Source organism: Callorhinus ursinus, unplaced genomic scaffold, assembly GCF_003265705.2.
Source record: "Callorhinus ursinus isolate GAN/ISIS: 27379988/994484 unplaced genomic scaffold, GSC_fseal_2.0 scaffold27, whole genome shotgun sequence".
Lineage (NCBI taxonomy): Eukaryota > Metazoa > Chordata > Mammalia > Carnivora > Otariidae > Callorhinus > Callorhinus ursinus.
The window spans coordinates 7,125,955-7,198,043 of record NW_027397089.1 but is presented as its reverse complement, the minus strand read 5'-3'; the positions used below and the strand labels follow the sequence as shown (position 1 = coordinate 7,198,043).

Here is a 72,089-nt window from a genome sequence, read left to right as displayed (position 1 = left end):
CAGCAATTAGACAACAAAAAGAATCCAAATTCGCAAAGAAGAAGTCAAACTCTCACTGTGCAGATGACACAATATTCTATGTAGAAAACCCGAAAGACTCCACCCCAAAATTGCTAGCACTCATGCAGGAATTCAGCAAGATGGCAGGATATAAAATCAGTGCACAGAAATCAGTTGCATTTCTATACAATAACAATGAGACAGAAAAAAAGAGAAATTAAGGGGTCAATCCCATTTACAATTGCACCAAAAACCATAAGATACCTAGAAATAAATCTAACCAAAGAGGTAAAAGGATCTGTACTCTGGAAACTGTAGAACACTTATGAAAGAAATTGAGGAAGACACAAAGAAATGGAAAAACATTCCATGCTCAGGGATTGGAAGAACAAATATTGTTAAAATGTCTATGCTACCCAGAGCAATCTATACATTCAATGCAATCCCTATCAAAATACCATCAACATTTTTCACAGAGCTGGAACAAACAATCCTAAAATTTGTATGGAACCAGAAAAGACCCCGAATAGCCAGAGGAATGTTGAAAAAGAAAAGCAAAGCTGGCGGCATCACAATTCCGGACTTCCAGCTCTACTACAAAGCTGTCATCATCAAGACAGTATGGTACTGGCACAAAAACAGACACACAGATCAATGGAACAGAATAGAGAGCCCAGAAATGGACCCTCAACTCTATGGTCAACTAATCCTCAACAAAGCAGGAAAGAATATCCAATGGAAAAAAGTCTCTTCAACAAATGGTGTTGGGAAAATTGGACAGCCACATGCAGAAGAATGAAACTGGACCATTTCCTCATACCACACACAAAAATAGACTCAAAATGGTTGAAAGACCTAAATGTGAGACAGGAGTCCATCAAAATCCTAGAGGAAAACACAGGCAGCAGCCTCTTTGACCTGGGCTACAGCAACTTCTTGCTAGACACGTCTCCAAAGGCAAGGGAAACAAAAGCAAAAATGAACTATTGGGACTTCATCAAGATAAAAACTTCTGCACAGCAACAGAAACAGTCAACAAAACTAAAAGGCAACCTATGGAATGAGAGAAGATATTTGCAAATGACATATCAGATAAAGGGCTAGTATCCAAAATCTACAATGAACTTACCAAATTCAACACCAAAAGAACAACAACAAAAAATCCAGTCAAGAAATGGGCAGAAGACACAAACAGACATTTCTCCAAAGAAGACATACAAATGGCCAACAGACACATGAAAAAATGCTCAACATCACTCAGCAAATTCAAACCAAATACAAATACAAATCAAAACCACAACGAGATACCACCTCACACTGGTCAGAATGGCTAAAATTAACAACTCAGGGAACAGATGTTGGCAAGGATGTGGAAAAATGGGAATTGTCTTACACTGTTGGTGAGAATGCAAGCTATTGCAGCCACTCTGGAAAACAGTGTGGAGGTTCTTCAAAAAGCTAAAAATAGAGCTACCTTAGGACCCTGCAATTGCACTGCTAGGTATTTATCCAAAGGATACAAGCATAGTGATTCAAAGGGGCACATGCACCCAATGTTTATAGCAACAATGTTCACAATAGCCAAAGTATGGAAAGAGCCCAGATGTCCTTGGACAGATGAATGGATAAAGAAGATGTGATATATATATATTCCATTCCATATATATATATATATATATATATATATATATATATATATATATATGACCTGCTCATTCTGGTGAGATATATATATATATAGAATATATCATATATATGATGGAATATAATGGAATATTACTCAGCCATCAAAAAGAATGAAATCTTGCCATTTGCAACAATGTGGATGGAGCTAGAGCGTATTATACTCAGCAAAATAAGTCAGTCAGAAAAAGACAAATACCGTATGATTTCACTCATATGTGGAATTTAAGAAACAAAGCAGATAAACATGGGGGAAAAGAAGGAAAAATAAAATAGGATGAAAACAGAGGGAGGCAAACCATAAAAGACTCTTAATTCTAGGAAACAAACTGAGGGCTGCAGGAGGGGAGGGGGGTGGGGGATGGGGTAACTGGGTGATGGGCATTAAGGAGAGCACTTGAAGTAATGAGCTCTGGGTATTGTGTACAACTGATGAATCACTAAATTCTACTTCTGAAACCAATAATATTGTATATGTTAATTAAATTGAATTTAAATACTAAATTTTTTTAAAAGTATAAACTGTCAGTTATAAGGCGAGTAAGTTCTGGAGACCTAACATACAACATGGTGACTATAGTTCATAATGTACTGTATATTTAAATTTGCTGAGACAGTAGATTTCAAGTTCTCATCACACACAGGAAAAATGGTAATTGTGTGAGGTGCTTGATATTTTAATTAGCTTGGTTATGGTAATCATATCACAATGTACATATATATAAAAACATATATACCTTAAATATATGAAATTTTTATCAATCATAGAGCAATTAAACTAGAAAGAATTGTTGGAAATATACTAAAACCAAAACCAAAACCAAACACTGAATCACTTAAGAAATGGTAACATATGTAATTTACATTTTATTTTAACCCAAAAAGTATGCCTCCATTTGTTAGTCACCTGAGTTAGGACTGTGGCATTTTGGAGGGGATCTGTTAATGGGAGTTCTGCAGAAATCACACCAATGATTTCTCATTTGTTGTGTCCAGTTTGAATTTCTGTAGGTGAAGCAATATGAGTGCAAAATCCTACTAGGCTTTTCCTTTTTTTTAAGATCCAAATGTTTACAGTTGTGTTATCCACACCTACTTTAACAACAAAAAAGTGCAATTTGCCATTTTAAGATTTTTCCAAAGCTTAGCTTTCATAAAAAGAACGATTTTATTTTAAACTCTTATTCCATCATTTTACATTATTCAATACAATGAGCACAACCAGAATGAGCAGGTCACAAAGGGAAAAGGGTTCCTTTGGCAAGAGACTCAATGCAGAGCTCCTGCCACAAGTCCATTTCCTTCCACAAAGCCTACCAGCTCACCTGCATGCACAGCCATCCCCTCCACCTCCTTCCTGTCAAAACGACGGGGGCTCCTCTTCTTGACCAAAGAGCTGTTCTAGGCTTACATCTGGTCTCCCAACACCTCAGATTCTTCAGTCTACATCCTATTTTCAACATCTCCCTCTTTTCTACCTATTTTCTGGGATCTCATCCATTCCTAGAGCTTCCCTACCATCTAATTGCTTATGATTCTTTCTTTAAAAGATTTTATTTATTTATTTGAGAGAGAGAGAGAGAGAGAGAGAGAGAGCGCACATGAGAGGGGGGAGGGTCAGAGGGAGAAGCAGACTCCCCGCCGAGCAGGGAGCCCGATGCGGGACTCAATTCCGGGACTCCGGGATCATGACCTGAGCCGAAGGCAACAGAGCCACCCAGGCGCCCTAATTGCTTATGATTCTTAAACCTGTGATTCCATCCTGATCTTCTCTTTAGTTCCAGAACTTTATCTCCAAAGCCTACTAATTAAATCTGCATATATATTCCAGAGCGACCTTAATCTCCACATTTCCAAAACGTAATTCATCACTTTGCCCTTCCTCCCCAATCAACTATCCCTTCAGGGTCCCCTATTTTCCTATAGGGTATCAAGATTTACCCAGTTTCCAAACCAGAAACTTTCAAGGCATCACTGACTCATCATTCCCCTTACTCTATACATCTAATCAACCACATCATTCATTTGATAAATAGTTCTTGATCTGTATTAATTTGTTACAGGTTAGAATTTCCAATTTAGTAAATAAAAATACAGGACATCCAGTAAAATTTTAATTTCAGACAAATGATGAACAATCTTTTAGAGTAATTATAACCCCTACACTATTTGGGACATACTTTTACTAAAAAGTTATTTCCTGTTAATATGAAATTCAAACTTAACTGGGCATCCTATATTTTATCTGGCAATGCTATTATAGGTTTTCAATTCCAATTACTCAGACCATCCTTAGTTTAAGATAAAAAAAAAAACATCAAACAAAAGCCACAATTGCAAAACTGATATTACAACACAAGCTATCTAGGCTCAATTTATTATGATTAAAACTAGTTCATGCCCACAAGTTCCAAGATAACTATTTTAACAGTAACTCCACAGTGACCCACGTGTCACAGTAAGATTGCTTACTGTCCCAGAACTGTTGTAGCATAGGCTGGCTGCCATAACAAAATACCATAGACTAGATGACTTAAACAACAGGAATTTACTGACTCACCATTCTAGAGGTTAGGAAATCCAAGATGGAGGTACCGGCATTGTCAGTTTCTGGTGAGCACTCTCTTCTGGCTTGCAGACAGCTGCCCTATCCCTAAATCCTCACATGTGATGAGAAAAGAGATCTTGCCAGCCCTCTGGTGCCTCTTTTTATAATGGCAATAATTCAATCATAAAGCCCCACCCTAATGACTTCATCTGAACTTAATTACCTCCCAAAAGCCCTACCTCCAAACACCATCACATTGAAGCTTAGGGCTCCAACATATGAATTTGGGGGGACACAATTCAGTTCATAAGACAGAAGCTTACCTAGTTTATAAGTTGGACCTATCCCTGCCCAAATGTCAATTACTAACTTCCATCCAGAAACTACCCATGACTAATCGGCATGCTAACGTCCCTGCTTTGAGACACTACTGGGATTCCATAAAGATGGTATACTCCCTTGCTCAACAAGGTTAATAAAATAAAATCTGATGTAGGGCTAAAACAGCACCATCACCTCTCTGCTTCCTAACGGTAAAGTAGTAGCCTCTTTCCCTCTCCCTACCTTTCTCCCTCTAATCTAATGGATCTCAAACATTAGCTACATCACAGTCACCTGGGAGAGCTTGTTAAAATCCAGACTGCTGGTCTCATCCTCATAGTTCCTGATTCAGTAAATGTAGGTTGGAGTTAGGGAATCTGCATTTCTAACAAGGTCCCAAGTGATGCTGATGCTGCTGGTCCAAAGACCACATTTTGAGAAGCTCTGCCTTAAAGATCCTCTGTGTCTGATGTGGGGATTGAGCATTGGTATTTTAAAGCTCTCAGGTAATTCTAACAAGCAACAGGGTTGAGAATATTGTCCTAAAGCATTTTCCATGCTATAGCCAGTATGCTTTTTGGAAAGCCTAAATCTGAGAAAGGAACTCATCAGTTGAAAACATTGACTGGCATCTCACTTGCCCTCAGCACTAGACATAGCTTCTTACCAAGTCTTAACAGAGCCTGCATAATGTGCTTCCAGCTTACTTGTTTGCTGTCGCCTCTAGTCTCATGTCAGGCTAGCTCACCATTTCATGACATATAATCCAGGCTTACTGGATCAACGGCAGTTCCCTGAAGTTGCTCTTGTTCATTTTCTCTCTGAGTCTTTGCACGTTCTGTGTCTTCCCTGGGAAAGTTCTCACCAACACACATCTTCACCCGGCTAACCTTTCCTTTCCCTTTAGATCTTTACAACTAAGAAGTGTGATCCACAGACCAGCAGCATCAGCCTCTCTTGGGCACCTGTTAGAAATGCAGAATCTCAGGCCTCGCTCCAAACCTACTGAATCAGAACCTACATTTTAACAAGATCCCAGAGTGATTCATTTTTACATTAAAATTTGAAAAGTACTGTTTTTTAAACTCCTGTAGATGTATTTTCTCTGGCTTGATGTTTCTGATCCCCCAACACTCTGGCAGGTGCCTCTCCTCTGTGCCTGCATGGCAGTCTTCACTAGCACCTAACACACTGCACCGCGTGCCCCATCATCCACTGGCCTGTGAGTTCTCTGGCGGCAAGACTGTATGTTTATTTATCCTTGTATTCTCTACAGTAGCACAGGACGTGGCACATAACGGATGCTTAAAAATAGTTGTTGATTAAATAAAAGCTTTTTGTTTAAAAGATTTATTTATTTACTTACTTAAGAGAAAGACAGAGAGAGTGGGGGGCAGGAGAGGGAGAGAGAGAATCTTGAGCAGATTCTGTGCTGAGCGGAGAGGCGGATGCAGGGCTCGATCTCACGACCCTGAGATCGGGACACGAGCCAAAACCAAGAATCAGACACTCAACCAACTGAACCACCCAGGTGCTCCTAAATTAAAGCAAGCAGACAAAGCATTAGTGTTCCTAAGAGATTAGGACTTAAATTCTTGCTTTGCTGCTTACTAGGTGTAGAAACTTGGACAAGTGACTCACCTTTTAGAACTTGCTAGCCACTGGTAAAATGAGAATCACATCAACTATCCTATAAAGTTGTTGTCAGGATTAACGATATAATACATAGAAACCCAGAACACAATGCCTGCCACATCAGAATTGCACAGGAAGTGGGAGTGGTCTTCTCCCTTAGTTCACCCAAGTGGTCAGACTTGGCTAAGCTTTTAGAATACTACTTATTGATATAGAAAGATGGGCTATACTTGAGTGAAATGCCATTTTTCTTCCTGTTCTTTTCCCCACTGCATAAAAGCAAAAACAAGTCAGTAAAAGTGAGAATTGACCTGGAATCAATGTTCTTTTTTGCTTTGTGTCAGAAAGACAAAATCCAAACTTGGGCCACCAGACATGCTGGTCTTTAAGGACCTACATAAGGGATCCCAGCCAGGTTCTGGGACCCCCTGGGTTTAATTATTTAACCCTCTCTCCCCATTTCTGTCCACCAATGTCCTAAAGAAAAGTAAATAAAGGAACTTTTTATAATGTGATTCAGGGTGGGGCAGCAAACAAATGACCTATAAGCAGAATACTGTACTTTAGATATATTAGCTGGAGGTTAATTTGCCTTAAGAAAAGTCACCATCTTTTTGATAGTCCACCCTGAGGCCACTCTTATAACCTGCTCCCTCATTCTCCAAACACATGATTCCAATCCCCTCGGTCTCTGGCTCTCAAGCTTTTTAATAGTTGAGCTAATAAGGACAGAGGGGTGAAATTATCAACACCAGAATCAAAGGGTTAAAAGGGCCGGGTGAATTAGAGGAGAAAGTGGGTAAGAGGAGAAAGAGAAGGCAAGGAGAGGAGACTTCTCGTCCCCCGAAGACTTGACAATACGTTGGCCATAAGGCCACCCCCAATCTTGGCTATGCTCTTGGTTTTGTATGGGCCAGAAAACTGTATTACCTGACCTGAAGTCACATTCTCCTGAAGTGTTGTGCTAGACTGGCTAACCTGAAGATGGTTTTGTTGTAAATCATGCCACCCCCACTTCCACAAGAGCGGAATATAAAGTTAGAGTGACTAGATGAACCATAAATGTCTGAACAATGTTTCTTTCAACTGCTCTATACAAACCAAATACTTTGCTAGGGTCTTTGCATAAACAACATTTGGATACACAAACATTTTATGCTTTAGTTATCTTTATCTGTGTAAGGGACAAAGTCATCCATCATCCACTGCATACTTTTGAAAAATTAACGGGTAGAAACAATTTCACAATTTTTCTCAGCTACAAAAGCATCTCTGCAAAAAGTAAGTTATTGAAATTAATTGTAAATAATATAGTGTGATGGTTAATTTTAGGTGTCATCTTGACTGGCTATGAGGTGCCCAGGTAAAACAATATTTTTTTAGATTTATTTCTGTTTTTATTTATTTGAGAGAGAGAGGACAAATGCTTGGGGGGGGCAGAGGGAGAGAGAGAAGCAGGCTCCCTGCTGAGCAGGGAGCACGATGCTGGGCTCAATCTCAGGACCCTGGGATCATAACCCGAGCTGAAGGCAGACGCTCAACTGACTGAGCCACCCAGATGCCTCTAAACATTTCCAAGTGTGTCTATGAAGTGTTTCCGGATGAGATTGATATTTGGATTTGTGCACTCAATAGATTTCCCCCTCCATTGTGTGTGGGCATCATCCAATCCACCGAGGACCTGAAAGGAACAAAGGTGGAAGGAGGAATTAACCCCCTTTTTCGGCCTCTCTAAGCTGGACATTTCATCTCATCTTCTCCTACCCTTGGACTTGGATTTACACCATTGGCTCCCCTGGTTCTCAGGTTTTTGGACTTAGACTGAATTATACTACAAGCTTTCCTGGGTCTCCAGCTTTGCCCATGGCAGATCTTGGGTCTTCTCATCCCAAGATTTATTATGAGGAATTGGCTCATATGATTGTGGAGGATGAGAAGACCCAAGTCTGCCATCTACAGGCTGGAGACCCAGGAAAAAAGCCAGTGGCATGATTCAGTAACACCAATAGGATAAAACATATAGGTCCTATCGTTTCTGTTTTCTCTGAAGAACTCTGACTTATAAGACAGGAAACCGCTTATCGAGATTGGATTAAAAGACTGACAGAAAAGAATAATGAGGCTCTTCTCCCTGCTTTGCCTTCCTGGAAACTTCCTGCATAGAAGAAATTTGATTTAAAATCTATTGTGCATTGAGTGAGTTAAGGATAACTCTAGAGGATTTATGCAGACTTAGTTCTCATCTGCTTCTCCGAAGGGGGGAGATGTTAAAATCCCTGATACAAAGCCATCAAGTAATCCACCAGTAACACAAATATGTCCCACTCTCCTCTTTGCACATTGTAATTCCTTTTCTCTGGCTAGGTACTTCTATTCCTCCCATAGTAGAACCATATTTTTTAAGAAAAAAAAAAATCAAAGAAGGCAATGGCCCAGTTGACTTAAATGCCTGACTGACTACCCGGGTCTCACATTTCTAGACAAGCCACTTCTACGGAATTTCTCAGGCCGGAGCAGCTGGCTCCATGCTTTGCTGCCTCTTCTCTCTCACTCAACCTCTGTCTTCCCTTTTATCTGCCAGCTTTGGCTCCTGGCCCCTACTCCAACCAGAACAGCCTCTTAAGGCAATCTTATCAAATTCAGTGAGGAATGAATGATGTGGACCTCGTGCAGGCACGCGGTGTTCATCCAGGGCTCAGCTCCGTTCCTTTTAGGAGAGAAGTCTGTGGAGGTCAGTGCCCCAGGCAGCCTCAGCCAGGGCTGTCCTGAGGACCACTCAAGGCTGTTGAGCCTCTCTCTAGTGCTGATTTAGGCCTTATGGCTTCCTTGAGTATGAGACAAGTACCCTATTTCTTCCATGTCGGCCAACCCCACTCCACCCCACAACCCCGCCCCTGTGGACCCGGCCAGCTTGTCTGATGGGCACCACTTGACCTGACCTCTGTTTCTTCTGATGCCTGGTTTTCACTGAAGCACTTGTGTACTCATCATAAATGTATGTTATCAATCAGCTGAGGCTTCTTGTCTAAAGTTTGTTAGACTCTAACACTACAAAAGTTTAGGACTGCGGCTTCAGTATAAATTGCCTGATGGATATGTGGGTCAATACACATTCATCTACACATGCCCCCCCAACCCCTGGGAATCCATACTTTAGGCCTTGTAAATTAGCACGCTCAGGACTGTAATCCAGGGCCCTCACAGAAAGAACAGCACTTTGAGTCTTTATCTAAGTCTGGAACAGAGAATTCCTTAATTACTGAAGAGATATTAAAATAATGTTTATTGGTGAAGGAGTATTCCTGTAGTTATTTAAAAATGGCATTTCAGGCAAATTAGACTGCCATATAAATAAAATAATAAAATTTTAGGTAAATGTTAAGGTAAAATGGGCTAAATCTTTCTAGGTAGAAGTTCCTTGGTATTTTTGTATTACTGGCTTCATACAGTAAGTACCCCAACAGGATGTCAGTGAAGGAGGTTATCCTCACAGGGAAAGAATCACTGCCCTGAACAATTCCTTGGGGGAAGTAAAAGAGAAATTTTAGAACCTTTATGAGATATTGATATATTCCAAGGAATTCTAGATTCTGATAAGCTTTACAAACAGCTACATTGAGGCTCTCAATAATCTTTTCTCATGTGAATAATAGGAAGATGCAAATACATGTCATTTATTTTATCAGTAAAGATAGCTATTTACCAGTTGCTCTTTCTTCTTCCAAAATTTAAGATCCCGGTTGATTCTCATTATTTGCGGTATATTCTATAAAGTCTCTGAGAATGCAGCAATTTAGCAAATACTTGAGAGTTTTCCTAGGGGAAATATAGGGTTAGGTTCCTGTGAGCTTCTGCTCACAACATCTTCATCAACCAATCAATACATAACTTTGTTTTTCATGTGTTTCTGTTTAAAGATACCATATTTAATGTATATTATTGATTCATTAACATTGAACGAGCAGCCAACAGCACTATATAATTCATACCTGAATGAAGTTTCCTTAACACATGTTTTTTCTCTATAAAGTACATGACAGCCTCCTTGTGCAAAGGAACACCAGACAGCACTTTGACACTATACTTGAGGGCCATCTAAACCATGAAATCACCAACCAAAAAAAAAAAAAAAAATCACCAGTGTAAAAATTGGCACCATTATAGTCTGTGAAAAGGACACTTCATAGTATGAGAGCTGAAATAAGAAGGTAGAGCACCACCTTGTCCATCCTCAGCTTGGAACATGTCAGGTGACTCAAAGTTTTCATTGCTCTGTGAAAACCCACAAATGACCGCAAAAGCACCAAGAGGTTGATTTGGGGGGTTACGAATAAACTTTAGTGAGTAGGTCAATTCACAAATATGGAACTTGTCAATAATGAAGACTGACTGTCTATTCTTGGTCCCCAGGCCACCTCTCCCTTAAGTTTCCTCATTCTTGGGCTACTCAGTGGGTTACCTGATGGATTTAAATAACTTGCTTCTGGAACCCTACTGGGCCTGCTTTCCTGAAGCAAAGTCTTTAACAGGATCTTTTCCTTTACTCCAGTTAGTCACCTAATAACTATCACTCTCTGCAGCCAGGGAACACTTGTCAGCTAGCAGGAGTTAGATACGGTAAATTCAGTCACATTTAAGAGGTCATAGCTGATATGACACCTGTTCCAGAAAGCATGATAAATTTGCAAAATTTGTTTGTTCCTTAATCATAGAGAATGAAACTTTAATAGGATTTCAGAGTGGTGGGTAGATAATAGAGGAAATGAAGGTAAAGAAGGCACATTTCTGATATCATATCATATAAGGGAGCACCTGCTCTGGGAACTGAAGTTTCCCTCCTAGGCTCATGGTTATAAAACACGTCCTGTGAAAGTCCGTGATTCTGGACTTCTGTTTGGTGTCAACAGTCTCAGAATATGAGAATCCACTACCTGCTTTTCCTGGGGTCCCATGAGTATTTCAAGCTTCCATCCCAGTGTCCAAGGATATTGGCCCCAAGTTTTCCAACCAGGCTGGGGCTGAGCATCTATTATACCACAGGAGATGCCTGGCCTTGAGAGTATCTCTCCCAGGAGCTGGCTGGACAGGAAACTGTTCCAGGACAGCTTTCAAATGTGGTCAAGATTCTTTAGCATGGTTTGGGCCTGCCACCTATTGTTTAAAGGTTTATCATTATGAAAAGATAACTCTAACCAGAGCCTGCCGAGATAAAAGCTGCTGCCCCATCCCACGCTGGGAGCTGTAAGTGGTATTTCAGTGGCTCTGTACACAGCTCTGTAAATCTATACCTTGGAATCAAGCCCAGCTAAAGAGTGAAACATTCCCTTGTAGGTCTTCCCTGAAAACCAGTCACATAGGCTCACACATGAAAGAACAGCCTGGCGGCTCCCAACCTTGCAGAATTTCAGAAATGCCTGTGGCCTCACCAAAATGAACTGCCTGAACAAAAGGAGGTAGAAACAATGAGAGGAGACTGGATGCTGGCTGATTTCTTGGCCTCTCCTTCCTTCCGCCCCCAGCCTCCTTCGCTACAGATGTTTTTGCTGAGCTTCTGTCAAGCCTTCTTGGCTTACTCTTTGGCTTGCTCCCCGGGGGAACTCTACTCAAGCGAGTACGGCAAATCTTGCATGAATCAAGAAGAAAAATTGCCCTTTCCTAGCTAAGTGTCTTTTTAGTTTACTTTCCAAATAACACCGTTTTCTTTTCTAATTACAAAAGTTGTCAGGCCCATTGTGAAAAAAAATGTTGAAAAATGCAGATAAATAATGAAACAAATGACAGAAATCAAGTATGATCCCATTATGCAAATATAATCATTGTTGACACTTTTGTTGTTTTCTCTTAGCCTTTCTTTGTGAATCAATATGAATAAATATGTTTCCAGTGGGATTATATTGGGTATAATGTCTGTATACTGCCTTTTCCCCCCACTTGGCAATACATTCCACATATTTTCCATGATATCACATACCTTCAGACCATCATTTTTTTAAAAAATAAACTTTATACTGTAGAGCAGTTTTTAGGTTCAGAGCAAACTTGAGTGGAAGGGGCAGAGATTTATCATACGGCCCTGTGCCCCCACATATGCGTAGACTCCCTCATTATCAATATTCTCCAGACCACCAAGCCGCATGACCTTCTCATTTCCTAATTCTCTTAATCAATCCCCACTGTTGAGTTTTCACCTGATTTCCAGGGGTTATACTCAAAACACATAGAAGACATTTAAAAACCAACAGGCATAGACCAACTAATCAGAATGACCAGCCAGTCAGACAAGAGCTGGGTTCTGGAGGCCCCAGTCTGTGCCAGGCATGAACTTCAGTTTAGTGTTTAAACAGCAGGGGCCTATAGAGCAGGATCTAGAAAGCAGAGGAGGCCTTGCAGGGAGGGCTTCAGATAGCTCTATTTATCAGCCTAACAAAAGATTTTCAATATTTTAAGAATCCATAGGTGCTAATTTCCTGAATATCAGAATATTTGTTAAAATTACAAATACAACAGCTATGAGCATCTTTGCACAGAAATATCTTTGTATTGATCTCTGGTTACTCCTCGATGGACATTTATTGGGTCAAAACATGTGATACATTCTTAGGTCCTTTAGGATATACTCCTAAATTGTTTTTCAAAAGTTAACACAATTTATATCTTTACCGAGCTTAATATCTTTTTTTTAAAACTGACTTTACCATTAAAACCTGTGTGCTGTGGGGTAAATTTTTGGCCACTTAATTCCTTTCAACCCAGTATTTCCACTTATAGATATGTATCCAAGAAAGCAGTCTTGTATGTACACAAAGAGGCATGTACAGGGACAGTCACTGTAGTGTTGTTCATAGCAAGATCAACAACCCAATTTTGTTCTTCTTTCTCAAGACTGCTTTGGCTGTTTAGGGTCTTTTGTGGTTCCATACAAATTTTAGTATTACTTGTTCTAGTTCTGCAAAAAATGCTGTTGATATTTTAATAGGAATTGCATTTAATGTGTAGATTGCTTTGGGTAGTATGGACATCTTAACAATATTTGTTTTCCCAATCCATGAATATGGAATCTCTTTCCATTTGTTTATGTCATCTTCAATTTCTTTCATCAGTGTTTTATAGTTTTCAGAGTACAGGTCTTTTACCTCCTTGATTAAGTTTATTCCTAGGTATTTTATTCTTTTTGGTGCAATTGTTAATGGGGCTATTTCCTTAATTTCTCTTTCTGCTACTTCATTATTAGTATAAAGAAATACAACAGATTTCTGTATATTAATTTTGTATCCTGTGACTTTACTGAATTTATTTATTAGTTCCAGTAGTTTTTTGGTGGAGTCTTTAGAGTTCTCTCTATATAATGTCACATCATCCACAAATAGTGAGTTTTACTTCTTCTTTACTGATTTTGATGCCTTTAATTCCTTCTTCTGGTCTGATTGTTGTGGCTAGACTTCCAGTACCATATTGAATAAAAGTGGTGAGAGTGGATGTTTTATCTTTTTCCTTATCTTAGAGGAAAATATCTCAGTTTTTCATCATTGATTATGATCTTAGTTGTGGAGTTTTCACATTTGGTCTTCACTATGTTGAGGTGTGTTGCCTCTAAACCTACTTTGTTGAGAGTTTTTATCATGAATGGATTTGTACTTTGTCCAGTGCTTTTTCTGCATCTATTGAAATGATCGTATAGTTTTTATTCTTTCTCTTGTTGGTGTGATGTAACATACTGATTGATTTGCAAATATTGAACCACCTTTGAATCCTGGGAATAAATCCACTTGACTGTGGTGAGTGATTTTTTAAAAACATATTGTTGAATTCAGTTCACTAATATTTTGTTGAGAATTTTGCATCCATGTTCATGAGAGAAATTGACCTGTACTTCTCTATTTTGTAGTGTCTTTACCTGGTTTTGTTTTCAGGGTAATGCTGGCCTCATAGAATGAATTTGGAAGCTTTCCTTCCTCTTCTATGTTTTGGAATAGTTTGAGAAGAATCAGTATTAACTCTTCATTAAATGTTTGGTAGAATTCACCTGTGAAGTCATCTGGTTCTGGACTTTTGTTTGTTGGGAGTTTTCTGATTTCAGATTCAATTTCATTGCTAGTAATAGGTCTGTTCAAAATGTTCTATTTTTTCCCGATTCAATTTTGGAAGGTTATGGGCTTCTAGAAATTTATCCATTTCTCCTAGGTTGTCCAATTTGTTGGCATATAATTTTTCTTAATGTCCTCTTGAAAACAAATTAAATATTAAAGAATTTGGAGACTGGATGGTTAAAATACTCTATGGAAGTTGATGGTATGAAATATTACACAATGATTAAAAAGAATGAGGAAGATGTAAAAGACTGACTTAGAAGGTTCTGAGACATATTAAAAAAGGAAAGCATGTGTGGGACATAATATACAGTATGAGCACAGTAATATTATATAAAAAGCATTTGAATATGGGGGCATCTAGGTGGCTTGGTCAGTTAAGTGTCTGACTCTTGATCTCAGGACCATGAGTTCAAGCCCAGTGTTGGGCTCTGCACTGGGCAGGGAGCCTACTTAAAAAAAAAAAAGCATTTGAATATGCAAGATAATGTATATATGAGTACATGAGTATCTGGAAAGAATACACATCAAAATATTGATGTCTCTGAGGAGGAGAAGGATTATAAGGCAAGTTTTCTCATTTTTAGTTTATGTTTTTTTATAGTGTTTTAATTCTTTTTTTTAAGATTTATTTATTTATTTATTTATTTATTTATTTATTTATTTGAGAGAGAAAGAGGGATGAGGAACAGAGGGAAAGGGAGAATCTCAAGCAGACTCCATGCTAAGCATGGAGCCTGCCCGGGGGCTCAATCTCATGACCCTGAGATCATGACCTGAGCTGAAATCAAGAGTGGGACACCTAAACGACTAAGCCACCCAAGCACCCTGAAATCATAGCTTTTTTTTTTTTTAAGATTTTATTTATTTATTTGACAGAGAGAGACACAGCGAGAGAGGGAACACAAGCAGGGGGAGTGGGAGAGGGAGAAGCAGGCTTCCTGTCGAGTAGGGAGCCCCATGTGGGGCTCAATCCCAGGACCCTGGGATCATGACCTGAGCCGAAGGCAGATGCTTAACAGACTGAGCCACCCACGTGCCCCAAAAAATCACAGCTTGAAATGACTGAGGATCGCAGGCAATATATGGGCTCTCATCTTTGCAGTCAAGGCATGCCAGTGCTAGACACATCCATCCCACTTGTGTTGCACAGCCTTTCTTTCCAAATGTCTTCCTGATTTCTGCAGAAATTCCCTAAGCTTACAGGTAAAGCCAAAATCTGCCTATGACATAACAAATGAAAACTCTACCTAGAAATCTTGGTTAAACTTGAAATGTAATACTTTCATGTTATCTCCTCTCAGAGGAGGTAGGATGACTGATGTGTCAGGTAGAGGATGACTAAGAGAAAATCTGCAGGCTACGGTAGAATTTTTTTTCCATTAGTGGAAAAACTAAGTTTCCTTCTTATGACTTACTTTCTTGGGCTTCCAAATGATTCAATTTTTCTCATTCTGTGTCAATTGAATTGTTAAATGTTTGAGAGAAGCTTTTGTGCACAGAAAAGATGAATTGCATCTGTCATACAACAGGAAAGGAAATGAGTCTCACAGGGCTTGTCTTGGAAAACCCGCATCAGTGCCCAGAAACCACTGCTTCGTTTGCTAACAGCTTGCTTAGAAACCATCTATTCCTTTCTAAAATGCTGCCTGAAATTGCTGTGTTCCTAGAGCATGACTTGGGTCATGGCCTGTCCTTTCGCAGGAATCTTTGTTAATTCCGCATCACCGGCAGGCTTGTCTGCCTGCCTTCCTTTCTTACCTCCTCTCTGCAATCTGCACTGGACAGAAAAATCACAAAAATTCCCATTACTCCAAAAGAGCCACTTTTAACCTTTGGATGAACATCCTGTGCATTATTTCTCTATGAAAAGAAAAAATATCAATATGGCTATAAATATGTATTGACATAAACATGTCTTTCATCATTGCCTTCTTTTCTGTTAATTGGTTAAAACAGCAATTAAATTACATCTGGATAAAATACAATGAAATTTGTCAGGAAAACATCTCATCAAATTCTGGTTAAGCTCGAACTCTCTGCATTGGCATGCCTATGTGTTTAAAACAGGTCCCACTCCCTAGAAAACTTTCTTCCCTATTCTTCAATTATCTGAACAACATTTGATGCATTCATACTTATTATGGGAACCTCTTTAAAAGTAGTAAAAAAGCCACCCTACCCCTAGGTAGGCGTCCTTCCAATAATCCTTTTGTTCTGCGATGTTACAACAATTTTGTAAATGCCACTCAACTCTTGCCATTCAACATATATTAATGTTACTGTTTTTATCTTTCTCTAAGCTGATGGTAAAGACTGTCTGGGACATCCTTTCTTCCTCCGCCTTACTTAGCACAGTGTCCTAGATTCAATAAGCAGCTGATAAATATTTGATAGTAGAGATGAGGATGCTGTTACCACCATATAAGAGGACTTCACACTGATGTTTTATTCCTAAATATCTGGGAAGCTGTAGGCACTACTTTACCTAATCTTTCTCATTATATGTGTTCTCTACCCCTTCCTGTAGCTCCAAATCTGACATCACTCTTGTTTAGGGTCTCATAAGAGAGTCCTGGCTTCTGAGACCTTTCCTGAATATCACAGGACACAGTAGTTTTCCTTTCTTTCTCTCTTTCTTTCAACTTTTTCTTTCTTAAAAACAGTGAGAATCATTTTGTTAAAGGGCTGGGAGCCTGGGGCTTCCCAGATGTAGGATGACTAATGCTCTTCTTATCTTGGTGGTCAAGACCTTCACCACCTGAGGTTTCACATATTTTATTCCTCCAAGCTCTCACTTCTCTTTTTCAGTGCCTGCTGCATTCCAGGGACTGGACCAAATGCTTTATACACAATTATCCCGCTTCCTATTCACAATAAGCCTGCGAGGTAGACATTTCCCTATTTTGTTCGTGAGAAAAGGGAAGCTCAGAGATATTAAGTAACTCACAGATATCTCTCTGTCCTGGCAAAGTTTAAAAAGAGGCACATTCAAGGCAGATTATTTGATCTGACTACTGGCTTCATAACAATGTTAGAGAGTGTGTTAAAATAGTACAAAACCCTCCATGAAAAGGTATTCATTAAAAGGTTCTGATTAATAAACACTTATTTACTCCTTTCTAGGTTTAATTCCTGAAATCTCTAGGTTCTCAATGAGGCCTTTTGCCAATACTTTCACAGCGTAGGGTTTTCACAGCAATCTAATGCCCCACACTTTTTAAAAGATTTTTTTTATTTATTTATTTATTTATTTATTTATTTGAGAGAGAGAGAGAGAGAGAGAGAGAGACAGAGCACAAGCAGGAAGAGGGGCAGAAGAAAAGGGAGAGGGACAGGGACAAGCAGACTTCCCACTGAGTGCGGAGCCTGACACGGGGCTTATCATCGGGTTCGATTCCAGGACCCCGAGATCATGACCTGAGCTGAAATCAGACGTTTAACTGACTGAGCCACCCAGGTGCCCCTCTAACGCCCTTCTTGATGTAAGTCTATCTCTGGGCTGGAGGTGGCCTGGTGATGGACAGGGAGGTTAAACAGGGATCAGAACCAGAACCTCTTCCTGGGGTGGAACAAACGCTGGGCAGATAGACCTAGCTTCAGGCCTCAGGGGAAGGTTTTTTGAGCATTTAGAGATTATGACACTGGACTAGAAATAGTTCGAGAATGCTGCCCAGTCATGATATCCAAGATGCAACAATGGGGATGCCCTATGACGTCAGTAGTGGTTGTTACTGCTTACAAGACCTTCCTGTGTGCCTGGAACTTCACTTACATTACCTATAATTTTTAAAAAGGATTTCCTGAAGTGTGGTCCATGAAACACAGTGCTTTGAGCATGGAAAAACCTCTGGGATCAAATAAGTGTGAAAAACAAAATGTACTATTTCCACTCATCAAAGAAATTGGATTATTAAAGTAAATGCAAAAATCAGCAACCAGGGGGCCTGGATGGCTCAGTCGGTTAAGTGTCTGCCTTTGGCTCAGGTCATGATCCCAGCATCCTGGGATCAAGTCCCACATCAGGCTCCTTGCTCAGTGGGGAGTCTGCTTCTCCCTCTGCCTCTGCCTCTCCCCCTGCTCCTTCTCTCTCTCGATCACTCTCTCTCTCAAATAAATAAATAAAATCTTTTAAAAAAAAAAAGCATCCACTCCACCAAAGAAATTAGATTATTAAAGGCTCTAAAAATACAAAAAAAAAAAAGGCAAAAAACCTTGTAATCAAGAAGCCATATTAGAAACATTTAGGGTAAGAGTATGTAACAAACAATAGAAATAGCAACTAGAGGAAAACATACGAATGTTCTGAATGGAGACGAGGCTACACAAGGGAGCTGTTTGGCAGTGGAGAGCACTCCCATCAGATGGCCTCCATCAATGCAGTAACGTGGGAGGCTGGGTCACTGCTCACAGAGGGAGCTGGCTGCGTTTTGGGAGTGGGGCAGAGAGGGAGAGGAACCAAGCAAGACAGAAAACAGCTGTTGGCCCCATATGTCTGGGAGGCAACAAGAGATGTGTAAAGTTTTGCTGGGTAACAGTGCGAACCCAATGTGAAGAATAGTCATATACAGTGGTGCTTAAGGGTATGGTTCTTGGAGCCAAACTAACCAGGTTTGGGTTTGAATCCCACATCCTCCCTTTTTGAAAGGTGGTAAGAATTGGATTAGGTAATATATGTAAAACACTAAGAAGAGTGCCTGGCACATTAGTAAGTACTCAGTAAGTGTTAGCTGTTATTGTTGTTGTTATTAAATTGTGGTGGAACCACTCATAAGAATCTTGTGATTTTTCTTTTTCTATCTGTTTTTTTTTAATATTTTGTTTATTTATTTGAGAGAGAGAACATAAGAGGGGGAGCGGGGAGGGAGCAGAGGGAAAAGCAGCTTCCCCCAGAGCAGAGAGCCCAATGCAGGGCTCACACCCCAGGCCCCTGGGATCATGACCTGAGCCGAAGACAGATGCTTAACCAACTGAGCCATCCAGGCGTCTGTGATTTTTCTTAAAGAAGCATAAGATTACTTGGGACAACCAAAGGTATGAGCATAGTCGTGTTATGAGGCAGGAACCCAAGACTGAAGATTGGCCCAGCAGGTACTATGGGAGGTCACAAGGTGATGGAATCTGGGTTTCTAATTAGGTGGAGAGCATAGAAAGCCCAGAAGAAGAAAGGTGAGGTATCTGACCTTGAGCTTTTAGCTGAGGAAATACTCAGGGTTATGACAAGACCTAAAATACTGACATAGAAAAAACATGGCTACCATATATGTATTCATTTCATTTCTTGGGCAAAATTTTTTTGAGTGCCTATTACCAGCCACTCACCTCGTGCTGGGGTATAGCAGTCAACAAAGCACACAGCCATCGCTGTCTTCAGAGAGTCTACATTCTAGCCAGAGCACTAGCAATCATCCATTATTGCCTTAATTATTGCCTCAATCTTCTTGACAAACCAAGTAGGCAGGTATTCTCAAGCATGTTTTTTAGACAACGAAATTATATTTTGCCACAAACCAAATAGCTAATAAAGGGCAAAGCCAGGTTTGAAACACTGACCTCATTCTAAAGTTCATGCTTATAAAAGTTGTTCTGATTTCATCACCACGCTGCCGAATAATGTTGGTGGTTGTAGAGGAAATCTTTAAGAGTTGGCGGCTTAGGACCCCTGAAGTCAGAATGTTAGCCCTCTCCAATGGGTGCCGAGTTCCCCAAGAATGAGGGGAGAGGATGAGGTACCAAAGGAAATGTGAACTTGGCACCGAAGTCTTGGAAGAAGTGAAAGTGCATGTAGAGAATGGTAAGAGGAAGTATGGATTTCAAAGATGAATGGATGGCAGAGCCATAAAGTAGGAGTAGCCCTGGTTTGCCAGATCAATGGCTTCCTCATTCCTGCTAAGTGGGGGGAAATGGGAGAGGTCATGTCCTCCATTGCAGAAGGTCTGGGATGCCTTGTTCAGAGAAGAAGGTGAAAGGAGCGGGCATGGCAGAAGCAGCTGAAGTTGGCAGAACATCCCAGAGCATCGTCGTGTCGGTAGACAGATGGGCAGAGGGCTGGATTTAGTTTCCCAAGTGTTGACAGGAGAAGCAAGGAAGCTGGAAGACAAGCTGGAGATGTAAGTTAAAAGAAAGCAGGAGAGCTCTGCACCCCTGGAACCTTATGAGAGGGGGTTGAAGCATTGCATGTGCCACATTCCACGTGGAATGTCAGAAAGGGCAAGTCCAACTGCAAACTCACCTGCCTAGGTGTGTACCACTCATAAATGGCCTCATCTCTGCCTTTGGTGCTGGGGAAAGGCGGACCTGGCATTACCAGAACTTTCCAGGGAAACTTCACTGTTGTTAGTCGACCGCACTGAATTGAGAGGTTATTTGTGATTGCCTAATCGGGAAGGACAAGATATCACCAGGCATAGATATTTCACAGCTGTACCATCTCACCACCACCTCACTCACCTGGCCAGAAGCCTATGGTGACATCAAATCCTTGATTATTTCAACCATGCTTTGAAATTTCTGGGAACCCAAATTGTCTGGCTAACAGGTACTGAAAAGGGTGATCTGAGTGGTCAGGCCTGGAAAGTCCCCCACGAAATGTAAGTGACAGATTTCACAAGCTGTCTTTTAAAATAGTTTATCTGTTCCTTTTGAATAATGCTTGTCCAAATTTATAATTTTATTTATATTTTTTAAAGATTTATTTATTTATTTTAGAGAGAGAGAGATTGAGCATGGGGTCAGGGGAGAGGCAGAAGGGCAGAGGGAGAGGGAGAGGGAGAGAATCCCAAGCAGACTCTGCACTGAACATGCAGCCCAACATGGGGCTCGATCTCAGGACCCTGAGATCATGATCTGAGCCAAAACCAAGAGTCAGATGCTTAACCAACTGAGCCACCCAGGTGCCCCACCAAATTTGTAATTTTAAAGGTTTTGATGAGGTTGGGGAAGGGAGGAGGGATTCATTCCAGTTGTACCAAACAATCCTAGAGGTCAGTGGTGTAAACATACAGGAATGAAGAGATAGGGTGTAGGATGGAGAAGACAGATTCGAGTTTCAAAGGTCTAGAGTTTGAATACTTCCAAACTTCCATACATATATGAATCACCTGGGATCTTGTGAAAATGCAGATGCTGATTCAGTGAGTTTAGGGTAGGACCTGAGATTCTGGGTGTTTATAGCAAGCTCCCAGATGATGCTGATGCTGCTGGTCTGCAGACCATACTTTGAGTAGCAAGGACCAAAGCTATACGACTAGTCAAGAGTTGGCTTCAGGGGCATCTGACTGGGTTGGTGAGTAGTGCATGTGATTCTTGATCTCCAGGTCTTGAGTTCAAGCCCCATGCTGGGTGTAGAGATTACTTTAAAAAAAAAAAAAAGGTAGCTTAAAAAGTAGCTTGTTTTTGAGGTGAGAAGGCTATTAAGTAACCCACTAAAACATATTGGGCATCAAATGTATGTATAATAGTAGGATAATTGCCACACTTGTAACCAAAACTTGCAGGTTTAAGTCCTGATTCTACCATTTTCTAGCAATAAAACTTTGGGCAAATCAGGGGCCCTCTCTGAGTCTGTTTCTACATCTAAAAAATAGAACTTATAAGATCTGCCTGGGTTGCCTGACCATTCAGGGCAGATGTGAGAATCAAATGAAACAACTTTGTGAAAGTTTTTTATAAACTAAAGGTGCTGCATATGTGTAAGCATTATTATTATTGTTGTTATTATTATTATTATTCTATTTGGAGCTAAAGAAACCTTACCAATAGCTCCCATCTCTACTGTTTTTATTTTAGTAGATAACATTGCCAAGTGTTTGCATCTATCTGACACTGTGTTAAGTACAATAGGAATTATTTGATTTACTCCTCACAACTCTCGTAACACTAGTGATAGTAATGTTAGCTCAATTCTACCAATGAGAAAAGTAAGACCTAGGATATTAAGATTATGCCCAGCTGCTAAGGGTTGATGCTGTGATATGAACTCAGCCTGACTCTCCAAAACTCAAGTTCTTATTCACTACATCCAGTTGATTCATTGTAGAAAACACCCATCAACCCAGAAGAATGTGATGGTCTAGAACAGGGGTTGGCAAACTTTTTCCGTAAAGATCAAGTTCGTAACTATTTTAGGCTTTGTGTGCCAAATTTACATCTCTTGCAACCATTCAACTCTGTCTTAGCAGCGCAGAAACAGTCATAGACAGTAGGTAAAGGAATGGGTGTGGTTGTGTTCCAATAAAATGTTATTTAAGAAACAAGTGACTGGATGGATTTGGCCTACAGGTTATAGTTTGCTGATTCCTGGTCTAGAAAATTCTGAGTTGTTCAATATGGTAGCCACCAGCCACACATGGCTATTTGAATTTAAATTTATTTAGGTTAAATTAAAATTTCAATTCCTCAGTTGCAATAGCCACATCTCAAATGCTCAATAGACACAGGGGGCTGGTGCCTACTGTACTAAACAGTATAGAGATTTCCAACATAACGAAGTTTTATAGGGGAGCCCTGGTCTAGATCAGGGTGGAGGAGGAATCCCTTACAAGTAGCTGTGAGGACATGGAAATTCTGAGTCCTAGTTTTGCTAGTTAGCCAGCTGTATGACTCTAAGTCAATCACACCATCTCCCAGAGCTTCAGACCATACACACATAAAACAGGAATAATCCCTTCCTCACCATGTTGTTGTGGGAACTGAATAAGATAATATGTGAAAGGCACTGTAATCTATTAGGAGCTGTACAAACATAAGCCATCATTAGGATTCTGTTATTTGAAATGAGAGAAAATGTATGGACGTAGAATTTGTGTAGGTACTTGAACTGAGAGAAGCAGATTTTCTCTTAAATCACCCAATAGAAGCTTTTAGGATGTCAAAAAATTACCAAAATAAGGAAATATTATTTGCACAGTATTCTAATTTTTGGACAGGAAAGAGACATGAAACCAGGCAGATTTCATGGCCATTCATCTTTCAGAGCTTGCATTTGCCTTAGTAATGCTTAACATTTTCAGGAAACAGATGAAACTGTCCAGATAGGAACAGTGATGAAATTGGGCAGGTCACAGTGTCTCTCCTGAAAGAGATCAAATTTTTATTCTTGTTTGTCACACTCAAAGTTAAGAAGTATGGAGCTATCTCACAGCAAACGTTCTAGTCTTTCCCTTTCCTCCTCCTTCACAGGAGTCCCCTTTGTACCACATCCACTGCAGATCCCCACACTGGTCAAACACAAAACGGAATTTTGCCACTGAGGGATGGACCAGGCCATTGGCTGCCCGGATCATTCCAAAATCTTGGGTTCCCCAACCCTCGATACTCCTACCATTCCTCTTCCAGGGAAATCCCTGCTTATCCCTTCCTTCCCATGAGTCTATAGTACCCTTGGTCCCTCAGGGACCCTGTCTCTTAGGGCCCTAGGGCCAGGCCACACTCCAGAGGAGAAAGTTTCCTCCTGTTTGGTGGTGGGTACTCCTTGTGATTCCTGCCAATAACTAGGAGTTATGTTTCATATGGATCCTTTCTTATAGCTTTTCATATGAACTTTCTAGAACCTGTCTCACACCTCTCTACCCCCTTTCTATTTCCTTCCACCTTTCTATCTCTCACCACTTCAGTACTCTAACAGTTCACTCCTCTGCCACCTGCTAACACTTGCCTGCCTGGCTGGAACGAAAGTTCCCCTTCTCCTGTACAGCTGCTGGTGGTGGATAGTGGTTGAAGCTTTAGAAAAGTAATTTGGGAATATTTTTCTAAATCTTTACAGGGACACCTGGGTGGCTCAGTCGTTTGGGCATCTGACTCTTGACTTCACCTCAGGTCATGATCTCAGGGTCACGGGATCAAGTCCTGTGTCAGGCTCCGTGCTCAGTGGGGAGTCTGCTGGAGATTCTCTCTCTCCTTCTCCCTCTGCCCCTCCCTCTGCTCTAAATAAATAAATAAATAAATAAATAAATAAAATTAGAAAAGCATATACACTTTAGGGTGCCTGGGCGGCTTAGTCAGTTAAGTGACTGACTCAGTTTCAGCTCAGGTCATGATCTCATTGTTGTGAGATCAAGCGCTAAATTGGGCTCCATGTTGGGTGTGGAGACTGCTTGGGATTCTCTCTCTCCCTCTCCCCCTCTCCCCTACCCCACGCTCTCTCCCTCTCTAAAAAAAAAAAAAAAAAAGCATATACACTTGACTCAGTAGTTTTACTTCTAAAGAAGTATCCTAAGTAAATAATAGAGATACACTGAAAATTACTAAGCAAGGATATTCATTACTATATTATTTATATTAGTAAAAACTTAGATATAGCCTATTTGTCAACAATAGGAAAAGAATAAGACAAATATCAAATTTAGAAATGGAAATAAATACAACACAATATTAACAGTGGTTTTGTCTGGATATCTCCCTGGTATCTCTGGTTATCTCCAGAGTACCACTGATTTCTAGTTCCTTCTTTCCCTTTTCTATTTTTTTTTTACAATGTACATATATATATGATCAGAAAGAGATTATGAAAATGAAGTTTCCCGTCTCCCTAGCCTGCTTCTTTTAAATTGCTCTCTAATAGTCCCATTCAAAGATTCAAAATACACATTTGCAGGCTCAGACAACCCTCATGTTCACCAGAGATGTCCTAAGGGACAGCCACACACAGAAACTTTCCTGTATATATTTGAATAGAGTAACTTAAGAACTTACTCTGGGGTCCCTTACAATTGAAGGCCAGTTTGGGTAGGAGAAGGGTTAATACACCTGCTCTCAGTGTATCAGCGAAGGGCATATAGTTGCCAATCCTGTGGTGAAAGCCATCTTGTTGCCATCATTGTCCCTGCAGTGAAGAAATGGCGCTCATGAAGCTAAGTGACAGGACATCTCTGCAGATGATGACAGTTGGGAAGGAACAACAGTTGACCAAGAAAAACAATGGCTTTCTCCAAAATATGGATGTGGCTGAAGGTGCAATGCAGAAGTAAGTGAAGCCTGGGCCCTGGGGGCAGTTTCTGTGGTCCTGTCCGGACACCTCCTCGGGACAGCAGGATGCAAATAACGAGACTGCCAAGTTCCGGGGTGGGGTTAACCGTCTTCTCTACGATTCTTCTAATTTTGACCTCATGAATATTTTTTGTGAGACACTAAAGGGACCTACGGTCATGAACCAGGTAGACATCAGCTGAATAGAAATGGTCAAGGCTCTAATCTCAATTTGCAAAAATACTTTGATTGTTTTGTGCCTTTATTATCTTCACCTGCAAAATATATAAACCATTTACAATGCTTTGTATAGTAGACAAAGCACAAAGGGTTCATGTAAATATACATATGCGTTTGTTAGTACATGATAAAAATGTGTTATAATATAAACCAATGGTTAACAACCTTTTTAAATAGGGTGAAATTTAGTAAAGTAAAAGATTTTCCAGAATCCTTGTATGTCAAAAAAAGCTATTATGACATCAAAGATGTTTTTATTTTTATTTTTTTAAATAGCTAAATAATCCTTTAATATAGGATTATGAATTATTAGTAATTATTTCCACAAGTGAAGATGAATCTATCAGTGTCATTAATGGTACTACATAACTTACTGTATTAGGGGAGATAATTTTTTCATTAAAAAAAATTTTTTTATTATGTTAGTCACCATACAGTACATCATCAGTTTTTGATGTAGTGTTCCACAACTCACTGTTTGCGTATAAAACCCAGTGCTCCATACCGTACGTGCCCTCCTTAATACCCATCCCCTCTAGAACCCTCAGTTTGTTTCTCGGAGTTCAGAGTCTCTCATGGTTTGTCACCCCCTTCTGGTTTCCCCCCCTTCATTTTTTAAAATGCATTTGTAATTTATTAATAAGAGTTGTATATACATTTGGAAACTGAGCAGTATTTATTTATGTAAGCAATATTTATTCAGTCTATAGGAATATTTATAGATTCCCAAAACCCTTTCTATGCAGGGTAGGTGTAAAGTGCGCCCCACCTCCGGGTTGAAAACCCACAGACTGGAGACTCCCACCATAGACCTCCATCACAAATTGACTGTGATTCACTCAGAAGTATATGTGAGTGTGTGAGCATGTGTGTGTGTGTGTGTGTGTGTGTACATATACACACACGGTGCCCTCCAGAAAATAACAGTAGTCCAACAGGAAATGGGCAAAGGATATTAACACACCGTAGAAAAGGAAATACAGATGAGTTTTATACACAGAGGCAAAGATGCTTAACCTCACTAATAAAAAAAGATTAAAACTAAAATGAGATATCAGTTTAAGCATATGGAATTGGCAAAGATTAAAAACTTTAATGATACATGATTGTAGAAAAAGAGTGGAAAACAGGCACATTCATCATTTTTGCTGGAAGTGTAAATGGGTTCATCCTCTTTAAGGCATAACTCGGTAGCATTTATCAAAATTGAAAACATATGTATCTATTGACCCAGCAATTCTATTTTTAGGGTTATTCAATAGATATACTTGGACACATATACATCGACACATAGATGTGTCGGGATGGTCATTACAGCACTGTTTGTAGTAGCAATTAACTGGAAAGAACCTACGTATGCATTCATAAAGAACTGATTCACAAATTAGCATATGGCCCCACAATGGAGTACCATGTAACCATTTTTAAAAATGAGGCAGGGGCGCCTGGGTGGCTCAGTCAGTTAAGTGTCCTACTCTTGGTTTTGGCTCAGGTCATGATCTCAGGGCTGTGAGATCAAGCCCCACACCCCGGGTCCACGCTCAGTGGGGAGTCTGCTGGAGATTCTCTCTTCCTCCCCCTTCCCCCACTTGTGGTCTTTCTCTCTCTCTCTCTCAAATAAATGAATAAATCTCAAAATAAAATAAAATAAAATAAAATGAGGCAGCTCTGCATGTCCTGAAATGAAATGGACACCAAGAGGCTGTTAAAAAAGAAATATAGGGTAAAGAATAGTGTGTATAATATTCTCTCACACATATTTAAGAGACATGTATATTTACATAAACATAGCTGCTTATTTAGGCATAGAATCTCTGTGAAAGAAGAAACTAGCAAATGTGGGGAGGACATCTGGGGCCTAGAGGTCAAGATGGGATCACAGACTTAGTCCGTTCTGCATGGTCTTTGAACTACATGGCACTTTTTAACTCTACTTTTTTTTTTTTTAAGAGTATTTATTTAATTTTGTTTATTTTGCACACATTTGCACACACACAGCTACACAGCTGCAATGGCTTTGGAATTTGAAATCTCACTGTTAAATCACTTCTAGATTCAGTCAGCAAATACTTATCCAGCCCCTCCATTCCTGTTCTGTGCAGCATACTGCGCCCGACCTGATTCACACAGGATCGGATCAGTACAGGGGCAGCGGGTGCTCCTGGGGGCCGGGAAAGAGTCCAGTGTTCTCCCTCCAGAAATGCTTAGGGCAGGCCTACATTGTACACCTACAGCATAATAACAGCATCTGTTTTGACTGTGTGGCTTACAGTTTACTAAGGGATTTTACCAAAATGGACCACGTCTTGGACAGATCAGATGATAAGGACAACATTTTCTCCAAAAAGCCGCAAACCGACTTCCTTCATGAGACAGAGACTACAAAATGGGTAAGGGGGAGACTTAAATGTCACGCTGGGTGAAGAGAGTAACTTGACATCTCCTACCTCAACATGGTCAGGAAATACCTGAGGGTTTCCTTGTGGTTGGTGCAGGGTGTTCGGAGCTTGAAACCAGGAAGGAGGTAGTGTCTACTCTGAGGGTTGCTGCTCTCACATGAGGGACTTGCTAACCCTCCCACGCAATGACTTATACATTATATGTTACTTCGGGCCTTGGGATTTGTGAAAACACTGTGACCTTTTTCACCTCGGAGTAAATTGCCATGTGTCAAATTGCCCCCTGCTCACAGATTGTCTTCCAACAGGAAGCATGAGATCTAGTTACTCTTCATTCAGTCTGAACATCTCTCTGTCTTTGAAATTCAGTCATCCAGCTGACGTGGAATGGAGGAAATTTCAACAAAAGCCTGAGATTATTCTGGAAAGGGTTTATGTTTTCACCACCATTTAGATCAAAGCAAAGTCATGACTGAGACAGTTTATTATCATTGAGCAAATCTCTCCATAGATTCCCCAGGCCATTGACCACGGGTTTCAACCAGTCCAAAAAACATAAGGGAAGGATAGAGTGGGAACGTCCACTCCCAGGCCTATGCAGCCCCAAAAGGAAGCTCAGGATCGAGCTCATTGTCTACTTGAATACTCCGAATATATTTTGGATTCAGGGATGACTAATTCTGTCAATCCATAGAAGGAAAGGCCACCAAAGAGTATCCTAAGCTGGATACTTAGTCCGTTATCTTTGAAATAGATAGGGGCTAGAAGGCATGAGGGGATGGAATTAGAGATGTGGAGAAGAGATAAAATGAGACAGACAAGGAGTGAAAGGACATACAGACAGACACCTTCTACGGGAAAAAAAAAATAGGAACTGAATGAGAAGGGGAGACTTAGGATGGGGTTTTTGGGAAAGCTGAAGATGAGAAAAGGAAATAGGGCAATTGAGGTATGAGGCCCTATGATCTTAGGGGACACAGGAATTGAAGGTATTATTCTATAAATAATATCATCTGATTTTTTGGGGGGTGGGGCCTTGTCCAGGCCTTGTCCCTGGCCTCCAGGCAGGGGCTGCTAACATTAAACCCACTTTGCCAGGACACCTTCCCTGAATGCACAGTGTAATGTGCCCTGCTGAATCCTGTCTGTCAGTGAACATCACCTGTTGACCCAGTTCAGATCAGATCAGAGTAAGTCTAATTAGAGAATAAAATTATTCACTCTGTAAGAGTGAATTATTTTTACCAAATAGTCCACATGCTCAGGGTATAAGGCAAAAAGACTATTTCTTACAAACTCCAAGTCAGAGTACAAGGTTTACCAAAAGGCTTTTTAAAAATTTTGGCTATATTTCTTTATGTGGCAAATTCTACAATTACATAAAAATAAATCACGTGCAATTACGTAATTAACCGAAGTATTAATAAACTCGCCTCTTTGCCAATAAAAGGACAAATATGTGACTTCTTGGGAAAGAAACGGTTTCTCATTCTCTGGAAGCAAAACAGAAGGTCTTTAATTTGTATAATCTCACATTTGTTTTTTTAATAAGACCATACTATTTAAAGGTTCAGAAAAAGGACAGAATTAACAGAAGTTTTAAAAAAAAAATCAGTTGGTTTAATTAACAAAATAGACTTTAGCCAGGCTGCCAAAATTGCCATATCTAACCATCAAAGCCCTCAAAATGTTTAGAAGTGAATAGTTTGCTCTGGTTTTGCATTTTCCAATCTCTGGAATGGTATGTATAGTGTTGATTTCGGGTGCCCAGTGAGTGAGCAGACTTTCCTATTTCCTGCTTTTCTCTGCATCTCTCACAAGCAGAATGTATTTCCTTACTTCTGTAATCTTTTTATTATTTTTTTTCATAGCTGGAAGTTTGTACCTCTCCATCCCCTCCCCTACTTCACTCCTGCCCTCTGGCAACCACTAGTTTTTTCTCTGTATTTATAAATCTGTTTCTGTTTGGTTCTGTTTATTCATTTGTTTTGTTTTTTAGATTCCACATGTAAGTGAAATCATATGGTATTTGTCTTTCTCTGACTTATCTCTCCTAGCATAATACCCTCTAGGTCCATCCATGTTGTCGCAATTGACAAGATCTCATTCTTTTTCATGGTTGAATAATATTCCATTGTGTGTGTGTGTGTGTGTGTGTGTGTGTGTGTACACACATATATATGTGTATATGTGTGTATATATAGAGAGAGAGACACCACATCTTCTTTATCCATTCATATATTGACGTATACTTAAGTTGCTTCCATATTTTGGCTATTGTAAATAGTGCTGCAGTGAACATCGGACGTCTATTTATTCTAATACCACGTATTGAGCAACCACTGTGTTCTAGGCACTGTAAAGTGTTGAGGATATCTCTGTCTAAAATCCTTTCCCTCGGTGAGCTCACACACTAGTAGGGACTCAGACAAGAAAATGGCTATGCCTGATAAATCCACGTTAGAAGTAGCAGACGTGCTACAAAGTACATGACGGTGCTCTACAAGCCGATAACAAGGAATATGAAAACTGGGTCTTGAAGGATAAACTGGATAGAAGAAAAGCATTTTAGAAAGAAGGGACAGTACATGCAAAGGCAAAGAGGCCAAAGGGAACTTGTGTTCTGAGAGAGGAAGTGTGAAAGAAAAGGCGTGATGAACAAGCAAGCAGCAAGGACCCTAAGGAGGTGGAGATAGCACAGGATGCAGGCTGGAAACCAGGATGTCGCTAGGAAGCAAGAAGTGGTGAGGACCGCAGCAAGAACTGACTGACAGCCATGGAGATGGAGAGAAGAGTATACAGGTATAAAAGATAGGTGCTATTGGGCTTGGACACCAAGTAGATGTGACATGAGTAATGAAGAGGGAAAAGAATATCTGCCATGCAAACTCAGGGACTCCTTTCCAGCTTCCTGCAGAAGCATCTGGATAAATCGGGGAAACATATGTAAGGATGGGAACCTGGACAAGGTAGAGAGGAAATATGATGAGTTCAGTTCTCTGCTTGCTGAGTTTGAGGTGCCTGTGGAACACTCAGAGACATATGAGCTTTTCAAAGAGCTGCACAAAAATGGAAAGTAATGCCCGTAGGCTTTGTATATCATGCAAGCACACTTTCAGTTTGTTATGAAAACACACACACACACCTCTTTATTTGTTCAATCCTGAAGCTTTTAAAAAATATTTTATTTCTACTTCCTGACTTTTGACTCTTTTGCAGTGTGCTAACCATTATGGTAAACTGATTGATGAAAACAAGAAATGTCATTGTAGATTTTTTGGACATAGAACTCTGGAGATGATCTGGTTCCCTTTTCTTCTTACAGAACAGGAAACTGAGCTTTAGAGCGGTTAGGTGGCCCAAGATCCACCGGAATAGAACAAGGCTTAGAACTCAGGTTCTCCATACCCAGTGAAGTGTTTTTCCTCTATATCACAGAGTTCCTGCTGCCTTCGTAAAAGATTAGGTGGGAAGAAATTGAAATTGTGAATGCTGTTTATTCACAAAGAAGTAAGATATAGTGGAGTCATCTAGTACTTGGAAAATCTAGCCTTCATTTGTTCATCTGTAAGTGTGATAATAAACCCTACCTCACTAGTAAGGTGCCACTGGGTTGTGGAAGTGATAGTGGTAGGGACTAGATATTTCTTAACGTGAATCCAAGGACTAGATAAGATGAAAATAGTCACGGTGTTGGAATCAGAAAATCTACTTCAAGCTCTAGTCCACACACTTACTGGCCATATGTACTAGTTGCCCAAGGCTGCTGTAAAAAATGGCCACAAATTTGGTGACTTAAAACCACACAAAATGTATTCTCTCATAGTTCTAGAGACCAGAAGTCTGAAATCAAAGAGTCAGCAGGGCCACGCTCCCTCTGAAGACTCTAGAGGAGAATCCTTCCTTGCCTCTTCCAGCTTTTGGTGGCTCCAGGCATGCCTTGGCACGTGACTGCCTCTGTCTTCACATGACCTCCCCCTCTGTGTAGGTGCTTTCTGTCTCTCATTAGGACACTTGTCATTGGATTTAGGACCCAGGTAATTCAAAATAATCTCGTCTTAGACCCTTAACTCAATTACATCCACAAAGACTCTTTGAAATAAGGTCACATTCTCAGGGTCTTAGCATTAGGATATGGACATATCTTTTTTGGAGTGACCACTTAACTCACTACACCATATGACCTTGGACTACTCATTAATGTGACTGACCTAGGGGATTTCAATACCTGACTTTATCTACCTCAAGTCTATCATGGGAATTAAAAGAAAGAAGGCACATGAAAGAAGTTTGTAAAGAGTTACATGAATGTTAGTTATTCCTGGTGAATGTGGCCAGCAACTTATCCAGACATTTCAATAACAGCCTGATCTGCACTCCAACTTTTTCTCCTTCCAGTTTAAAAATAGTTTTGCTGAAACACAAGGATTTCAGACCAAACTTCTTCAAAGGACAGAGAAATATTTCACAATGTCATTACTAAAGAAGAGAAATGTTCAAAGATAAATTACTGTCAATTTTGTGCATGCATAGAAGTGAAATACCAGAAAATGACTTGAATATTTTTCTAGAAAAAGGCAAAGAATAAAGAAACAAAGAAATAAATTTTGTGGGTCAAGCTGATAAGAGTAGGCTTCCCCTCCCTTATTACTTCTTATTATGAAAAATTTTAAATAAAAAGAAAACTTAAGTGAATTATATGAAGATCAACCATATTCTCACACTTAGATTTTAAAATTGTTGCCATTTGTCACATTTGCTTTATCTTTACATATGTAAATAGATGGAATTTTTTGAACCATTTAAAAGTAGGTCAAAGACAGCATGAGACTTTATCCCTGTTTATTTTCAGACAGCATTTTTAAAAATAAAGACTTTCTTCTACATAGCCAAGATTCCATCATCACATCAGGACAACTAACAATAATTCCATGATGTAACCTAATATCCTCAATTCTCTGAGAATTCTAATTTTTTCAGGTGTCCCTCAAATGCCCATACTTCTATTTATTTAAAAATTTTTTGGTGCCAAAACCCAGAAAATGCCTGTACTTTTAAAATCAGCATTGAAACAAGATTTATGCAATGTATTTAGCTGTTATATATCTCTTTAGACTCTCTTAACATAAAACAGTTCTATCCCCTTTTATTTTCCTTTCACATTGACTTTTTGGGAAACCAGTCATCTGGAGTGGGGTGCTAGAGTCCATGGTCAGGTGGAATTCTGTTACTCATCGGCACTGAAAAGACCTCTGCATGAGGCCACTGATGTTCTATGCATCCCCGCCCCAGCCTTCCTCTGTCAACGGAGCGGAAGGGCATGTCTACTTATTTTATAAATGCAGTAGGAAGCCCCAGCCTCAGAGAGGGCTATGTGCTTGCCCCCAGAGAAAAGCACATAAATAAGCTAAAGAGATCATCACCTCTTGTTATAACCCTTTTTTTCTGCTTTGCTTCTTTCATAATCTTTATCAGAATATGTTGGAGCTGGAGGCTGAGCATCACCAGGACCTACAGAATGAACAGAATGAGCAAGAAACAAATCAGGTCCAACAAGAGGATCCTCATGTATCCACATCTTTGCAGTTTTCCAAGGAGAACATCCCTGAACTGTAAGCCTTGACACATGCAAAAGGAATCATTTAATAATATTTTGTGGGTACAATGCTACATGAAATAAGCCAGAGAAAGACAAATACCATAGGATTTCACTTATATGTAAAATTTAAGAAAAAAACAAATGAACAAACAAAAAAGACTCTTGAGTACAGGAACAAACTGGTAGTTGTCAGAAGAGAGGTGAGTGGGGAGCTGAGTAAAATAGATAAATGGGATTAAGGGTACACTTATTGTGATGAGCACTGAATAACATATAGAACTCTTGAATCATATTGTGCACTTGAAACTAATATAACACTGTATGTTAGTCAAACTTTAAAGAAAAAAATAAAATAATAGTATTCTGTGGAGAAAATGAAATTTAGCAGAGCACTTAGGGAAAGCCTGGAAGATTTAAAATCCATATGTCTTAAACCTTTAAGCACTCATGTGCACAAGTAACTACCTACGTATTCTAGTAAGAATATGGAGTAGATGTATTTCTACAGACGTGGGCCGAGCCATGGGTTTCTCTTTGCAAACTCTTTTTTGGAGACTGGAATTAATGCATATCTTGTCACTCTCAGATAATTTTCTGGATATGAAAAGAATTATGGGGGCTCCTCAGTGAAGCTCAGTGGGTTAAGCATATGCCTTTAGCTCAGGTCATGATCCTGGGGTCCTGGGGTCCTGGGATCAAGCTCCCTGCTCAGTGCGGAGTCTGCTTCTCCCTCTCCCTCCCCCACTTGTGCTCTCTCTCCCTCTCTCTCTCTCTCTCAAATAAATAAGAAAAATCTTTTTTAAAAAAGAAAAGAATTATATTTATCAATAGAAATGTATTGTTAAGCTCTTGTAGACCCTTCCCCTGCTGCATAGCTCTCTACTTCTAACAAGATGTGATCACTATCCTTATATTCATTAGGATAGTGTAATTCTTAACGTTCATTCCATGCAGGAAAATTAAAAATATACCGTTATTTTTTACTAAATGTAAAATACATTTTATTTTCTTCAGTCTTATGAAGATCTGCTAAAATGGATATCAAATAAGTGCTCAAACTTTTTTCTTGAGTCCTAACTGTTTACCTGGCCCATTTTGGTGACAGGAAATGAATCAGCATACCAACTTGCCATTCAAAGAAAGAAGGTTTTGGGCCATTTGAAGATGTTTCCCATTTCTTACCTTAAAACTGATCATAATAATATTTCTGCAGGAGTCAGGAGAACACTTTCTTCCAGCTAAACTACTGGAATACACAGATGGGTCTACAAGTGAAAGAACTTGGAGCTGATCACATAAGCTGGATGGAGAAAATCAACAATATTATACAAAAAATAAACCTAACAGAAAACACAATGAAGAGGTAATTTTAGGGTATTGGGTTTGGTCAGAAAATATTGAAAATTTTCATAGCTTCAGAAACTCTGGGTTTAAGGTGGTAAAGTCTTTTAGGCATATCTTCAGGATAAGAAGTACCAAGTCTTACGTTTTGAAGTCAATATCACAAAATCTCAAAGCCTGTTGCAAAGTTATCTGCATCTTTGCTCTCTCTTCTCTCAAGGAAAGGACTTCTCTCATAGGCTTTTTTTGAAACTGTGTTAATGGTCAACAAAGGAAGGACTTCGAGTCTCCAATAACCCCTTGAGCTTTAGCCAGTATTGTCCAAAGGGAGCCAACGATATGAAAAAAGTATTAAAAAGTATGGTTGTTAAATTAATGCATTTCTGAATTTAAGTGGAAAGTTTTAAGATGAAACTGGAAAGGTAAGAGTAATTATTATTTTTCTAGTCACTGGTATAAAGAGAAGGGGCTTTGGAGTCAAAGAAATTCCTTTCATTGGTATTGTGATATGTTCGGGGTACAGATATATCACATTTTGTTAGATTTGTGCCTAAGTATTTCGTGCTCTTGGTGCCATTATACTTTAAAATTTTAAATTTCTAATTATTAGTTGCCAGGATATAGAAATGCAATTAGTTTTTGTATATTGGTCTTGTGTCTTGTGACCTTGCTAACCTCATTTATCAGCTCCAAGTAGTTTTGTAAGTTATTTGGGATTTTCCACATAATCATGTCATCTGCAAATAGAGAGAGCTTTATATCTTCTTTTTCTATCTGCATAGCTTTTACTTCTTTTTGCTGCCTTATCATATTGGCTAGAACTTGGGGTATGATGTTGAATAGGAGGAATGACAGCAGACACTAGACATATTTACCTTGTTTTCAGTCCTACAGAAAAAGCATTGTGGTGTAAGGTGTTTTGCTTTTTTTTTTTTTTTTTTTGAGATTGAGAAAGTGTTTTCTATTCTTAGTTTACTGAGATGTTTTTAAAATCAGGTATTATACTAAATTTTTTCAATAGCTTTTGCTGCATCTATGAATGATCATGTTGTTTGTTTGTTCATAGTCTCCTGATATGGCAAATTATAATGACTGATTTTTCAATGTTGAACAAGCCTTGAGTTCCCAGAATAAACCCCATTTGGTCATAATATATTATTCTTTTTATATATTGTTGGATACTGTTTACTAAAAGGGAATTTTTGGATGAATGTCAATGAGAGATATTGGCCTTTTTCTTTCTTGTAATGTATTAGTATCAGAAAACTTGCCTTATAGTAAAAATTGGGGCATTTTCCCACTTGTTCTATTTTCTGGATGAATTTGTGTAGAACTGGCATAATTTCTTCCTTAAATGTTTGATTGAACTCACCAGCAAAGCCATATTGCCTGGATATTTCATTAGAGTAAAACTTTTAACTACAAAGTTAATTTCTTTAATGATATATAGGGCCATTCAGGCTACTGAACCGTTGGGTATATGTTAGTGGTAGATTGTATTTTTTGAGGAATTTGCCCCATTTCATCTTCCTTCAGCTTTTCCAAATGGTAATATCTTATCCAACTCTAGTGTACCATCAAAACCAAGAAACTGACCTTGGCACTATGAATAGAGCTTATTTAGATTTTACCAGTTATATGTATTCTCACTTGTGCATGGGAGTGTGTGTATAGTGCTGTGCAATTTTACTATATGGGTAGCCTTACATAGCCACCACCACTCAAGAATCTCAGTTGTACCATTGCACAAGACTCCTTTGTGTTAGCCCTTTGTAGCCACACCTAAGCTGACCCCTAATCTCCAGCAATGACAAATCATTTCCACATGTCTATAATTATGTTATTTCATAAAGGTTAGCTATATCAAATCATGCATTATGTAACCTTCTGAGATTTATTTTTTTCACTCAGCATAATTTTCCTAAGGTTCATCCAAGTTGTTGCCTGTATATCAATAGTTCCTTTCTTTTTGTTGCTGAGTAGTATTCCATGGTATGGGGATATATATATAGAGAGAGAGTTTGGTTAACCATTCACCCATCAAAGGACAAGTATGTTATTCCTAATTTTCAACTATTATGAATAAAGCTACTTTGGACATTCATGTACAAATTCCTGTGTGAAAATAAGTCCTCATTTCTCTGGAATAATTGCCCAAGAATGAAATTTCTGGGTCACATGGTAAGTCTGTTTTTAGTTTTGACAGGAAGTGCCAAGCTATTTTCTGGAGCGGCTGTCCATTTTACATTCCCACCACCAATGTCTGAGTGATCCAATTTCTCCACATCCTCACTAGCAGTTGGCATTATCACTGTTTTGCATCCTAGCTATTCTGATAAATTTGTAGTAATATATCATTATAGTCTTAATTTGAATTTTTCTAATGGCTAATGGTGCTGAGCATCCTTTCATGTCTTTATCTGCCATTTATATATCTCCTTAGTGAAATGTCTGTGCATGTGTTTTGCTCATTTCTGAATTGGATAGTTTGGTTTTTTAATGTTGAGTTTTAAGAAGTTGTCATATATTCTAGATATAAGACCTTTGCCAGATATTGACAAGTGAATCCATTTAACAGAGTCATTGGCCAAACAAAAGCTTTGAATTTTGGTGAGGTCCAGTTTATCAATGTTCCCTCTTATAGGTAATGTTATTAGTGTCAAGTCTAAGAAATCTTTGCCTAGTCGTAAGTCCCAAAGATATTCTGTGGGTTTTTTTTTTTTCTAGAAATTTAGCTAAGCTTCCATTTTAATCATTTAAATTTTCTGCTCCTGTATCCAATTAGGCCTTACATTTCTTTACTATTATCTGGATTATTTAGTGTTTTCTACCTTCTTGCATTGCATTTGTGACATCCCATTCCAACACAACCACAACGCAAGAGTCCTCTTATGTAGGAATAGGCTATCATTCTTGAAAAATCAAAAAAGATTGTCTATTGGGTGATTTTTCTTAATCCATAGGACTTAGTCCATCTCTTGATCTGTTCGCAGCTTATTAAATGAGGTGATGTGTCTGGAGGACCAAATTGGAAAGCTGGAGTCACACCAAGACCTTGACCCTGATCAGGGAGCAAACATTGAGGTAAGCTGGAGGCTTGGAAAAGATAATCGGGGAGGTTGTGGGGACTCTGCCACCATTTCCCACCCCTTCTATTATTTAACCAACCGTAATAAGAATTAAAACCCATCTTTTGTCATGAGGAGGAGTGCTCTCTGGTGGTCAGGTCTGAGCACCTGTCATGTGGGTCCCACCACTTCTATTCTCTGACAACGCAAAAAGACAAGTTCTTAATTCTACCTAGAAACTCAGTTTGATAGGCTTATATCTTGATGCCATCTTAAGACCATGATGAGTACCTTAACAGAAGACTTCTCTTCTTGATCTTTGTATCCCAGCACCTAACAGTTCAAGAAGATATCCAGGGATTAAATATTTATGAATAACTGCAACCTTAAAATGTAAGAGGTATATTTGTGCTCATCTTTGATGCTTTCATGAAGAGTTCTTGTGTTGGTTTTCACAATCTCCAGTTTTTCTGTTGTTTTCTTGCCTTGCACTGCCGAGAGACTCTTTTCTGAGAAAGGTTGAATTTCCCTTTTTTAAAGAGTCATAGGATGTTAGAAAGGTAGTGACCAACTTTGGATAAGAATTAGACTTCAGAGCCCTGGCTGACAGTGTTTCTAAACTTCATGCCTTTGAAAAACAATTCTCTAAGAAAGGAGAAACCCGTGTCTATCTACTTCCTCTGCTTTAGCTCAAGCCAAAAAGCTTAAATTAAGTGAATTTTGGAGGAAATAAAGAAGAAATGTCTCTTTTATTGCAGGAAGGTAATGTTTATTTAGACCCCTCACATACTAAAAGCCAACTACAGATCAGCACAAATTTAACACGGAGGGGGGGGAAGGGGGAATACTTTTAGCCATGATTTAGTCCAAAATTTTGAAGTAGCAACCTCATTTTTAGCTGGATGAAAAGTCACGAGTTTTTTTCACTGTCTTTGGGCTATGGAAATTGCAAATTATGAGAAAAGGGAAGAAGACAAGGCCAAGAAATATTCTGCCTTGGAAAATTTCTCCAAGAGTCAGCTGTGTTACCGGGATGTGGATTTCAGTAGAAGGTAGGGTTAGGGAGGGATGCGCATCAAAGGAATGAGGAGAAAGATAGAAGAGCACAAAGATAAATGAAAATGGGATTTAAAAAAGAAACCAACAAAGGCTTGGGATAATATGAAAAGGGAAGGCATGACAAATAGATATGGAGATTCTCTGGCCTGGAGATGCACAGCTTTGTTTGCACTTAAAAAAAAAAAAAAACAGCATGACTTAAAAATTATAAACACACCAAATATCCACCAACAGGTATGTGGATAAACTGTGGTACATGTTATATGATAGAATACTACTCATCAGTAAGAAGGAATAGGCTTCTTACTCATTCAACAACATGAAATAATTTCAAGCGCATTATGCTGAGTGAAACAAGCCAGATCCAGAAGATTGCATACTTCATGATTACATTTACATAACATTCTGAAAATGGCAAAACTATAGGAACAGAAAAGAGATTAGTGGTTGCTAGAATTGCCTGGGGAAAGGGAGCAGGGGATTGACTAAGGGGCACAAGGAAATTTGGGGTATGATGGAAATATTACATATCTTGTTCTGTTGATTATGTCATAATTCATAGAACAGTACACCTTTAAAAAGTGAGTTTTACTATATGTAAATTATACCTCAATACACATGACTTTTTAAAAATGGACACAAGGTCTGTCCTCAATAAGTCTAAAGGGTGATGGGAAAGGCCACATAAAAGCAAATGCAGTAATATAATAAGAAACTTCATTTACTTATTATATTTTTTAGATTTTATTTATTTATTTGTCAGAGAAAGAGAGCTAGCAAGCGCACAAGCAGGGGGAGCAGCAGGCAGAGGGAGAAGCAGGCTCCCCATGGAGCAGGGAGCTGGATGCGGGACTGGATCCCAGGACCCTGGGATCATGAACTGAGCCAAAGGCAGACGCTTAACTGACTGTGCCACCCAGGCGTCCCTAAAATAGAAAATTTAAATATAAGTATTACAGAAGCAAAGTCAGTAGGAATGGCTGTAGGTTCACTCTGGTAAAGGGAAATGGAGAGTTTTAGATATGGAAACAACAACCAAAGTGTGGTGCGGGCAAAGGAGAAATAAGCTAATAAAGTTAAAATAAAACCACATGTATTGGCTCATTTATATCTTGTGAAGAAATGGAACGACTCAGAAAGGAATGAAAGAGAGAGGAGGGAAAAATCGGTAAAATCACTTTAAAAATACACACACAGCAGAAACAAAATTAAAGAATTTTAAGGTGAGGAAAGGACTTTGAGGTGGCCTTTGGCTGTTGCCTGATATTTAACCCCCAAATTCACGAAGCTTTCTGAGATCCCCATATCAACATGACTTGATATGAATGACAGACTTTCATTCTGCAACTGTCTCCTATCTATTATCTTTGATACAATTATCTTAGATAAGTACCGTGTAAAGATATTTTTATATAAATAAACCAGGGTACCAAGTAAAATGTGATTAGAAGATCACAACTCCTTTCTAAATAATTAAGTCACACAATTCAGGGGTTGGTGACGGATGAACTTGGTAAAAGAAGGGTGTAACTATACATTCTCTGGAAGCTTTTTTTTTTTTTAAGATTTCATTTATTCATTTAAGACAGAGAGATACAGAGAGAGAGCATGAGCAGGGGGAGAGGCAGAAGGAGAGGGAGAAGCAGACTCCCCACTGAGCAGGGAGCCCAACACGGGTCTCAGGACCCAGAGATCATGACCTGAGTTGAAAGCAGACGCTTAACCATCTGAGCCACCCAGGTGCCCCTTTCTGGAAGCGGTTTGAGGGCAAATGCTCATTACATGTTTCCAACGAGCACAATGCCTAGCCCAAGGGCCACTTAACGTAGGATGTGGACAACTGTATCTTGTTGATTCAACTTAATGTTGATTTTGGAGATCAATACCCAGAACAGTATCAAAAAAAACCACACAAAAACAGTTGCTATTAAATCTCAAACTTTTTGATCATGAATGAGCTTTCCTCTAAAAATCTTCACTTTGTTTCAATTCCACACATCATTCATTAAAACTTTTGATTTATGCCCTTTTGTTTTAAAGGAGAAGATCATGGAAATTAAAAAGCAAATAGAAGAAACAGATAACAAATATGTCCAGGTAATGACATAATGGTATTACAATTAAGGAAGAAAACCAGTTCTTCAAGGGAATCTCAGATCTAGGGAATTTTAGTGAATGGAATCCAAAATTGGATGAAAGATAGACTCAGTGTTTTAGACCTAGCAGGGAACTGTCTTGTAGTCTATACCCTCATTTTCAGGGGAGAAAAGCATAACTCAAAAACATGACGTGATTTGCCCATATTTCTAGATGAAAAGACTAGTCTTGTTCTTGCTCTCCCATTAAAAAATGAAAATATGTGTATTTTTTCTAACAAAAGTAATGCATGCTTATTTTAATAATTAAAACATAAAACTATTTCATTTAGAAAATGAAAAATAATCCCACTCCCTCAATGATAAACACAGTGAATATTTTATTATATTTACATTCTTCTAAATTTTCCTATACAGGTACTTACATGTTGTTGTTATAATTTAAATAGGATTATATTATACATATTGTTTTGCAACTTGCTGTTTTCCCTTAGCATTTTTCTTCAGCAACTTTCTATGCCACTTGTTGCCATTTTACCTTTTCACTGTTTATATAATGCAGGATTTGATTTTTGGATTTATTAAATTTATTTCACTGCATATTTGGGGCTTTATAATAAATGTGTGCTATTACAAATTTTGCCTCACCAATCCATATCTTTGCTTGCTTTTGCAAGTACTTGTTTAAGGAAAATTTCTAGAAATGGCACCTCTAGCACCCATCTTTCTTGAATCCCAGAACACTGTTCTTCCTGCTATAGTTTTGCCTTTCAAAGTATCCTGCAGGTCTATTATAGAATGATTAATCAAAAACCTTACAAGAGTTATTTACTCCTGACATATGTATAATTGGCATCCATGTCTTAGAAAGTTTGCTTTCAGCCTGGCTCTTGAACTTACTGATAGAAACCACCCAAAACCATCTGTTATCTCTACCTGATGATGACCTACATGAGATGGGAAGAAAAGAGGAACCAGACATTTTTTGTGGATAGCTCTTTTGCTAAACTATAAAGTCCAAATATTCAAACTAACATAACAAGAACTTATATTATAAATTTTAAAATACTTAAAAGAAATACAATTTTCTTTTTTTCTCTGAAACATACTTTTTGTCCAGCTAGTGTCTTAGAAGACTGTTTTCTTTTTAGAGAGAAGGAGCGCGCATATGCACACAGGTGTGGGGAGAGGCAGAGGGAGAAGGAGAGGGAGAGAGAGAATCTTAAGCAGGCTCCACGTCCAGCATGGAGTCCAATATGGGGCTCAGTTTTACAACTCTGAGATCATGACCTGAGCCAAAATCAAGAGTCAGACGCTTAACCAACTGAGCCACCCAGGAGCCCCTAGTGTCTTGGAAGTTTTTTAAGGCACAAGGAAAGAATAATGAATAGAGAAAAAGATGATTTATCATAAGCTGCTATTGTATAAATTTATACTTCTAAAGTGTTAAAAATAATTATGCTAATCTTTTAGTTATTCCTCCTGCAATTTATCATGATTATATTATGAATTTGCTGTAAGAGGAAAGATTTTACTGAATAAAAGTAAGCTTCAAAGAAGCCACTTTACAACTAAGTGGTGTCAACCTGAGTGAGGTTTTATGGTATAAACCAGAAAAATATATTTCTATTTTACCCAAAATTGTGGGTGTCTTTTCAGGAAGCTGCTTGTAATGAAGCTCATGAATTAAAGGAGAAACTCATTGCAAGAATAAAGGTAAGATTTCACAGTTACTCAAGTTCAAATAATGATAAAATCTAAATATAGGGATAATTCTTTTTCTAGAAGTTAGGGTTTTCCACCTACTGTTTTCTTTCTCTTTCATTATCACTTTTTTCTCCCCTTCCTGGCCCTCTGCTTTGGGTGGACAGAACATTTCATGGTCTGCTTCTACATCTCCTCCATTTACAGCTAAGCCTCTATGTCGACAGTTTATGTATTCTTCAAGGCTCAGCTCAAATGTCATCTCCTCTTCCAGACCTCCCATAATCTCCCCTAGCCAGAAAAATAACTCCATACCTGAACTCCTCCCACAATATGTTGATGTAAATGTGAATGGGTGAAAGAAGCAATGAATGAGTGAGTCAACCTGTCACTTGTTCAGAGGTGCCTAATCGTCCCACCTATCTGAAGTAGGTGTCCCACCAACAAACTTCAGCTACTCTATATCATTATCTTATTTATTTTCTCTTTAGCATGTATCCTAATCTATAATATCTAATGTGTCTGTGTGTGTGTGTGCGTGTATATATATATATGTGTTTAGTCATTTATTGCTTTTCCCCCAGTCCCTATAAACATGCATGTAATTCCTTATCCATTTGGTTTGAAAATGCACATGTAATAGAATGCACATTCCTTATCAATTTTGTTAACCACAGTATCCTAGAATAGTGCCTGGTGGGAATCAATATGTTTTGCATAGATGAACAAATTGAACAGATGAATTCAATATAAGGATAATTATCTTCCTACATGAATAAGTCAGTAGTTAGAGATTAGCATGTGGGTCTACCATGCTGCTACCTTATTTTGTGAATGTTTAAGTTTCTTTCTACTAGGTGAGTATGCACTTGCCAATGATCTCCTCATGTGACTCACATGGGATTGGCAATGTGGGCTCCTGAGGTGTTCTGGAGGAAAAGCACCGTGCATCATCTACAATAAGACTAGCAGACCTCTAAAATCATTTTTTTAAGTGACAGTTTATTGCTATTTTTTTCAGAACTTTTACAAAGACATGACTCTGCTGAGTACAAAGCTGGGAATGTACCAAGGGCAAGAAAGGAAAACAGACTTTCAGAGTCCTGAAGAAATGGATATGGAAGAAATTGAGCCCCAGCTTCCTGAGGCTCCACCACCCCCTTTAGTCCAGAACACTCCTGCCAGCATTACAATGTGGTAAGTCAGAGAAAGGGGACTTTGGGGCTGGACAAAGGCCCCAAAATGTATGAAGCATAGTATGATGAATTTCTTCAAGGAATGACTAAAAATTTGTTTTACCTTCCTTTATAAATTATTTCTTCTTGTTCTTTAAAAGTCTATGTGTTTATTGGAGTCATAGTGTTTTTCATATTATTTTTAGCTGTAGATCTATTGCATTAGATATATAGATATAGATTTCTTTATTATTGCTTTAGGTAACTATGTGTACATAAATCTTAAAAGATGGTGTCTGCAATCTATGATGCAGTTACCTCCACCAAAGGAACCTTCCTGCTAAGCAGATTTGAAAACCTTTGTTCACTGGACAGGATGCCTCTCACTTGTATGGTATTAAAAACATACATCTTAGCAAATTCTGACTCTTTGGATCCCTTTCTGAAGATGCCACACCATCATATATTCCTGGAGTAATACCCTCCTCTAAAAAAACTTTTCTGGTTCTTTAGCCCCAACTACCAATCCAAGTAGAATGTTCAGCAACCTCTCTTGTGTGTGCACTCTCCCTTACACATAATCCTGACATAGAACCCACAGTATATTATTGCAATTAAATTATTTCAAATCTGTCTCCTCCTAATAATCCATGAGCTACCAGACGGCAGGTATCTTCATCATTTTGGGACCTAAAATATAAAACATCTTCACCATGCTGAGCAGATATTAAATTAATAAGTGAGGAGGGATGTCAATGAAAATAGTGGAGAAAAAACCCCAGAAAATTTCTTCCTCCATAAAAATCAATGAAAGAGCTTGAAAAAAATAGTCAGAATCAACTTTTTCAGAACCCTGGAAATTAAGGATTTAGTATCCAGAATAGATAAAGAAGTCTTATAACTCAACAACAGAAAAGGAAACAACCCAACTTTTAAAATGAGCAAAAGACTTGAATAGACATTTCTTCAAAGAAGATACACAGAAGGCCAACAAACACATGAAAAGATAGTCAACACCATCAGTCATTAGGGAAATAAAAATCAAAATCATGAGCTACCACTCTACATCTTTAAGATAATTATAATTGAAAGGACAGGCAATAGCAAACATTGGAGAGGATGTGGAGAAATTAGAACCCTCAGACATTGCTAGAGGGATTGTAAAATGGTGCAGCCATTTTGGAAAACAGGTTGGCAGTTCTGGAAAATGTTAAATATAGAACTACCCTCTGACCCACTCCTAGGTATGCACCCAGAAGAATTGAAAATATATGTCCACACAAAAACTTGTACATGAATGTTCATAGCAGCATTATTCATAAAAATAGAAACAATACAAATATACATCAACTAATGAATAGGTAAACAAAATGTGGTATATCCATACAATGGAGTATTGTTCATCCACAAAAGAGGACAAAATGCTAATTCATGCTACAATGTGGATGACCCTTGAAAACATTATGAAAGAAAGTCAGACACAAAAGGCCATCTATTACATGATTCTATTCCTGTGAAATGTCCAAAATAGGAAAATCCATGTAGATAGTAAGTAAATGAATAGTTGCAAGGCCTTAGGGTAGTGGGAAATAGGGAGTAACTGTTCATGGGTACAGGTTTTCTTTTTGGGGTGATGACAATTTCCTGGAATTAGATAATGGTGATGGTTGTACAACCCTGTGAATTAAACTAAAAGCCATGGAATTATACACTTTAAAGGGTAAATTTTATGGCATGCAAATTATATCTCAAAAATCAAACAAGTAAGTAAATGCCTTTTGATCATCACTTGATTGTGTTAAATGGGCAGATTACAATCCAATTGAGTTGGCCATCTTTCATCACATCATTATATTCTAGTTAAGACCGCCTAAGGCTTTGACCAATTTCTTTCGAAGAACTGGAAATGTACTGGTTTATACATTATCTTTTTGAGGAGGTTTATCTTGCAGACTTAGTTAATCATTACGTATCGGTTTTGTTGTTTTTAGGCTCAGAGGGTACCTCTTCCTGGCATAATCCCCAATTCCACAGTTCCCTTATAGACCTTCCACAAATAATGTGAACATTTTGGAAAAGATTAAAGGTTTTATGCATGGCTAATCTTGAAAAATAAACATGTAAATAGATACATAAACAGTATTTAAAAAGTCAAAGGAATATTTTTATTCTTTAAAGAAGGTAAATTCAAAATGAATAAAATATTTAATGACACTAATATTTGGTTCCACACAAGTGATATGAAAGAAATTATTTTGTTGTTTTTTTCAAAGATTTTATTTATTTATTTGTCTGAGAAAGAGAGCACAAGCAGGGGGAAGGAGAAACAGGCTCCCCACTGAGCAGGGAGCCTGATGCGGGACTCAATCCCAGGACCCTGGGATCATGACCTGAGCCAAAGGCAGATGCTTAACTGACTGAGCCACCCAGGCATCCCTCAAAGAAATTATTTTGAATTAGTAGCTACGATGTTTTCCAAAGAAAAATGTCTACACTTTAAAAAATAAATATTGCACATGTTCTTTTGCTTTATAATAGAAAATCTGAAAAATATTTTAAGTTATATTGACTTGTAAATCAAAATCAAATGACTCAGTAGTGTCAAAAAATAAATCCGAAAGATAAGTCAATATAAATAAATACATAAATCTGAACTTAACCATACCTAGAGTGTTCGGTGAAGGAAAGAAAAAACTGGAAGAGCACACTGTAAGCCAAAAGCAAAGCAAACAAAACAAAACAAAAAATTTAAAAAATTAATACAAAATGAAAGAAAGAAAGAAAGAAAGAAAGAAAAAGAAAGAAAGAAAGAAAGAAAGGGAGGAAGGAAGGAAGGAAGAAAGGAAGGAAGAAAGAAAGAAAGAAACAAACAAACAAACAAAACTGAGCTAATGGTATTAGGGTGATGAGATTATAATTTTTTCACTTCTCTGTTTTCCAAATTATCTGTAATTTAGAAAAACTATTTTTCTCTTTAAAACATAATGTTAAAATGTTTCTCTTTGAAAGTGTTCCAGTTTGGTATTTCCAAAGATGATTGATTTTAGAATTTAAGAAGAACAGTGTTTATTTACTAGCTATGTTTTGGTAGTGAGTCATTTTTCTTTTCATAAGAAAAAACACATCTAGATTTAGCACTTCTTGAGGGCAGGGCATCTCTGCTTCATCTTAGCAGCCCTCAAAGCTTTTTCTGACTAGAGTATTTTTCAAAACATTGGCTCTTTCATAAAATGTGTGATAGGGCACCTGGGTGGCGTAGTTGGTTAAACAACCAATTCCTGGTTTTAGCTCAGGTTATGATCTTGGGGTCGTGGAATTGAGCTCCACATGGTGGTCCACACTCAGTGCAGAGTCTGCTTGAGATTCCCTCTCCTTCTGCCCCTCCTGCTCATGTTCTCTCTCTCTCCCCCTCTCTCTCTGAAATAAATAAATAAATCTTTAATTTTAAAAAAATGTGTGAAATAGAAGCAATTATTTGTGTAACTACCAAGAGACAAGCAGTGGCAATAATGCCAAACAACTTGGCTCAGGTTTACAGAATCCACTGAGTTGGATCACAAAATAGATCCATAACTAGGTGTAACTGTGCTCTAAATGTTCTCTTCTAAAATACGTTATTGATGGTCATTATCTCCAGGTGGCTGGATTATCTGTGGCATTTCTTTCCTTCTTTGTGTTTTTCTGGACCTTCCAGATCTTCTACCCTAATCATGTATTGCAGTGATAATTAGAAAATAATAATGCAAGGATGTAAAAGCAAATAAATGAAATAGATCATAGGTCCAGCCTAGGAGGAGGAGTCCTGAAAGACTTGAGAAAGTTTATATTACTTTAAAAGGGTAAGTCTGGTACCAGAATAAAACTAGTGATAGAGCTAGACTCCATTTGTCACATTGCATTTTATATCCCCAGAAAATCTAACTGCCTGGTCCTTTATTTCCCTCCAAATCTGTGTCATATACCTCACAAGTGAGGAAAAGATGTCAATAGTCTGCTAGAGTGTGAGAAGAGTATTTCAAAGGAAAGAGTCTCATAATTTCCAGGGTTTCATTGTTTCATGGCTATAAAACCTTAGAATTCCAATGCCAGCCATAGGAGGGACTTAAGGGCTCAACTAGTCCAAGCTCCTTCTTTTGTGGATGTCAACTGAGGTCAAGAGAAGTTCAGTTACTTCCTTGACATTATAGAACTAACTGGGTGGAGGAACCAGGAGTCTCATCAGTGTGGTTTTCTTCAGAATGTTCTTAACACAGATGTTCTCTTTCCTTGCAGGAAATGTGCACTGAGGATTTTCATCATGTTTTATGTCCTCACCTTCACTGGACTTTCATGTTACATACTATTTTTTGATGCTACATTTATCTTTGAAAGCTTGCTCCCAGCAATGCTTGGACACCGCAGAATGTGGGAACTACGGGAGATCATTGCTCCTTTCTTGAACTTGGAAGTGGAAGACTTGTTACCCTCCTAAAGTTATAGAAGTTACTGTTACCCTACTGACTCTCTCCTTAATAAAATTCTGGCTGTTCTTGTATTATGGTGGTTAACATATTTTTCCAAAAAATACTATTGGTTGTTTGGCAAAGGACACTGTAGTTCTATAGAAATTGCTTGTTCACAGACAGAAAACATGAAAACTGTTTATCTTTACCCTCATGACTCATAATTACTTCTTGAATCATTCCACACGTTGTTTACACATTTACTTCAAAGCACTAGCCTCTTCTCCTCCAACCCAGAGAACATTGAGACTACCAAGAATTAGCTGCCTTGCTTTTTTCCCCATTTTCCTCAAAAAGGAAAGCACAGAACTTCTGTCATTGTCAGTTTTACTTCAGTTGGATTGGGGCCATATTTTGGGAGAAGTGGACATGTCTTGGTTTTGATCCTAACATTCACTTTCCCTTTTGGTGACAGCACCCTAATTTTGTTTTCAAAGAACTGTCTTTACCCAGTGAGCATAATTGTTAAGTGGTCTTTCAGTCAGTGTTCCCTGTGTTTCTATTAATAACAGTTGGGAATATGTCTAATTAATCATTCTCTAAGAATGAGAATTTTGAGAAGAATCATACAAAGAAGGGAAATGATTGAAACTTCAATTTTGTGAACTAGCCTATACCTTTTTTCTGCTTAAATTAGTCAGAGTTGGTTCTATTGCTTACAACGAAAGGAAGTCTAATTGATACCGAAGTTTGAATGCTAGACTGGAGCATTTTTATCCCTAATTTATCGGTAACGAGGAAACAGTAAACTTTTATTTGCAATATGAGAAAACAGTTATAATTGAACTGTGCAAGATTAAAAGAACCATAAAGAATACATTGGAGTTAGGAGGACAGATGGAGCGGGAGGGATGAGTTTAAAGGCCGTTCAGTGGTTCAGGTGAGCTAACGAGGGGGAGATGAGACTAAAAAGGAGATGAGAGGTGATGTGCATGTTGTCAGGGTGGATTCTACAATATTGGGTTGTGTCATGAATGTGGGGTTGGAAGGGTGCTGATAGGGACTGTGGTCCCAGTTCTTCCCACATTTGAATGGATCTTGAAGGACAGACAATATTTTCATGGCAGAGATGAGGAAAAGGCATTTCTGAGAAAGAAACATCTGAGTAAAACTTAGAAGCCATGAATATAAGGCAGAGTCAGGAAACTTGCTCAACATACCAGTTTATACATTCTTTTTAAAAAAAACTCTGCCTCACTCATTTTTATGGTCTCTGGAACAGTGATTCCCAAATAACTGGTCCATTGACTGGATGCACTGAAATCACTTCAGGAGCCTTGTAGACTAAAGATTTTCAATCTCACCTCCAGATATTTAGATTCAGTAGAGCTAATGTGAGGGTCAGGAACTTTATTTTTTAAAAATCTCCATAGCTGGGGGCACCTGGGTGGAGCAATTGGTTAAGCCTCCGATTCTTGATTTCAGCTCAGGTCATGATCCCAGGGTTGTGGAATCCAGCCGCACTTTGGGCTCTGCACTCAGCAGGGAGTCTGCTTGAGATCCTCTCTCTCCCTCTGCTCCTCCCCCCACTCAAATGTGGGCTCTCTCTCTTTCTCTCTAAAATAAATAAATAAATCTTTTTAAAAAATCTCCCCAGCCGAACATAATACAAATCTAGATTTGGTTAACCGTGCCCTGGTACACTTTAGGACAATGCTGTGCACATAGTAGATACTCAATAAATACCTATTGAAGTAAATTAAATTATGTGTTTTTATCTTTGTGGCCTCCCTATCACCTCATCCCGTGCTACATTTAATATTTGCTCAATAATTTCCATCAGAAAATAATAATAATAATTTCCATCATAGCCATTTTCCCAATGGTACCTTCAACCCCTTTACTCTCTTTTGGCTTTAGCATTCTAGAAATCACCGGGTCCTTCCAATTCTTCTACAGCAGTTTTTCTCAAACAACTCCCATTCTTTACATTTATAATGTTTCTATTCTGATAGGCCTTATTATACAAATGGATTACTTCTGGGAAAAGCCAGCCTATTGTTTCCTCCTCCATAGACTATTTTCTAACACAATGTTAGAAAAGAATAGACCCCAAATGCTACTTTCATCCCAACATTCTACAGCCAGAAAACTCTATCAGTTGCTAGAAATGTAAAATATACTTGTGAGTGGTTCTCAGGCTGTGATACTTAACAGAATTCCACAAAGAGAAATACAGTTATATATTTGTCTGAGCATCACCTCCAGAAATTCTGAATCTTTAGATCTAGGATGAATCTCTAATATCTCCTGTTGTAATAGATTCCCCTGACAAGTCTTAGGACTCAAAGTTTAAGAACCACCACGCTATGCTATGGGCAAAATCTACCTGGGATTACAATTTGGCTGAAATCCCACACAAGGTTAATCAAGAGGTGACTCTTTTTGCAGAGAGGGAGAAGGAAGTGAGTATGGATGAGGGAATTTCCAGGACTAACAGAAAAGGGAAAAAGCCAAAAGCTCTGAGAATGTTGAGTAATATATTCAAAAGGTCATGTGATTGTGAGATAATATGCTAACAGACAGACTTTTTTTTTCAAAATTTTAGATTTATTTACAAATATTAAAGGGACTATTCAGACTAATTGTAGACAGAACTTGGCATATGTTTTTGATAATCTTCAGGAAAATTCCAGTATCAGCGGCTTTGTTTATAAAACCAAAAGAAGAAGTATTGAGTTTAATTAGCTCAAGTAAACCTAAAAGTCCTACAATAATCATATAACACTAGTGATGAAAATAAGGTAGGGAACTAGATTCTTTTAAGGATAAAATTAATATTAACTTCTAAGATATGTTTTATTAATATCTAAACTAAGATGGAATAATTTTCACTAGGGCATGTATAGCCTTAAAGTGGGAATGGTACTATTTTCTCATCAATTTATTTTCAATTTGCCAACATCTCAAGCTGGAAAGCTGGAGGTCACAATGTTCTACTCTACTAAGAGAGGGAAACATTTGGTAAAGTACCATAATATTAAGATGATATAAATGTCTATATGTGGTAATTCAGTTAACTGCTTTGGTTGGTTGGGTTTTATTTCAGATCTTTTAAATACCATATTCAATTGAGTCAACCACTATGCACACAATCACTTACTAAAAATGTCAGAATCATTTTACAAATATGGTCTTGGTTTTGGATTAGGAGGACAGAAAATAAATGGTCACAAAATCTCTATTTGTCACTTTTTTTTAAGTGAAAACAGCTATACTGTAGTGAAAGGAGCTTTAAACTTGGATTCAAAGTTTACGTTAGAGTCATGATGTGCTGCCAACTGTGTGTTTGGTAGGATCATCTACTCTCCACCCTTCCCCGCCCTGAAGGTGATCCAAGCACTTGTTCCCCAGCTGCCCAGAGTGTTGGCTGCTGAGAGTTTAAAGCTAGAATCTCCCCTTGGACTTGCCTTTGGTCAAAGAGGTCTCCTTTGCCTAAGTTCCTCTCCTTTCCCAAGGGTACCCTGCGTCCAACAACTGATCCAGGTCTGGGTACATTTCTAAAGGGCCAACCTGACCCAGAGTTCCCCATGAGATTGGTTAAAGCTCTAGTGCAACTGTGTCACAGTTCAGCTTCTCTGTCTGCCCCATCTTGTCCCCATCATTCCCTTCATGGGGGGGGGTGTCCCCAATAAATCTATACTTGAGTCTGGACTTCAAAGTCCATTTCCCAGGGAACCTGACCTAAGACACCTGTAGAAATGAATGAAGAAAACCAAATGAGAACACCCAAAGACTAGTTATTTCAAACTTGCTATAGCAAGGAAGTCAGCCACCATGACTTATATCTTAACAGAGACTCAAGAAAGGCAAAAGAGTGGGAAAGCTTTACAGTGAAAAAAGAGGAAGACTTAGGTATGTCCTGATTGAAGGCTATTGGCATGAGGGAAATGTAGGTGCGCTAACTAGAAGGGGGCATCCCACATAATGGTTAGGGGTGCATATTTGGGCTTTACTGGTTGGTCCTAAGTTGGAAGTGAGTATAAAAATTAGGGAAGCTGTCAGTTATTAATCTTGTCTTTGTTCATGCATGTATAAATAGTGGAAAAATAATACCTGCCTCATGAGATAGTTGGATTAAAGGACTCAACACTTAATAGGTTGTAGAGTATTATTATTATTATTACCGTGGACAATATTTTTAAACATGTGAGATGACCTAATTAAGAACTTTGGATCTGGTGTGCCTGGGTGTCTCAGTTGGCTGAGCGTCTGCCTTTGGCTTGGATCATGATCCCAGGGTGCTGGTATCGAGCCCCACATCCAGCTCCCTGTTTGGTGGGGAGCCTGTTTCTCCCTCTCCCTCTGCAGCTCTCCCTAATTGTGCTCTCTCACTCTTGCTCTCTCTCTCTGTCAAATAAATGGAATCTTAAAAAAAAAAAAAAGGACTTTGGATCTGACCTAATAGGAAAGAAGTGAATCTGAATACACTTCCTGACATACTATTTCTAGAAATGAAAGTCACAGGGGGTGCCTGGGTGGTCCAGTCAGTTAAGCACCAGACTCTTGATTTTGGCTCAGGTCATGATCTCAGGGTCTTGAGATCAATCCCCACATCTGGCTCCATGCTCAGTGGGGAGTCTGCTTGAGATTCTCTCTCCCTCTCCCTCTGCCCCTCCACTCCTTCTCACTCTCTCGAAAGAAAGAAAGTCACTGAGCCACAGATTTTGATTCCTTTCTTTCTCATGTTCCACTTGAGGTCTGGCAGGAAATCTTTTGGTTCTACCTTAAAACATATACAGAATTCAAACACTCCTCACCACCTCCCTGATATCAACTGCCCTGTGTGTCACTGTTATTGCAAAAATTTACCAATTCTCTCTTTGATTCTTCCTGATTCCACCTTGTCCACACATAATTCAGCAGTCAGAATGATACTATTATGATGTAGGTCAAATCACATCACCCCTCTGCTCCAAAATCCTTCAATGGCTTCCCACTTCTTTTAGAGTGAAACCAAAATCCTTACAATGGCCTTCAACAACCTGTACTTGGCCCTCCATTGGCTCTCACCTCATTCTGCTCTACTTGCCCCCTTGATCACACCACTCCACTTTCACTGTCCATCTTGCTATTGCTGGAGCACATCTGGCACACTCTCACCTCAAGGGCTTTGCCCTGGCTGCCCCTCTACCTGCCAGTCTCTGCCCTGAATACTCATATGGCTCACTTCCACATTGCCTTTAAATTTTGGCTCAAATGTCATCTTACTGGCTATAATAAAAAAGGCAGATAATAACAAGTGTTAGTGAGGATGTGGAGAAATTGGAAACAATATATTACTGATGGCAAAGTAAAAAGAAATAGTCTCTTAGAGAAACAGTTCCTCAAAAAGTTAATGTAGAGTTACCATATGACCCAGTAATTTTACTCCTGGGTATATAGCCAAAAGAATTAAAAACATAAGTCCACACAAAAACCTGTAGATGAATGTTCCTAGCAGCATTTCATAACAGCTAAAAACTAGAAACAATCCAAATATCCATCAACCGATTAGTAAACAAAACATGGTATATCCATACAATGAAGTATTTGCTCAACCACAAAAAAAGAATGAAGTATTGAATCATGCCACAACATAGATGATCCTTGAAAACTTTATGCTAAGTGAAGGAAGCCAGACACAAAAGGTGACATATTGCATGATTCCATTTACATGAAATGTCCAAAATAGGCAAATTCATGGAGACAAGGTAGATAAATGGCTGGGAGCAGGCGAGGAGGGGGTGACTACTAATGAGTACAGGATTTCTTTCTAGAGTGATGAAATATTCTGGAATTCAGTAGTGGTGAGGGCTGCATAGCCTTGTCAATATACTAAAAATTACTGAATTTGTATACTTTAGAACAGTGAATTTTATGGTATGTGAATTATATCTCCACTTTTAAGAATGGCATCTTAATGAGACCTATATGACCATCATGTTTCATATTGCAATCCTCCCATCCCTACTCTTTCCCTCCCAATTGTTCTTTTCTGCTCTCTTTATTTTGCTATGATTTCTAACATATATAATTTATTCATTTATTAGGTTTATAGTTCATCTGTCTCTTCCTGTTGAAAGCTCCACAAGAGCAGAGACTAAACTAGGACTATATGGATACCACATTACCCATACAAGTCGTATCAGAAAATATGTCCATGTCAAAGTGGGGACACTAGCATCATAATTACTAAGAAAAATTCCCTGAGAGATTATTTTGCTCTGAATGCTAAGAGGCTGAAGAGGAATGAGCTATATCTAGGGTGAAAGAGTCAAAGTTTAAAAAGGATAGGTAATCATGAAGGAAGAAAAGGTTAGATCTGTGAGAGGTTTTCACCTGAATAAAGGATTAGAGGAAGATGAGAAAAACATGCTCCGTGTAGAGCAAATGAGTTTCCCAGTTAAGATGACTGAATTCATTCACATAGACTATGTAATCACCCTACACTAGTGAGGAGAGAGCAAATTGGTGGGAACAAATGTACTAAAGTGTCTGGGACTTATTAAGTCCCAAGGAAGCAAAATTAAATTCACTGGCAGGTGGAATTGAGCCCAAGGTTACACTGCTCACCTTGGAGTAGAAGTAGATGAGACAGTATCTTCAAATTAAGGGTCCCCAGGCCTGTCGCCCAGCAGAATTAAGGAAAGGTAGGATTTCCACAGGACATTTAGTTTGCAATGAGAGGTGATGTGTGTGAGGGTGGGTGGGTGTGAGAGAAGACAGCCCCTCTGTCAGAGGGCCTGTTAGTCACCTAGAAAATTAGCTTCAATTTTGTCATAACTTCATGAAGTCTGAAATCATCTTAGTATTTATTTATTATTTTTTTTAATTTCAGTTTTTTGAATCTCTTTTTCTACGTGTATTTGAGAAGACTCATTAATATTCTATGTCATAGAATAGTCACTGACCAAGTGACACATCAGTTTTGTTTGCTTGGGATGATGGCTTTTTCTCTCTTTCTCCTCAATTTAAAATTGACTGATGTTACTATAATCTCCAAGTGATACAGCCTAACAAATAAGGCAAAGTTCAGAATAATGTAGCAATGCCTATCCAGCCACCATGACCCACTTCCCCTTCTTACTGTTGTGAGAGGTACCCTTCCTTGCCCTGTGCCACTGGGGATCAGATCCTAATTGGCCTAAGCAAGCCCTGATCTCTTTGTTAATGATTGGTTTAGAAGTAAACATGTGATTCAGTTCTGACCAATGAGACCCGAGGGTGTATCTACTAGGGGAGGGGAAGTGTCTGAGCAAGTTTCCTTTACCTTAAAAAGAGATAGTAGAAGGAAAAATCTCTTATTTTATTTTCGGATTTCACTGTGCACACATTTGATGCTTGAAATTCCTTAGGTCGTCTTGCAACCATGAGAGGAATGTACCATTTAGTTTGGCCTTACAACCCTTAGGGCAAGGCCGATGGATACCACAAGAGATAAAAATAGCCTGGATGCTCAATGGCATCAATGAACCACTAACAACCTAATCTACAGCCTATTGTATAAGCCTTCTTATTGTTCCAGACTCTTAGTTTTAGATCCAAAGAGGGGAACTGAGAAGGTGGAGACAGAGGTGGATCAGATAATTACTTTTCAAAGTCCAGTTTGATTTAAAAAAAAAAAAAGAATATATATATATATATATATATATAAATAAGATGAGTGAGTTTTATCTTCTTTCGTGAGTAGATCCAGACTAATTTTACTTTATGGGTAACAGCCATCTTGGAATTAAATGGTAGCAAATAAAAGTTTTAGTAAGTGTATCATCAAGTACATAATTAAATGCATTTGAGTGAGATATGGCCTAGGTAGAGGAAGAACCTATACATGTTTGAATTAAGGGAGTTCCTTTAGACCTTTACCAAATGCCCGTGTTGTTTGTGTGGTTATTTTCCTTTCCTGAATAAGAACAAGTAGTAGTGTCTAATGTGACATTTGAGTTTCCCAAATGAAGAGCTCTTGACTAATAAGCAGTCTCATACATGGCCAAATGTCCTCCTGTACTTGTGACTTGATGAGATCCAGGCCTTTTCAAAATAATACCACATGTGATATTCTGTCCACACTGCACAGTGAATGTACTTATGTGTGGATGTAAGAATAATTTGTTCTCATTTTCTTATTTTCTTCCTCAAAAATATGGTCAGTGAAGCATTAGGGAGAAATAGAAAGATCTTTCATAGCAGATCAAGTGACTGAAAAGCCCCTGGCTTTTGGAATTTTTAATGACACAAATTCCTTCCCAATGTGAATGGTATTTTCTTTATATTTGGAAACGTGCATTGTTACGTCTCAGATGGAAGTAATCTCTCCAGGTAAGAATATGGCTGATTTGAGGAAAGAATAGTCCTAGGGCTTCTGAGACCCTCACAGCCTCTCACACTCAAGTTTTCTTGTGCTTATGTGAAAGGTGTTGAGGAAAAAAGGGTAGTGAGTGCTTTTTGACAGCAAGACTATGAACACATCAACCTCACCTCTTTCGTGGCTTTGCAGATAAGGCTACACTCAGCTTTATCAGAAAATTCTACACAAATGTAAATAGTAACAGTAACAATGATTGTTATTAATTGATAATATAACAATAACCACACATACAATAATAAAAAATTAGAATAATGTTGTTTATCAAATGATTACTATGTTTCATGCACTATGTTAAACACTTCATATACATTTTATTATTTAATCCTCAGAGTTAATTGATAAGCCTGGTATTGTTGTTATCCCCATTCTTTTTTGTCTTTTTTTTAAAGATTTATTTATTTATTTTAGAGAGAGAGAGAGCACATGCAAGCAGGGGGTGGGGCAGAAGGAGAGGGAGAGAAAGAAGCAGGCTCCCCACTGAGTGTGGACCCCAACGCAGGGCTTGATCCCACAACCCCGAGACCATGACCTGTGCCAAAATCAAGAGTAGGATGCCCAACCGACTGAGCCACCCAGGCATCCCATTATCCTCATTCTTCTACATGAGGTAACTGAGGCACAGGGAGGATAAATCACCTGTCCGTGGTCCCACTGTAAATGGTAGAGTCAGGATTTGAATTTAGATCTGTCTGAGCACAGTATCTATAGCTTTTTCATGTGACACACAGCCTTCCAAAAATGGATTGTAAATTCTGTGAGAGCAGGAACAGTGCCATGTTAAGCCCTGTATTTTCAGCATCTAGAACATTACTTAGAACAGAGCAAGTGTTCAATAAATGTTTGGTAATGAATCAGTGAGCTAACATTGACTGTCAAGTGCAGCAGCTTTCAGACACCACCTGCCATGCCACATTGCCATTCTCTGGCATCATCTCTGCCACTGATCACTACATCCAGAAGTCACACGGATGCAAAGGTCATAGGCTTGGAATGGCCAATGGCCTGCTTTTCACCCAGCCTATATGTGAGGCACAGACACTAAAGCTATAGTTTTTTCTACTTCCTCCACTTCGTCTACTCCCCACATTGAATCCCCCTCTGGAAGCCAAAGCAAGTCTAAATCCCATTAATTATTCGAGACTCAGAGGTGCACCAAAGAGTAAGTTTGGCCCTCCCATTCTCAATTTCTGGGCATGAAGCCCATACCACCTGTCGCAATCTAGAAACTTGTGTTCCCTTTAGCTTCCGGCTAGTGACCTCACCACATGCTCAAAACCCAGATTTGGTCCCATGACTTTTTTCTTTTGGAAGAGCTTTTGCTACATGTGATTGATAAGTGAGCACAGCAAATGGCCACACTATCTTGTTTAAAAATAGAGGTTTAACTGTTGGGATGCTTTTGTCTGTAACAGAATACCTAAGCAATATTGGCTTAAAGAATAAAGACATTTATTACATCATATGACAAAATTTCTGCAGCTAGACTGTTTCCACGGTTGGTTATTTAAGCAGCTCAATGATACCAGTGCTCTGAACCATCTTATTTTCCATTCTCTTGGCTTTCCCTTCATGGTCCCAAGATGACTACCACTGCACCAAACGTCTTCATGCATTACAACATGCAACAGAAGAAAAGAACAGGGAAAAATCTTTCCTAGAAGTTTCCAGCAGACTTCTTGAGAACCATTGGCCACAGTAGATTACAGGCCCTCCAAACCAATTACCGGCCCTGATCTGCCACCCTTCCTACTCCCTAGTCCTTGTGAGCTTAAGCACAATGAACACTCTTCCTGTCCAGCTGTCATGAAATAATTCTTTCCTGTGAAATAAATAAGGTACACATAAAAGGTCAACAGTTATCTCTGGGTGGTGGGATTGCAGGTGATTTTTCTTCAGAAAATTTTATGCAATGTACATGTACTACTTTTTAAAAAAAAACTTTTTGTTTTAAAATAATTTCAAACTTACAGAATATTTGCAAGAATAGAATGCGGTACTCCCACATATCCTTTGCCAAATTCAACAATATTTAATATTTTGCCACATTTGGTGTTTTTTTAAAGTATTCTTATTTATTTATTTTTTAGAGAGGGGGGAGAGAGAGAGAAAATGAGCGGGGGGGGGCAGAGAAAGAAGCAGGCTCCCCGATGAGTAGGGAGCCTGATGCGGGACTTGATCCCAGGACCCTGGGATCATGAGCTGAGCTGAAGGCAGACACTTAACTGACTGAGCTACCCAGGCGCCCCTTGCCACATTTGTTTTATTAATTTCTCTTTTTTTGGGGAACCATTTGCAAGTCTGTATATATCATTCCCTTTATTTCATATTTGAATGTGTTTATCCCAAGAACAAGAATATTCTTTCACAGGCCAATAGTATTGTTATAAAATTTAAGAAATTTAACATTGATACATTTCTTTGATCAACTACCTATGTTTTAATTTTGTCAATTGTCCCAATATTGTCCTTTATAGACATTTTTCTATACAGGATCTAGTCCAGGATCATGTATTATTTATCTTTTTTAAAAATTGAAGTATAATTGACATACTTTATTAGTTTCAGTTGTACAACATAATAATTCAATATTTGTATATATTGTGAAATGATCATCACAATAAGCCTGGTTAACATCTGTCACCTTACATAGTTACAGAATTTTTTTATGATGAGAACTTTCAAGATCCAGTCTCTTAACTTTCCAATATACAATACATATTATTAACTATAGTCACATATCCATTTCCATGACTTATTTATTTTATAAGTGGAATTTTGTACCTTTTAAAAATATATTTATTTATTTATTTTGGAGAGAGAGAGAGAGAGCGTGGCAGGGCAGGGACAGGGAGAGAGGGAGAGAGAAAATCTCAAGCCAACTCCCCACTGAGTGGGAAGCCCCACGCAGGGCTCAATCCCACGAACCTGAGATCATGACCTAGAGCTGAAATCAAGAGTTGGATGCTTAACCAACTGAGCCACCCAGGCACCCCTGGAAGTTTCTTCCTTTTGACTCCATTTATCCATTTTGCCCACTCCCATCCCCAGCCTATGGCAACCACTGATCTGTTTCTATGAGCTTGGTAGGGTTTTTCTGTTTGTTTGTTTGTTTGTTTGTGTGTTTGTTTTCAAAGATTCCACATATAAGTGAGATTATAAGGTATTTGTCTTTCTCTGTCTGACTTACTTCACTGAGCACAATGCCCTCCAGTTCCATCCATGATATCACAAATGGCAAGATTTCATTCTTTTTTTTTAAGGCTGAGTAATATTCCATTGTATATATACCACATTTTTGTAATCCATTTATCTGTAGGTGGACACATTTTTTAAAATCCATTCATCTGTAGACATGGAAACACTTGTTTCCATATCTTGGTTATTGTAAATAATGCTGCAATGAACATGGGGGTGCAGATATCTTCACGAATTAACTTTTTATTTTCTTTGGATAAATACCCAGAAGTGGAATTGCTGGATCATATGGTAGTTCTATATTTACTTTTTTGAGGACCCTCTATACTGTTTTCCACAGTGGCTGCCCCAATTCACCTTCCCACCAATGGTGCACAAGGGTTCCTTCTCTCCACATCCTCAGCAGCACTTGTCATCTCTTGTCTTTTTGATAACAGCCATTCTCACAGGTGTGAGGTGATATCTCCTTGTGGTTTTGATTTGCATTTTTCTGATATTTAGTGATGTTGAGCATCTTTTCAGGTAACTGTTGGCAGTCTATGTCTTTGGAAAAATATCTATTCATATCCTCTGCCATTTTTTTAACCAGATTGATTTTTTGCCACTGAGTTGTATGAGGCTTTTAAAATATATATTTTGGATATTAACCCCTTACCAGATAAATGATTTCCAAATATTATCTTCCATTCAGGAGGTTGTTTTTTCATTGTGTTGATGGTTCCCTTTGCTATGCAGAAGCTTTTTAGTTTGATGTAGTCCCACTTTCTTATTTTTGCTTTTGTTGCCATTTTTTGGTGTCAAATCCCCAAAATCATCGCCAAGACCAATGTCAAAGAGGGTACCACCTTTTTTCTAGGAGTTTGATGGCTTCAGGTTTTACATTCAAGTCTTTAATCCATGTTGAGTTTATTTTTGTGTGTGATGTCAGATAGTGGTCCAGTTTCATTCTTTTGCATGTGGCTGTTCAGTTTTCCCAACACCATTTATTGAAGAGACTGTCTTTCCCCAATATCTATTCTTGGCTCTTTTGTCATAAATTAATTAACATATATGTGTGGGTTATTTATCTTTTTAACCTGCTTTCATCTGGATGGCTTCCTCAACCTTTCTTTCTCTTTCATGCCACTGACATTTTTAAGAGTAGGTCAATCATTTTGCAAAAGGTCCTCAGTTTGGGTTTGTTTGATGTTTCCCCATGATGAGATTCAGATTAGGCATCTTGGTGCAGAATATCACCTATGTGGTGTTGTGTCCTTCTCAGGGCATTGTATCTGGAGGCATACAAAGTCCATCTTCCCCTCATTAGTCATGTTAATTTTGATCATCTGGTCACAGTATTGTATGATTTTTCTAATCTTCCAGGAAAATGTCTTTTCAAAAACTGATAAATCATAAAAGGTCACATTCAATAATTGGGAACTGAATATAAATGAAAAACTATATGCCATGCTCTCTTGTTTTTGCAAAGAGAACTTGCTACACCCCATCAACGATACTGAATTTGAGAGACAGGAATGGGACTTGAAAGCCTCATGTCGCAGAAAAGAAGGTTGAGGTCTGGAGAGGTAAAGTAACCTGCCCAACATTAGCTTCAGGGCCAGGGCTAAGATCGGAGATCTGTCCCTGATCTGCCACCCTTCCCACCCCACTGTACCTGTAAACCAAAGCACAACATATGCTTTCCCTGCCCAGCAGTCACTAAGAACTCTTTCCTTTAAAAGAAGAAATCTGGTGCCCCACCATATTATAATACTGCCTGAGTCTTTAGTCTGGACTCCAGATCTGCTCACATTCAAACACTATCCATGTCCAAACTGGAAATGGGTTTCCTGTTTCATCATTTAAATGAGTTACCTTACTGCCCAGTTAATCGCCACAACTTCACTCCTCCCTGCTCATGCTCACAGCTCGGAGCCAGAGAAAGAATGAGAGAAAACAGTGACACGATGGCATGTTGGATGTATTCCACAGAGGTGCCTTTGTGTAACTTGTGAGGAGAAGGGTAATGATTTTTTTTCCCTGGCTAGAAACAGTCATCTGTGCTATTTTGAAATCTACCAAAGGCAAACAGTCCAGAACCTATAATTGTAGAGAGGGACCATCTCTCCTGGCAGTGGTGTCTGTGTGTGTAGGTTGCGAAAGGCAGTACTGGGCCAGCACTCGATTCCATGCCAGGAGAGCTGAGGTTTCAACCCAGTGCTGTCATCGTGCTAATACATTTCCTGTATTGCCATTTCGTTTCACGATAGCAAGTACTGACCTTTCTGGACCTCAGCTTCTACTAGTGATAAGAAGAGACACTCTTACAACTTACATGGATATTGTGAAGACACATAGAGAATAATAAATGGAACAAATCTTAGAGTCTCTTCCACTCACTGGTTGTTATGGGTCTTTTATGGGTGGACTTGAGTCTCGGTGTGTCCTCTCCTTACCCGCCCCCCCACCCACCCCATTCGAATGTCAAAGACCTAATGCCTACTACCTCAGAATGTGACTCTATTTGGAGATAGGGTCTTTAAACAGGTAATTAAGTCAAAATGAGGTCATTAGGATAGGCCTTAATCCTGAAGACCAGGTGAAGACAGAGAGGGCAGCCATCTACAAGCCAAGGAGAGAGGCTTCGGAAGAAACCAATCCTGCTGACACTTTGATAGGACTTCCAGAATTGTGAGAAAATAAATTTCTGTTGCCTAAGGCACCCAATCTGTGGTACTTCATTGTGGCAACCCTAGAAAACTAATAAAGGGACCTAGGGAAATTTACTTCTTCTAGAAATGATAAACTATGTAATTTGTGGGACCCAATGCAAAATAAAAATGTGGGGCCTCGTAAGGAATTACAAATTTCAAGATGGCAACAGTAGTAGGTTAAACCAAGTATGGGACCCCTCTAAGCAAGGGCACTGTGTGACTCCACACGTTTCCCACTCGTGAAGCCAGTTCTGCTTCTAGACCTCAGTTTCCTTATCTGGAAGGTTGTGATAATAACTGCACCCACCTTTAGGTTTGCTGAGAAGATTAAATCAGGTTCTAGGACTAAGTTCTCAGAAAACACAAAAGGGTTACCAACAAAGGTGTTTAAAGTTTAACATTAAATATCTTACGGAGGTTGAGTCACAGGATCACAAGAAAGAAGAGTTTGGGGTTTTTTCTCTATTTATGATCAGTGAGACATTAGTCAGTGGGAAGGGAGAGTGTATATGGGGAGTGGGCAAGGACATTTCAGAGCTGAGAGACTCTGCTGGGGTGAACAATGCAGACTGTTTGATAACTTGCTTCTTTATAGTCTTAAGGGTCTTTGTTTCAGGGCATAAGATTTCTTTCTCCTCTCTCCTGGTCTGTAGGAAGCATGCTCCACTGAAAGTGGCATTTGGACCCTGGAGCTTCCAAGTTGCTGCCTGACTTTCTGACAAAAGTGTTATTATTTCCACACATATGACTCCTTTATTCTATAAATAAATAAAGCTTTAGAAGGCAACTGAACACAGCCCTGATATCTAAAATAGGACAGGACAAACGAAGCTGATCCTTGTAAGATTCATCCTCATTAGGAGGTAAAATCAGGGGATTTTGAATGGAAGCCGGTGATTATGTTCTTTTACATGTTTATTACCTTCTAAGAGCATTTAAAAGCCGGTGCATTGAACAAATTAGAATAAAACGTCCCGCGCTAACAACTTTTCAAACAATTATATCATACGGAAATAATTTTTAGTGCAACACATAAAGTTCTAAATCTTCTACTGGTATTTCAGCAGATTTCAATTTTTGGCAACTCAATCTAGGCTCCAACTTTTTCCCTTCTTAACACCCTGATGGAAGCATTGATTCACAATATCCACTGATTGCCCCTTTTGAAAGCAAAGCTCAGAACCTTGCAAATGAGCCCTGCAAGAAAGCATCCCCTGTCTTCCTATCTGCGGTCACTCTCACAAATGTACTCAATAAAAGCAAAATGGGGTTCATTATAATTCGAATAAATCTAAACTCCTTCAATACCCTAAGTGATCTGGTTGCTTTTGTGAGAAGTGGTGGGAAGATAAAACAACATTCAAGCTGCTTTTCTTTTGGTCTTTTTTCATTGCCCTTATAATCATAGCCTCTTCGCTCTAGTTGCTTAGGGAAGGAATGAGGTAGAACAGGGTCATGTAATTAATATAATTATATTTAACTAATATGTAATGATAATTACATGTTGAAAACTAACACATTCTAAAATTCCCACAGTGCATGGAAAAATATACCACCAAGACAGACTGAGCCTGATGGAAAGCTGTGTCGCAGAGCAATGTGATTAAGAGACAAATTCGATCTTGATCACCAGACCAGATCTTCAGAACTTTCACCTATTTCATTCAGAATAAAGACACTTCACTTTGTTCCATTTATTTCAGGGAAGGTAGAATGCTCTCACATTTATTATCTCATTTGAAGTCACAGTGCTAGATTATTTCAAGTGTTCAGAATACCTCAGGTGGTGGAGATTTAGCGTGAGACTATCTGGGGAATGAAGGAAATACAGGAAACCACTGAACCATCAAGGCTCCTAAGACCTACAGCATGGTTAAATATTCAACAGTAATGCTATGTGTCTATTATTCTTGTTAACTCAGCTTTTCTCTTAGCATAGACTTTAGTGCTCAACTGGGTTGAATCAGGCTAGCATGTGACTTTGGGCAAGTTGCTTAAGCTTTTTGTGGCATAGTTTCCTCATCTGTGAAATGGAAACAGACCTCAGAAGGTTGGAGTTAATATATTTATAGCATTTAAGATAGTACCAGACAGAAATTGGTGTTTCCTATTATCATCATTTTTATTATTGTCATTTTTTCTATTACTTCTGAAGCTACTTTCCACTACTCTTTTGGGGTCTATGGTCTCATGGTTCACTTTCTAGACTTCATGCTTCTACTTACTCATGCTTCTGCTTCTTGCCTTCATTCTATGTCCCTCTCTGCTTCTTTCTGCTTTATTCTATTCTCTGCGTTTTTTTTTTTTTTATGTGTCTCACATTCAAAGTCTTGAGAGAGAATCTGATGGAGCTACTCAGTGACTAGTTAGTAGGCAGCTCTGCTGATAAGTTCCCATGCTTGTTTGCTCCAGGCTATCGGCAAGTTTATGCTTGACTGTCTTTGATTCAGGTGGGAATCCATGGTCCAGTCGGTATCGTTCAAGGGTCTCGGGCTGTTAACTGAGAATTTTGTGTGTGACGAACCATTTTGGACTGTCAGAAGGAAGCTGTGGGGGTGGCAGCATCCAGGGTTTTGTGGCGCCATTCTAGTGCTTTCTTTAGCATTATTGTCATCCCATTTATAGATGATGAAGTGATCCTACATCTTATGTCAAGTGTCAAAAATGTCAAGTGATTCTACGTCTTGGAACTCAGCACTTTATTTAATTTTACCAAAGAAGAGGTGCTATTTCTTACACTTCCTTTTATTCAGGAATGGGTGATGACCTTTTTCAGAAACAGCATCTTGCAGTAGAGAAGGTAATTCTGTGGCTATTACACTATGATTAATTCAGAATTCAAGCAATATCAGGTCAAAGAGACATTATATCAGGAGAAATAAGAGAAACAAGGTTCAAAGCACTTAAAGACAGACATACTAAAGTGATGGTTGAGACATTTCCTCTTTGCTCCCTTAATACCCTGGCTAGTTTAACAAACCACAGCACTAATTACTGGCAATTTACATGCTACACAGTCAGCATCCTTCAGTGAAGAGGCCTTTCTGGAGATAGAATCTGGAGGAGCTAGGGACAGCAGGTGGGGGCCTCATTTGTATAGGATTTGGGACATAAGATGCTCTAGCTTAAAGATTTGTTAATCCGCAACTTGTTTCAACTTGTCACAAAAGTTCCTTTAATGAAAGCATTTATTTAAACCAGTTGTCCCATCCTCATTTTACATCTGTTCTAACTAAAACTCATTCCTCTTAATACCCCTAGAAGTTTCTGGACTGAAATCTAACATGCCATTTAAAACGTAAATTCTAGTTAAGTAGAAGAATTCTAGTTAAGGATTAGGAGAGACTGAACAAAGCAACAGTAAATTAATGATTGTCCAGGTGAAAAGGTGAGTGGGGTAGAAATTAATGGATTAGTCTGTGGCCTGGGAATCATGTGGCACTGGTCCAGAGAATGGGGTACACTACAACTGTCAAGCTGGGTAAATTTTGATTAGTAGTGAGCCACGATATACTATTTGAAAAATGAGCCTTACTAAATATTGTGGCAGATGAAAATCAAGGTGGGAGTTACTGGTTATGAATAATGCTCTGCTGTTGATTGGGCACATTCCCGGGACCTCTAAAAAGTCTTGTGCACAGTGCATGTTGGTAGCAAGGAATGGTAGTGACTTGTCACCCCTGGACAGCCTGGGTTTGGCCTGCTTGGGAAGAACATCTGCATGGAATGGAAGAGAGGAATCGTTGTTGTGTACTGAAAGGACCGACTAGCCATCTTCTTGGCCTCTCTCAGAGTATAGGAGCCAGACATGCTTTTTAGGAAATTCAATTAACTATGTTTGTAAATGGGCTTAACTGTTTAAGGGAATTCAATTTGTTTAGTTTAGCCATTAATTGAACATTAATCAAAGACCAGGAAAAGCAATAGTCTCTATTTTTAATTAAAGTTGTTTTCCATTTATAAATAGAATAATGAAATGGGTAATTGAATGTAGCCGGGTTTTTGAATTTGTCTGGCAGGTAACCAGAGAATAACGAGGGCAATCCGGTTGCAAGGGAAGAGTGATTGAAATAAGACCCTGCTTGAAGGGAGATACTGGTCCTATTTCTAACCTGTCTCCATGGGCAGGAAGGGAATAGGGAGGAATGTTGTGTTCATAGATGATGTCAGTGGTGATAGCTGAGTCGTGGCTTATTATCCAGCTAAAGGATATTAAAATGATGCCTGGGTTATCACCGATGCCATGCTTAGAATCAGATGGAATAAGCGGCAATTTCCTTTAGAAAGAATTCTAAAGCTAAGCTTGTTTCATTTGAATTTGGGTTCATGATTTATACCATGTGTCCAACTCACTCTGTGTTTAGCAGTGTGATCGGGATAAGAACAGTCTGAGGCACCCAGATCCTTTAAGACAACTCTGGTCCAGTTCTTCCTGAGCTTCTAAAGAGGTAGCTCCTGGCAGGTTAGAAGTTTTAAGTAAAAGACAGCATTCATTCATTCATTCATTCATTCATTCAGTGAATTTCTATTGAATGTCTATAGGATGAAGCAGGGCTTTAGATTCCCTAAAGAACATAAAGATAACACAAATTGGCATCCTGTCCTCAGGAACTTAGTCAGTGAGGGACATAAGCCCTCTCTAAAAATAATAGTACAATTGTTTTGTGGCATAAGGAAAAGGAAAATATGTTTACTGATGTCTTATGTGTCAGGCAACGTGCTCTGTCACCTTGTACATGATGTCTCCTCAAATCCTCACAACAACCCTGTGAGGTAGATTTTACTAGAAATGGGCAAAAATCATCTTTAACTGAAGAAGAAGCATTATTAGGGAATATGGGTGCAAAGTCACTCAGTTTGCACAGCATGCGAATATGAAGAAAAGTGGATCACTAAATGCAGAAAGGTAAATTGGAGATCAGGATGTAAGGGATGTAAGGTCCTTTTGATGCCCAAAGAGAGTTTGGGCTTTGTTCCCTGGGAAAGGCACGAAGTGTTTTGAAAGAAGTCAAGAGTGATCAGGAGTGCATTAGAGAGTGGCTGCGGGAAGCCTGTAAAGACCAGACAGGCATGTGATGTGACCTTGATGAGTCAGGTGAACCTCTCTTGGTATCTGCATCTAAATAAACTAAGTGTGGGATGTGTCCTCACGTCTGCACAGGCTTGGGGATGCAGGAACAAAAAGTCAGCCTGTTCCCTGTTATTTGGGAGGATAGAACTGAAAAAGGGTAAATGGTGGACAAGCAAGGCTTTAGACGTATAAAGAAAAAATGGCTTGAAGTCAGAGACCTTGGTTTCAATTCCAGTTCTGAGTATTCTGGAGCAATTTACTTATATAACCTTGCTGAGTCTTTGATTCCTTATGTTAAAAGGGGGATAATAACACTCACCTTAATGAGTGGTTATGAGGATTAAATGAGACACAAGGCTGAGGTCTTTGAAGGAGAAAGTCAGAAAGGCAGTATCTGCTTACTAGGAGAAAGATCTTGAGTGGTGGGCTGCTCTCTGAGTTTGTATGCTCCTGGTGAATCCAAGCAGGGCTTACAAGGAGGCTACTTGTCGAGAATGCTCTAGAAGGGCTCCTTGCATCCAATAGGGGGTTGTATCAGATGACCTTTGGGGGCTATTTCAAGTTCTATTTTTGTTACTCTCTGCAGGTTTTCTCCTGCTTTCAAAATGTTCCTCTCCCCACCCACACCCCATAGTGTTAGTATCTGGCACCACTCATAGGTACTAAAGGTGAGGCTAACCATAGGAATAACTAGGCAGAAAATAGATATCTAGACCTACAGAGCTAATTAGTGTTGAAACCACAAGAGTTGTAAATGGACTTTTCCATTAAGTGGCTAGAATCCAGGATAGTGGGTAAACTCTGGGTGTCTGCTCACCAGGAACCCTATTTTGCTTCTGCTACATTGTTCCAATCCTTTGGGGCTTCTCAAAGCATATATATATATATATATATATATATATTATATACATAATACACACACACACACACACACACACACTTTTAAAAAAAAAATGAAGCCTTATGCTGAAGCCGCAACGTAGAACAGAGAGAAGCTCTAACTCCCATTAAGGGGGAGCAGGGTGGGGGGGGGGAAGCAGGCTGAAATCTTGCCCACTGGTTCCTTCTCACCCACTCTGGAACCCCTGGTTTGAACACTACTGTTCCAGCCCCTGCCTGTTTTCAGCTTTCCTCTTGTCTCTTTTGTTTTCTAGACTCTGAGGCCAGCTGTTATCATTCCAGCTGCAGAGGGGATGGGAGGCAACTTCCTGTTATTCTATCCTGCCATCCCTATGGGGGTGGGACAGTCCCTCCCCCATCTGCTGCTGGTTGTAGAATGTGAGCCTGGATACAGCCTTCCTATGACTGGGGCTGGATGAATGACTGACTGGTAGCCATCCAGCCACTGTTCCAAGGCATTTGGGGAGCAAAGCAGGCAACAGGCACTAGTGGCAATTGTGTCCCTGACTGAGGGAGGGGAAGGATGAGTGGCTAAGAGGCAGGTTAAGTGGTTTGTGCAGAAAATGAGTTAAGGATTGTTGCATGGATGATGAAAGAGTGGGAAAAGGGAAGGATTTGGCCAATGTATGAGAGAGAGGGTGTGCAGCTGTGTGTTATGGTGAGATTATTTGGGTTCTGGGTGCATTCAGGAATGGAGGGGGGTCAGGGGTGATATGATGATCCATTTTTCTGTAGTCCTATATTTTTAGTGAATTGGGTATAAGGAATACAAAGAGGATTAAGCATGGAGCTTGCTTAATCCTGTGCGAAGATAAGGAAATATATAAAACTGGATGTATTTAACCATATGTTTGTACCTCTGGGCAATCTCAGTAACCCTTACAATTACCTTTGGTGTATTATCAGCCCCATTTTATAAAGGAGGTGATCGAGGTTTCTGATGTGGAAAGTTTTAGTGACTTGCCAGTTATACAGCAATTAAGTGCTAGAACTGGGCAATGGACCCCAAGCCCTTTTTCGGAGGACTAGGTCTTAGTTAGGCTTTGAGAGAAGGGCAAGACTTAACACACTGAAGAGCGGGGATTCCAGAGAGGCCAGAAGGTGAGAGTCAAGCAGGGATCTGTGACAGACCAGTTTGACTATAGCAGAGGGTTTCCCGGGAGTGAAGTAGGAGATTAAGGTGGGAAAGATAAATAGAGACCAGGTTAGGGAGGGTTTTAAATGGCTAGCTAAGAATTGTAGGGAAAGGGGACCTAATTTAGAGGGGAAGATGTCGATGGCAAAAGCAAAGTGTTTTAGAAAACTCATTTGGTGGTGATGCATAGAAAGACTTAGAGCTGGGGAAAAATGAAATGAGAAATAAGTTAGGACGTTGGCATAGCATAGGTCTGACACACAGCATAATGGTGATAATAGAAAGTAGATCTGTGAGAGCAGAGGCCTGGGTCTATGGATTTTTTTCAGCATTTTAGTGTTTGAATGAGTGTCCATTGTGAACAATCGCCACTGTAAAGAGAAACAATGGTTGGGGGGGGCAGGGGTCAAATGGATCTTGGTTTCAACCCCATTTCTGGATGTTCTGGAGTAATTTACTTACATTATCTGGCTGAGCCTTTGATTCCTTATGTTAAAGTGGGGCTAGTAACACTTTACGGGATGGTTGTGAGGATCAAGTGAGACACAGTGTTTGACTCTGTGCATCTGTCTATAATTTTTGGCAGACTGGTGAAATGTAGGAGATGTTGTCATCAAACAAACAATACAAACCAAAAGAATGCCAATACTTAATTCATTGTACTTCCAGAAGATAATGGATAATATGCTATCTATAGCTCATATAAATAGAGCCACGGTTCACCATTCAGTTCTGTCTTGTATCAGGTATTAGGCAAACTGAAAGAACCGTCTCCTGAGAATCATTCTGTTGTTAGCCAAGGGGATTATACAGCATGATATCCGTCAGGGGTAAATGTTAGTTAATTCTTAAATGATAGCTCAGCCACTGCAATTGGCTCCATTCAACAGTAACTATTCTCATGTGGCTAGTTGAACTCAATTGTGAGATTCTCCACCCCCCCCCCCCCCCCCCCCCCCCCCGCTTTCAGGGGCGCAAGGAAAGCAACAGCCTTAAGGTACTTAAAAAGGTAAATAGTAATTTTTCTTACTTCGGAGATTCAATTTTATTTGCCCGGAAGCTCGTGGGGTGTGATTTTCACCGCTCAAAGCAAAAACAGCACATGGCTGATAACGCCACCAGTTAACAATTCAGAGCTGGGTCGCGGTTTCTAGGATTCTCTTCCCAACCTTTCCGGAGCTTTTGAAGTTCTAAATTCCCCATCTAAAGAAACACCCATTCGCCCCAAGATAAAAGGGTAGAAGAGCGAGCTGGCGGTTTCCTTTATTTGCATGACTTAAAAGCTAGCCATTTTCTGCTCCACGCGCCGCCGGACTCGTACTTGCCCGTGACACAGAGGCAATTGTTTTTCCTTAAAAAGGGGGCCGGGGTGGGTTAGTTTCGTTTCCGATCTGGGATGTAGTAAATGCGCCAAGAGAAGTTCAAAACACGACCCGCAAGGCTCTTCCCCATACCATCACCTCCATTTCTTAGAGATAGCAGGAAAGGCAGCATTTTCTCCTTTTTCTACCACCACCACCACCCACTCCCAGCCCTGGTCTCGCTCGGCGAGGAATGTATAAAATTAGTTGACTCCTCTGAGTGACGGCCCCCGGACCCAATCAGCGGGCGCCCGGGCGCGGCCGACCCCACCCCCTTGCGAACTCTCTTTGGCTAATTCCCGCAGGGAGGGAGGAGAGAAGGCGAGTGGGAGGTGGGAGGGGGAGGTACCTGGAACTGGGAGTGATGTCAGCTCCCAGCTCGGTGCCTGCCCGGATTCCTGACATGGTGTAGGGCTGAGAGGGTGGGGAAGGCGGGAGCCGGACGGGAAAGGGCTCGGGCTGGGAGCCTGCGGCGGGGCAGCCTTGCCGGGGCTTTGAACTCGGACGGAAGGTGAACCAGAACTTTTGGAAGTAGTGCCGGCGGCTCTCCACCCCCAGGTAAGGGCGTTTGGCTGCTCTCGGAGACCAGAGGGAAGTTGCACCGTTGTGTGGTTGCAGCTGGGTGTTGCAGCTGCTCCTCCTTTTCCCCGGCTCTATTTCCTTTCCAACTCACTCCTGTTTCCCAGGGGGAAACGTCCCAGGGGGAACGGGAACTTTTTTTTGGGGGGGGGTAGGGCTTAACTCCTGGGGCTCCCAACTAGCTTATATGTGAAAAGTACCTCCAGGATGGACATGTAAGGTATTGTCTGTGTCCTTAGACCCCCACACCCTGGTCTCCCAGTAATACTTGAGAACCCCAATTAGAGAACTGTGTGTGTGTTGGGGGGCGGTATTTAAAGATGTCGCAAGTTTCGACTCAAAATTTATGCCCTTTGAGAGAGAACGAAAGGTTTGTATTTTTA

The 72,089-nt window shown here is 39.3% G+C and overlaps 1 protein-coding gene across 4 annotated transcripts; it reads left to right on the top strand.

Annotated features, from left to right (window-relative positions):
* Window positions 1–20,480: 20,480 nt before the first annotated feature.
* On the top strand, window positions 20,481–48,454 carry SMCO2 (single-pass membrane protein with coiled-coil domains 2). Of its 4 annotated transcripts, none has more exons than XM_073878020.1 (9): window positions 20,481–20,514; window positions 27,752–27,869; window positions 33,354–33,490; window positions 34,691–34,840; window positions 37,812–37,902; window positions 40,986–41,042; window positions 42,701–42,757; window positions 43,767–43,942; window positions 48,193–48,454. In XM_073878020.1, exons 2-9 carry the CDS (start codon window positions 27,774–27,776, stop codon window positions 48,389–48,391), a joined length of 963 nt encoding a protein of 320 aa, XP_073734121.1. In that variant the 5' UTR covers window positions 20,481–20,514; window positions 27,752–27,773; the 3' UTR covers window positions 48,392–48,454. The 4 variants fall into 4 exon arrangements, with proteins under 4 accessions (XP_073734121.1, XP_025735641.1, XP_025735639.1 ...); XM_025879856.2 differs by lacking the exon at window positions 20,481–20,514 and adding an exon at window positions 20,521–20,864; XM_025879854.2 differs by lacking the exon at window positions 20,481–20,514 and adding an exon at window positions 25,109–25,237.
* The last annotated feature ends 23,635 nt before the right edge of the window (window positions 48,455–72,089 follow it).

Excerpts from the sequence above, each read along its gene's own strand:
- SMCO2 (XM_025879854.2), top strand. The coding sequence starts at position 25,110 with ATGGCGCTCATGAAGCTAAGTGACAGGACATCTCTGCAGATGATGACA. Across the intron at positions 25,238-27,751 it reads GCTGAAGGTGCAATGCAGAA|TTTACTAAGGGATTTTACCA; the intron begins GTAAGTGAAGCC and ends TGTGGCTTACAG. Across the intron at positions 27,870-33,353 it reads AGACAGAGACTACAAAATGG|AATATGTTGGAGCTGGAGGC; the intron begins GTAAGGGGGAGA and ends AATCTTTATCAG.